This window comes from Hakea prostrata, unplaced genomic scaffold (genome assembly GCF_041222555.1).
Source record: "Hakea prostrata isolate BN-2017 unplaced genomic scaffold, UWA_Hpros_2 contig_93, whole genome shotgun sequence".
NCBI lineage: Eukaryota > Viridiplantae > Streptophyta > Magnoliopsida > Proteales > Proteaceae > Hakea > Hakea prostrata.
Genome location: NW_028291212.1, coordinates 12,224 through 84,312, shown reverse-complemented (window position 1 = coordinate 84,312; position 72,089 = coordinate 12,224).

The following is a 72,089-nucleotide window of genomic DNA, read 5'->3' as shown; positions in this document are numbered from 1 at the left end:
TCGCACACAAAGTCTTCATCTAAACAATAAGGCACCATCCATAGATATACTAAAATTAGGGTCCAAATCATAATTTAAAGAAATCTTCTCTATTTTTTCTTTCAATTCCGGATCCGAATCTTGCAACGCAACAATTCGATCCCTAAGGGTGGATCTCGCTGTCATGGCTGAAAGCACAACATCTGAACTTTGTGAGACGACTTCCAATTCAAAATCTGAAATTGACTTCAACAACGACTTGCTCAAAGCATTCAAATCTAGTTCCTTCTTGTTACTTTTTCTACTAAGAGCATCAGCAACAACATTTGCTTTACCAGGGTGATACTAGATATCACAGTCATAATTAGAGACTAACTCCAACCATATTCTTTGTCTCATATTTAACTCCTTTTGGGTAAAGAAGTACTTTAAGCTTTTATGATCTGTGAAGATAGCAATCTTCTCACCAAACAAGTAATGTCTCCAAATCTTTAGGGCAAGAACAACGGCTGCAAGTTCTAGATCATGAGTGGGATAATTCTGCTTATATTCTTTCAATTGCCTTGAAGCATAAGCTATCACCTTCCAATGTTGCATTAAAACACAACCTAAACCAATCTTAGACGCATTGGTATAGATTGTCAGACCACAGAAATTATTTGGTAATGTCAAAACCGGGGCACTTGTCAATCTATCCTTCAATTCTTGAAAATTCTTCTCGCATGCGTCAAACCAAACAAACTTTTCCTCTTTCCTAGTTAGCTTAGTCATAGGAGCAGCCAACTTAGAAAAGTTCTCAATAAATCTCCTGTAATAACCAGCCAAACCTAAGAAACTTCTTATTTCTGAAACAGTCTTCGCTCTTTCCCACTCGGCAATAGTCTTAACCTTGTCAGAATCAACACGAATACCTTCGGCTGAAACTACATGACCAAGAATACCACTCTTGGAAGCCAAAAATCACACTTACTAAACTTGGCATACAACTTCTTCTCTCTTAGTCTTTGCAAAGTGATACCAATATGCTTTCTATGCTCTTCTTCGTTCTTTGAGTAAATCAAAATGTCATCAATAAAGACAATAACGAACTTATCTAGCACATCATGAAATAATCGATTCATCAAGTCCATAAACACATCAGGAGCATTAGTCAAACCGAAGGGCATGACTCTAAACTCAAAATGACCATACCTTGTCCTAAAAGCTGTCTTACAAATGTCACTAGCTTTCACCTTCAACTGATGATATCCGGATCTCAAATCAATCTTCGAGAACACTTCTGCACCTCTCAACTGATCAAAAAGATCATCAATCCGAGGCAGTGAATACCTATTCTTGATGGTCAGTTTGTTCAACTCACGGTAATCAATGCACATACGCATACTACCATCCTTCTTAACAAACAAAACTGGAGCTCCCCAAGGCGATACACTAGGCTGTATATAACCTTTATTTGAGAGTTCATTCAGCTGGTTTTGTAGTTCATTCAACTCAGTAGGCGCCATTCTATATGGAGCTTTCGATACCGAAGCGGCTCCTGGAATTAATTCAATGAAAATTCCAACTCTCTATTTGGAGGTAATCCTGATAAATCATCTCGAAAGATATCCTTAAAATCACAGACAACTTCAACTTCTTCAACTTCTTCTTCACTTCCTTGACTTTACTTTCAGTTATAGCACTTTCCACTAGTGCACAAACTTGCATCAAAGCAGTCAAAGTCTTCTTGCTAACTCTTCCTTTATTACCTTGAAACTCAAAGGCTGAATTACTACTAATCTGAAATTGAATTTTCCTTGAAGAACAAACAATTACAGCTTTATGGGCTGTCAACCAATTAATTCCAAGAATAACATCAAAGTCTTTCATGTCAAGAATTACTAAATCGGCTTTCAATTTCTTCTCGCAAATCAAAATGGGACAATCTTCTATCACTTTATCTAGTTTCACAACTGATCTAGTAGGAGTACTAATCACTAAACAACTAAACAATTTCTAGGGTAACAAGTCAGTCTTTCTAATGAATGCAGACGAGATGAACGAATGAGATGCACCCGTATTAAATAATACAAATGCAGGAATAGAAGCGAAGAACAAAGTACCTGTCACAACTTCATGGCTTGCATCTTGTTTTGTAACAGATATACTAAACACTTTTCCAGGCACAGGGGTAGGTACACTCTTCGCTACAGGAACATAAGGTTGATTAGGCTTCTTGGGACAAGTACGCACAAAATGACCTGGTTGCTTACAAAAGAAACAAACCGGCGGCCCAACTGAAGGTACTACCACTGGAGGCTTCTGACCAATAGGTCTAGGGTTCACATTCACTGGCCTAGCATTTGGAACATTCACAATATGTTTGTTCCCACTAAATTGGCACTGCTGTCCGGCCAGTGCAAAACTAAAATTTTGGCCTACACTTCTAGGCTGAAAATTAGGAGTAGGATACGGTGTAGGTCTAGTGAACCTTCTCTCCATACGGTCAACCAAACCAGTGTTCCTTGGCTGCCACGTTCATTGCACACGCGCATTCTCCTTCTCAGTTTCTTCAATCTTCTTCGAAACTTGAACTACCTGGGCGTAGCTCTCAATCGGAATAACAGTAAGATAAGCCTTGATTGTAGGACGCAATCCCTTGAAGAATTTCTTTGCCTTGGCACGGTCAGGTCTCACAGAATCCGGGGCAAAGTAAAATAGTTCTTCAAACTTCTGTTGGTACTCCAACACAAACAAAGGTCCTTGCGTAAGGGCCATGAACTCAGTTTCCTTAGCATCAGTCACTGCTTCGGGAAATAGTTCTTACAAAATGCTTCCTTGAAAATCTCCCAAGTCAGTCCATCAATATGCAAAGTTTCCAAGATAGGACGAGTGGAGGTCCACCAAGCGTCGGCTTCTTGCTGAAGCTTATGTTAGGAAAACAAGATCTTCTGTGCCTTAGAGCACTGCAGGTGACAGAATGCTTTCTCTAATTCCCTCAGCCACTTGTAGGGAACAAGGTATCCTTAGTAACACCAATGAAAGAGGCACTTGCATCTTCAGAAAACTTTCCATCAGACGAGTATGAGGAGTTCCAACTAGCCTTTCCGCATTAGGGGCTGCGGTAAGAGGAATTCCATTCACACCAGTACGAGTCTCATTATGCAGTGTCATGAAACCCGTCATCATCTGGTTGAATTTATTTGACTGATGTTGCATGATGTTGCCCATGATATTGGCAATATCACGAAAACTATTCACTTCCGGAGCATTAGGTATACCAGTTGTATTATCACCATTCACATGAGTGTGCTGACCAATGCTACCATTAGGAGTATCTTCATGAAATACTTCTTCATCTTTAGTACTATTAGAACCAATATTGCGATTCCTTAGTACAACCATTCTGCAAAAATCGAAACAAGTCAAAGACACCAAGATTTCCAATATACCATCAATAATCACTTATCCTTAGTCTTAGCATATCCAAATAAGACTTAAAATCATCAATTAGTCATTCATGAACCATATATCAAAATCCCCAAATTTATCCAAAGGCCAAAAATTGTCTCTTTGGGTCGATTGGCTAGGTTGAGTGACCCAATCGACCCAAGCAATCGACCCACACATACAGTGCGCGAAAAACACCTTAAAAATCACATTTTTCATTTCAAACTCATTCCAAAACACAAGACTTTGAGGGAGGGCTCTAGGGCAAGGTTCTATAAGGTCTTCAAGAGTCATTCTAGGCCATTTAGCATCAACAACAAGTCTCCAACATTCTTGCAACATCAACTAAGGTAAATTTCCTTCTTCCTTGCTTCACAACTTCAAAAACTGATATGTATTCTTCCAAATGTCATGATTTATTTGTTATAAATGTTAGGAATCATGTCTAGAAACATATAGGAATGTGTTCTAGGTGATTTTAATACAATGCCATGTCTTTACAACGCTTGCTATCAAATTCATGGTCTCTTGTTAACGATTTCTCAACCAAAAACCCTCTTTTGAAAATCTTCTCTCATTTTCAAACTACAAAGAGTTTCGACTTCAAATCAATTCCTACATACTTGCGATGATATGATTAATATGTGTATGTAAATTGATTGAGCCAAAACCAAACTTCAAAAATCACATTTTGACCTAAAATGAGAATTTTCCCCCTTTCTATCCTTGCTGAAATTTTACTTTTAAACCATCAAATTGAAAAGTTTTTCTCAAATAAAACATGCTAACACACTATTCTAAGTACTGTGCACATGCTAGTATGCTCAATTTGAAATTTTGCCAAAATAAAAAATTTTCAAAAAATTACGAAAATACCCTTCATGCTGATTTTTTAATTCTACTAACGTCAAGTCTTTTTCGTCTTCTTTACAGCTATACAGACATCATGCCTCCTCGCGGCCGACATATGGGTGGGAGGAGAGGCAAAGGTAGAGGTCAAGTTCCACTCTTGGAGCCATGAGATGTAGTCATTCGAGGAGACCTGTTTAGTACACCCCGAGCAGAGTACTTGTATGAGGTCTTCTTCGAGCGGTGCCGCATTGAGTATGGCCGAGTACTCAGGCTACGACAACTTATCACTTTCCAGATCCATCAGAGATTCGATACGCTGGAGTGGACTCATCTTTTCACTGAGGATCTTCCGGTCTATCTGGACTTAGTGAGGTTGTTCTTCAGCAACCTTAATCAGTCAAGGAGGGTCACAGGGGAGGTCCATTCGAGTTGATTTTAGAGAGTCAAGTTCAAGAGACGCGGATTCGATTTTCTACTAGCACACTGGTAGAGATCTTCCGGGTACCTCACTACCCTCATGAGTGTGTATGGATACCTAATGGGGCCATAGATGCTTATCTACTACCACATGAGCTATATGAGATTTGCATCACACTTTGGAGAGATGATGAGTGCTATACTCCACGGACTAGTGCACAGATGATACATTCAGATAGAGTCATCAGTCGCATTGTGGGCCGTAACATCATCCCGAAGGCAGGGCATCACGAGAGAGTATCAATGATGGATGCTTTATTGATTTACCGCATATACCGATGTTTCGAGATTGATCTTTCCTACATCATCCAGAATGTCATGCTAGAGGTTGTGACGTATCCAAGTGTACGGAACCTTTGCTTCAGATGTCTACTCCCACTTATCTTTCGGCATTTCGGAGTGAGGCTGGAGGATACATTGATGCAGACACGGTTGCTGGGCTATGACATTGGGACGAGCACTATTCATCAGATGCACATTACTTAGACTGAGAGATCAGATGATGAGGATGGTGATGAGACAGATGAGGAGGATGATGAGCCGGATGATGGTGATTATGATGCTGGTCCAGATACAGATGACCAGGCTAGAGGTGACATTGAGATGCGTGAGGCAGATCAGGGCCATCAAGAGATCCCCACATCATCACATTTTGAGATCGGAGGTCCTTCACTCACAGTTCTAGAGACTGCGGAGCTGTGTGCATAGATGCACTCTATGACTTCCATCTTAGGGAGGATAGAGGCGAGGCAGGAGAGGATAGAGTCACAGTTGACTCAGGTTGTAGAGGATGTTAGAGTACTAAGAGAGTAGGGACAGTAGTCTAAATAGATTGTATTAGGATTTCCTTTTATGTCTCTCAAATGTAACCTGTTGTAGAACTTTCCTAGAATTAATGAAGTTCACTTTTGTTTCACCGTCTTATTGTGCATTATGCATTTTCTTTTGTTTCATTATGTGATGTTTGTTAAATCATTCTTATTGTGTATTATTCAAAATACATTATACTTCACTTTCAAGTTTCTAATTCAAGTGTTTTATTATTCAATTCTAAGAATAATTGAGTCACTTCTGGATTTATGACTCAAGAATGTTCTATCATTGTTTCTGTGGTTAGAATTTTACTTGAACTGTGGGCTATGATACCACTCTGTCACATCCACCCAGCTGGTACTCTATCTGGCACACCCGAGTGTGTGATCCAAAGTCCACAAGATCCAGTATCGAGAAAATCAACCTCCCACATTCACAATAATATAATCAAGAACAAGACTAAATCAAGGTTAACAATATTATTTAAATGAATCAAAGCAAAGTAATGAAATAATCATCAGAGTGCAGAAATGATACCAAAAGATACACATAATCAAAATGTAGAGTGAGGCGGAATCTCACTCCACGAGTACAGCGGAATGTAGATCGAAAGTCAAAAGAAGATTACAACTGGTTCTAAAGACAAGAAAGAAAGATATAATCTAACTAAGCTAGTGTCTATTCTACTTTATAAAGAACGTCTTCATAAACATAGACTTCATCAATCACGCTCAGACGCTCCCACTCCACGATAAGGCTAATCATGGTACGAAGTATGATCACTCGAGGGATGAACAACGTAATCTTCATAGTTGACAACACCTTGCGTGTAGTATGCTTCTTTGGCTTGCGCTTCCTCATATTGGCCTTCATAGTCATCAATGCCTGTAGAGTAATCTAACAAAAGATATTGTACAAAAGGAGTGAGTTTCAAAAGAAACCCAGTAAGGCAAGTTATTCCATAGCAACATAAATAACATGATAACATAAACAAAGCATAATGTGATATGATATGAGACAGACAATGCATGTATGAGTCTAACTCTATGTATGCTAGTCTCTATAGGTAGACATGGTTTAAGTCATAGCACCATACTTCTTTGGGTAGGTCTCAATTCACTCATCCTCGGTTGGCAAAAGGGTCCTTCATCCATCTCGGACAATCCATGGCTGGGGGTTAAGTCACCTCTCTCTCTCATCACCGTTTGGTCTAAGTACTGGCGCATGTCATGGTAAAGCCTAGCCAAATGCAAGTCATCTACTTAGTTACATCAACTCAGATCCAGATACGTCCTTTCCTCCCCTCTCGGGATCCTTTCCGGTATCCTTCACACTAGAGTCGGCGTATCCGACTCTCTCAAATACAGACTCATCAACCCTATTGATCATCCACATATAGTAAATGGGAAGCTCTCATGTCCTCTAAGTCCTCTTACGGGTTGGTTACCGGTCTTGAACGCCCATGAGCGCAAGTCTATCTATATGCAACCCTATCAATAAATGGCCCCCACAATGTGATTCATGTCCTCTCACGGATATAACTCACCGGTCTTGAGCACCCATGAATCCCCATTGCTACCACTGGTCGTTCGGTCTCAATACCCTTCTAAATCGAGGTCTGATATAACAGGGAATATCCTAGCCAACACTACTAGACAAGTCCTAGGTATGACAACCAATAATCCGGGAAAGTGTTAAGAGGCAACATTGGAAATATCCCATACTATTCCCAATGATGTCCAATGACAGAAATGTCAAAAGGACATTCCCCAATCCCAAGTCATACCTAAACAATCACAACATAATTCAGTCATATCATCCACGGCAGATATCTCATCATATGAAAGAGTATAATAAGACAAGATCAAATGAACGTACAATATACATGAGTAAGTATTTATACATGACCAAGTACATAAAGTAAATAAGGAAGTAAGATCCTACTATACTTACAACATTCATATCAAAATAGAAACTAACATAACAGTAGCAAATCTAAGTAGTTCCCAAACTAAAAACTAAATCTATGCAATCTATGTTAATATGGTAACAACTTTCGTTACCTTAAATAGAATTGAATATATTCCGGACGGACAAGATGATGAATCCAAAGTTAGCAAACCCTAGAATAACATCATACAGTCATTAGGAAGTAGTCCTAAAAGAATGAGCATCAATCGAATCGAAACAGACGAAGACATCCAATTCTGTCCCTGCGGGTTGATTGGCTAGGTTGATTGATTCAGTCGACCCAGGCAATCTGCCCAAGAGTAATCCGAATACAAAAATAGTATTTTGATCCGAAACCTATGCTATACAATCCGGAATGCTAGGAAACTTGGAGAGAATGTCTAACACAGTAGTCTAAGACTAAAAAGCATATTTTAGACATCAAACAACGATTAAAACCATTACTACTAATTTGAAATCATACTTTCTATTTTGGTAAAAATCATGGATTTCATTGAAAACATGCTATGAATGAAAGAGAGGAACTAGAGATGATAAGATCTCATTCTAGTACAATAATACAATAGATCAGAGGTATGAATAATCATGGAGAGGCATCTATAATGCTAGAAGAAATCAACATAAGAATATGATCATAGATGCATGTAGGAAACATAAGAATCATGGTAAGAATTGATTATGATGATCATAGGTATGAGAATGAATGGAGATTGTAGAAGATACAATTGCAGAGATGCAACATCTTCTTCATAATCTCAGATTAAAGAAGAGAAAGATCATGGAAAGAATAAATCAATAACATAGAAGCAAGATTACTAACCTTTGATTGAAGAACAAGAGAGAGTACTTGCAAGTTTGCAAGGTTTGATCTTCTTCAACACTTTTGGAGGCTTGGAGATGAGTTCCCTTCGTTCTCTAAGTGTTTTGGAGGCTAGGGATACTAAAATCACGAAGTTATGAGGTATATATAGCAAAATATCCTAAACAACAGATTCTACTCGAGTTCAACATCTTTGGGTCGATTGGCTGGGTAGACTGGCCCAGTCGACCAAGGCTGACAGCAAAGCCTAAGTCAGGGAATTGAGGGCCCTAAAATAAGCATGTAAAACTAAATCAAACGAAACTTTAAACACATATACTATAACTTACCTAGCATGTAAAAATGGCTTGAAATCATATCCCACCAAGCTCTATGGTCATCAACCAATCTTCTCTTCATCAAGGCGTAGTCTCTTTTCTAAATCGAACAATGTCTTCAAGTATGGGGCATCATCTTCAATCTCCATAGGTTCGGAGTCGAACACTATGTCTTCTACTAATATGGCCCATAGTTAACTTTCACTTCTACTTCGGGTCTTCGAACCTACAGACAATAGAGTATCCGGGTTAAGGTTAGGGCCGGGTTTCACAGAAAGGGTAGCAGTATGTGGGGTACCTAGCCATGCAACTCTAGACTCTACCTAGGTATGTCATCCAGGTGCTATGATAGAGCTAAAGACATCAGCGAGCATGTTTCCCATACCACAACCCTCTGATATCCCAAGCCAAGATATCCCAATGGAATACCCCTTCCATCAAAACCACAAACCAACCAACATCAGTAAAATACATTCATGATCAACAAAGTATAAGAAATGGCAGTACAAAAAGCAAGCATATAACAAGATCAATATGCTAAACAAGGTTACAGCAGTATATGAAATGAAAGAATAGTAATAACAGACACTAGACTAGCATGTTTAAGTCATTTCATAAAGATAGGACTGTATGTCCTTACTTGTAATTATGTAGAATCCCTCTAACTTGCAATCCATAAACTATAATAAGACTTTTATTTGAAACAGAGAACACCTATATACAGGGTAACAATAAGGTACAAGTCAAAGGAATCAAATCAAATCAAAACCAAAAGTCATTTGGTCACTGGAAACCAGCCGGTCGCTTAAGTTGAGTGACCGCCCTAAAAATAGAGAGTTTTCAATCAGTAACTCTGGCTTCTGATCATCCAATTTCAATCCGAATTTTGAATGATCATATTCCGAATCTCAAATCTATCACTCCCATAATCACAGGTGATACTAAACCTAATCAAAGACATCAAATTGGTTATCCAGAATCCTCCCTCTTGATTAGATCAACCCTTTTCATGAAAGCAAGGGTTTCGTTTTTGATCTGATCTCACCAAGATCACCTAAAAGGTAGACAGTGCAATAGAAGGATCAAAAACAACCAAAGGGAAACACTAATCTACTTTATCATAGCAAGTGGTGAAGTATGAGTGACAGGGAATCACTTACCTCAACTAGATCAACTATGAAGGACAATAGAACCTTCTCAGACTCTAACAGCACTTCAGATTTGCTTCCAGCATGTCTCCACAGCCGTCTAACCTCCAAAAACAGTAATCCCGAATATAATATTCGTAAAATAGGCGAGGGTTAATATTTATAGGAGTCTGGGGGCAAAATAGGGTAAAACCCCGCAACCAGGACCAGGCGGTCACTCAAGGCGGTCGCTTGGTTTAATCAACCATCACTAGCAACCGCCCCCAAGTATATTGCTATACAAGGGTGCTTTGCTCAGGGGGTTGATGTCCAAGTACAACCTAACCCTAATGAACACATGGAGGAGGTCTTACCTTCATTCCGGACATCTCCAGACATCACTTGCCTTCCAGAAATTCAACTACCAAGCAACGTAGGCTCTTCACCAAAAGAATCCAGATCCATGGGTTCAGGGTATGGATCATGAACTTCTATCCGGACACTCCACAGATTTACCCGGCTAGACCAAGTTCTTGGACCTGCAATACGGATCCCGGGTTAGAAATATGGGGGTTGTTACACCTTTCAACTGATCAAACAAGTCATTGATCCTAGGAAGAGGATGTTTATTTTTTATCGTCAACTTGTTCAATTCCCGATAGTCTATGCACATTCGCATACTACCGTTCTTCTTCACGAACAACACCGGGGCTCCCCAAGTCGAAACACTGGGTTGGATAAACCCTTTGCTTGTCAAATCATTCAACTGGGTATGAAGTTCCTTCAACTCAATCGGAGCCATCTAATACGGAGCTTTCGAAACAGGGGCTGCTCCAGGAATTAGATCAATTGAAAACTCTAACTCCCTTTCTGGGGGCAAACCAGACAAATCATCGGTAGAAACATCAGGAAAGTACCTGACAACATCAATATCAGACAACTGTTTCACATCTTCCGAGACATCCACAGAAGAGGAAAGAAGTCCAACATCTTTGGTCCATTGCCTGACTTTCACAGTCACAGCCACAATCTTCTTGCTCAACTTCCCTTGATTTCCTTGATACTCAAACGGACTATCATCATCATCCTTAGGATGAAAAAATACTTTCCTTTCAGAACAAAGGATAATTGCGCCATACTTAAACAACCAATCCATTCCAAGTATCACATCAAAATCAGACATATCCAACTTGATCAACTGGGCTTCTAAGATTCTACCAGCAATATCAACTAGACATGACTCAACCACTTCATCTAATCTAACAACAAATCTGGTAGGAGTACTAATAACTAGTTCTCTTTCCAACTTTGCAAGTGTAACAGGAATACGACTCACAAAGGAAGATGCTATGAATGAATGAGATGCACCAGTATCAAATAATACAAAAGCAGAGGTAGATGATACTGGAATAATACCTGTCACAACATCGTTATCTATTTTAGATTCTGAACCAATTGACTGAACACTTTCCCAGAAGGAACATTCGAGGCAGACTTCAAAGCTGACATTTGAGGATTCAGCTTTTGAGTGTAGTTACGGGAATAATGACCCGCCTTCCCACAATTAAAGCAAGTCAAATCCCTACCACCAACAAGAGCTGCTAAAGAAGGAAATGCAGGTCTCTGGCTATTAACCAATGGACGTGGCTTAGCATAGATTGGTCCAGTACCCTGACTTCCTGCAACAGGACGCACCGGTCCACCACTAGAACCATAACTTGAGATAGAGCTAAAACTGAGACTAGCTCCTCTAGGCTAAAATGAAGGTGTAGAATAAGGAGCAAGCCTAGAGAATCTCTAGTCACGGTCCACCAAATGGTTCCAGTTCGCAACAGAACACTAGAGCTGATAATTCTATCTTTCATTATCTTCCACTTTCTTCACATTCTGAACCATCTCAGCATAGTCCACAATCGAATGAATCACCAGATAAGTCTTCAGAGATGGCCTCAAACCTTTGAATAATTTCTTTGCCTTTTCATGATCACCTTTAAACGCTGCAGGGACAAAGAAGAACAACTCTTCAAACTTCTTCTGGTACTCCAGAACAGTACTAGGTCCCTATGTGAGCGCCATGAATTCAGCTTCTTTAGCATCTCTCACAGACTCAGAAAAGTAATTCTTGCAAAATGCTTCCTTGAAAATTTCCCAAGTAACACCGGGTGCAAAGCTTCCAAAATAGGTCTGGTAGCATTCCACCATGCATTAGCTTCATCCTGCAGTCTCTGTTCTGCACACAGAATCTTCTGAGATTCATTACAACGGAGGTTGTGAAAAGCTTTTTCCATCTCTCGAATCCACTTGTTAGGAAATAATGTGTTATAGAATAAATAACATGGCCCGTACCAGTTCAAATAAACCTAGGTCGAACTAGGTCGAACAAATCCTGGTTGAACCTGCTCGGATATATCCCGGTCAAGCAGACCAAATCAAGGTCGGTTACAGAAGCGTAAAGGTAGGAGATTGGTAATCGAAGACAAAGTAGTTAACTTAAACTTAGTGATTCATATTTGAGGAGGACTCAATCACTGAGTTAGTATTACAGTCCAAGGAATGTTTTAGTTCTAGACAAACTCATACTAAGAAAAGTCAATATAAAGGTAAGGGAGCACAAGAGAAAGGTACACTGAATAAAACTATCACTATTCGTATTCTTATTGTTCACTACTTTCTTGTCTTTCTTAGTCGGATTCCTAACTAGATCGTCGGAGGTGAAAACTCGACCTCCACAGTCGAGCTCATTATTGCAAGTTGAATTGGCTGAAGGGATGAACAGGATTGTGCAGCAACAATTGGCACCATCTGTGGGAACCTCAGATCAAAAAGCCATTATGAGAACCAGATCAGGGTTATTGACAGGGGATGGGTCTAACGGAGAAAAGGAGGTTGATTAGGGAGAAACTCCACAAGGAATTAACACAATTCCCGAGTCCCAAATTCAGCAAGATCCTCCAATTCTTTCAGACCATCCAACAAATCAATTCGCGACAATGCATCAAATTGATAAAATTCAAAAGGAGCAATCGGAGCTCAGGAAAGAATTCTCATCCCTAAGTGAGTTGGTCAAGATGGCCATGCATCATATAATCACTCCCGAAGCAGATTCTAAGAAAGAACAAAAAATTCCGGAGGGAAGCAAACATGACCGACCATCCATGCTCGACCATCCAAAAAAGAGAAGGGGAAGAAGATAGAAAAATCTCGAACTTCAAAAGGAGTTATTCCAGAAGAAAATCCTCCAATCAACGATGGCGAAGATCGAGGAAGCAGTTCGGATCCAATCCAAAATCCAAAAGACAAAAAAAGTCACAATGGTCCAGACAAGTGAGACGAAGATATGAACAAGCGAATCGCCGAACTGGATGAGACGGTCAAAAAGTTTAAGAATCCTAGCAAAGACGAGCTATATGCCGTCTTAAAAGAGGATCTGTTCATCCAAAGCGTCTTAGAAGTAGAGATGCCAAAAGGCTTCAAGTGCCCCACTTTTACCGCTTTCGACAGATCGCGATGCCCAAAGCATCACATCACACATTATAAGTCCGTTATGTCTACTTTTAGACATAGTGAAGCAACCATGTGCCGAAGTTTTCCTGCTTCACTAGTTGGAGCAGCATTAGACTGGTATTTGACACTTCCAAACGGCTCTATCAAAAGTTTCGACCATCTAGGTTGGACTTTCCTACTACGATTTCAAAGTGGAGTAGGAACAAAAAAGAGAGAAGATACCTTGTTCTCTACAAAACAAGGATGAACGGAGTCCATTCGAGATTTCCTTGCAAGATTCAATAATTTGACCATGCAAATCAAAATCTGAACGAGAAGATAGCTTTCCACGCTTTATACCAAGGACTCAGCCATGAGGGCCTGCTTGAGAGACTCTTGCTGGACATGCCTAAAACGTACGATGATCTCCTAGCAAGGAAAGGCAAGAACCCACAAACAAGTAGAGATATCAGAAACAATTGAATCTGGAAAGAAAGAGCATCCAACCACTGAGGCAAGAACACACAAAGAAAAACACCAACTAGTCAGGAGACCGACCATAGACCCGACCGGGGATGGTCGACTTGACCAAGTAGGGGTACCAGCTATGAGACAATAAAAAATCCTAATGCAAATTAAAGATCAAGGAATTCTCAAGTGGCCCAGTAAACTATATTCCCGACCAGATGAACGGGATAAAAGAAAATATTGCAAGTTCCACAAAGATCACGGACAATGGATAGATGACTGCCGGTAACTAAAAGCAAAAATTGATAGGATCATATCTCAAGGGCAGCTCATGAAATACCTCCATCCTACCTAGCAAGGTCAAAAGAAAGCAGAAGGAAATAAGAAAAGATTGAGATCTCCTAGCAAGGAAAGGCTTCAAAATAGGACCCGAGCAAAGGAAGGAGGAAATCAAAACTGACCACCAATATTCACGGTGTTCGTTGGTCCAACAGAAGTATCAGCTAGACAAGCAAAAAGAAAAGCACGGTACATAGGGAATGCCAAACTCGAGAAGCCAATTGGAAAGATTGTTTCAGAACCAATCACCTTCTCGCCCAAAGACATGGAAGGAGTAAAAACTCCTAATGACGATGCCCTAGTCATTAAAATCATCCTAGCAAGGACGGAGGTCCACAGGGTTCTAGTCGACACAGGATCTTCTGCAGATATCCTATTTCTAGAAGCCTTCAGAAAACTACAGCTCGACGAAAGTATGCTCATGCCATGTGGCACACACTTATATGGTTTCACAGGGTCATCAACTCGAGCAGAAGGAACTGTCAGATTAGACCTCCGAATCGGCAAATACCCTAGAGATAGACTTATTGAGTCAAATTTTATGATTGTCTGAGACTTTTCTGCCTATAACGTAATCTTGGGACGACCAACTCTTGTTGCTCTAGAAGCAGTAGTTTTATCCTTACACATGAAGATGAAATTCCCTACCAAAAAGGGCATAGGAGAATGCTCCGCCAACCAGAAGGGAAGCCGTCAAAGTTACACCAACTACATGAGAAAAAGGGCAAGAACAAGCTCGACCATGGCGGTCGAAGTCAGGGACGATCGAGATGAAGAAGCCATGCAAAGGGCGGAACCAATAGAAAAGTTGGAAAGAATTAAACTGAATTAAAGAAGATCAAGGAATAATGATCGGAGTAGAACAAGAGAAAGAATTCAAAGTCGGTCTGACCAAATTTCTACAAGAAAATTTGGACGTCTTTGCCTGGTCTGCCAAAGACATGCCCGAATAGACCAGAAGAATAGCCGAGCAGAAATTGAATATCAAACCTCACGCAATTCCAATAATTCAGAAAAGGAGAAAATTTTCTCTAGAAAAGCATGAGGCAATCCGAATAGAAGTGCAGAAGCTAAAGCAATCCGGATTCATTAAACCCATTGATCACCCAACCTGGTTGGCCAATGTGGTGATGGTGAAAAAAGCAAGCAGAAAATGGAGGATGTGCACAGATTTCACCGACCTCAATAAAGCTTGTCCAAAGGATTGTTACCCTTTGCCAAGAATCGATCTACTCATTGATGCAACTGCAGGCCACAAGATGCTGAGTTTTTATGGATGCCTACTCAGGATATAATCAGATTTTGATGAATCCAGACGATCAAAAGCATACAACATTCATGACCGATATGGATAGTTATTACTACAAAAGTAATGCCCTTCGGTTTGAAAAATGCAAGGGCAAGTTATCAAAGGGCCATTAACAAAATATTCGAACAACAAATAGGCAAAAATATGGAGGTATATGTTGATGATATGTTGGTCAAAAGCACATCTCAATCCAACCACCTCCAAGATCGAGCAGAAATATTTGATATACTTCACACATACAAAATGAAGCTCAACCCGGAAAAGTGTGCTTTTGGAGTGTCATCAGGAAAGTTCTTGGGGTTTATGGTATCTCAAAGAGGGATAGAAGCTAATCTAGAGAAGATTAAAACCATACAAGAGATGAAACCACCAAAAAGCATCAAGGAGATACAAAGTCTCACTGGACGAGTTGCAGCCTTAAACAAGTTTATTGCCCGATTAGGAGAGAGATGTTTTCCTTTCTTTCAGGCTCTAAAAAACATCTCCAAGAAAGGAATACCATAATGGAGCGAAGAATGTCAACAAGCATTCGATCACTTGAAAGAAAAATTGACTACTCCACCTCTGCTCGTACGACCGACCATAGGAAAGGATCTGATCATCTACCTGGAAACTTTGCCCCTAGCTGTTACTGTAGTCTTAGTGCAAGAAGAAGAAAAACAACAAAGCCTTGTCTACTACGTGAGCCATGTACTCCTTGATGCTGAAACAAGATATCCAGAAATAGACAAGCAAGCTTTGGCCCTGGTCATAGCAGCCAGAAAGCTAAGACCATATTTTTAGTCACATCCTATCGCAGTATTAACAAACTTCCCTCTAAAGAAAATATTGCACCGACCAGGATTTTTTTGACCTAGGTTTATCCGAACTGGTTTAAGCCGTACTTCAAAGACATCCAAATCAAGCAAGTCCCTAGAGCAGAAAAATGAGCAAGCAGATGCTCTATCCAGATTAGCTACAGACGATATGGATACAGAACTAGTTGTATATATGGAAGAGCTTTAATTTCCAAGCATAAATCTGACCGACCAGATGCACGTACAGACCGAGCAGGGTTGGATGACCCCCATAATCAATTATCTGGAAAAGGACTTACTACCAAAGGATCCAAAAGAAGCTAGAACTGTAAAACAAAGAGCAGCCAGATACGCGGTCATAAATGACAAGTCATACAAAAAGTCTTTGACCCAACCATTATTACGATGCATAGAGTGTGAAATCCCACCTAATCCCAACCTAGCTGCTGTGCCGAATGCATACCTACCATATATATATATATATATATTATATTGTTTGATTTATTCTCTGTCGTATGACTTGCCTAGTTTCATTTGGTAGAAGTTTACCTCGAAGCTGATCTTTTCCCCCTTCTACTTCTTCTTGTGCCTCCTATTTTTCCCTTTGATGAGAGGGTGATCTTAAGTCATTCCCATGATTGATTCTCCTATACCTGCTGTTGTAAAATGGATCTCCATACACTCTATAACCTTGTAAATTCTCCACATGATGATTTCGAAGAGGAATCCAGTGTGATATTCATGATTTGTCACTCCTTCTAATTGTTTTAAGACTTCAAGCTTTTCATCTCCTGTTCTTCAATCAAAGATTAGTAATCTCCCTTATGTTGTATTGATCTACTCTTACTATGTTTTATTCTTTGTGATTGAGACTATGAAGAAGATGTTGCATCCTTGCAACCATCTCTTCTACTATCTCCTTTCATTCTTAAGGTTTTATAATCTTCATATTGGTCTTCGCCATGATCCTTGTGAAGTCTTCATGAAGCCAGGATCATACTCTCGATTTCATTTCAAAGCATGTTAGATTTATTCCTTGTTTTCTTACAAAAGACTTATTGTTATTTGTTTTCCGTATATTTTGGGAGAAGAAAGTCAAGGTAAGAGCGATGTATCTCCATCTCTTTCAAAAGACTAGTATTCTCCCAATTTCGAGGACGAAATTATTTTAAGGGGGGGAGAATGTGAAATCCAGCCCAAACCTAACTAGGACATCCTATTTGTCTTGGGTTAAAGAAAGGCTTGTTCAATGTTAGACCGTGATGTCTGTGTTTTTATCTTTGAAAGCCTTAGGAGGTTATGTCCGACCTTTTCCTTAGTGTAGATCCATGTCCCGAAATGATGGAAGTTGTTCTTGTGGGCCCTCTTTATGGAAAACATGGTGTTTGACCCGAAGTGGGGGAAATAGAGACTTGTGGACCCTTTTGATTAATGATTTGGTGTTGGAGCCCAAGCCCTTGGACATTGTCGATGATGCCCCTGACTTGAGAGCATTGTCAGTGTTAGTTCTGATTCTGCATCCTGAAGAAGGTGAGCTTAGTTGGTGGACCTAATGAACTCTTGTCCTCGATCCGATGGTATATTATGAAACTAGACTTCTTGATGGACTTGTAGAAGAAAATCCCACTCAAATTGACCTTGTATAGCCTTCCGAATCCCTGTCCAAAGTTGCTGAACTATGTCTGACCAATCCTGCCTGCGCATCAAAGAAGATTGAATTATTTGAAGTACCTAATGAGCTTCAATGCTTGATCCGAAGGTATTTCTGGAAACTAGACTTCTTGATTGACTTTTAGGCGAAAACGCCACTCAATTTGACCTAGTATAGCCCTCCGAATCCCTGTCCGAAGTTTCTGTTCATGTCTTGGTCGATTGCCTGTCGACTGGCCACTCAACCAGCCAGTCGACCAACAGTAATGGAATTCGAAAATCACAAAAATCTTTACCATTTTGACCCTACCTTTTTGGAACTCGTGAATGAGGGTCAACCCTGATCATTGGCACTCCAGAGAACGAAAAGTGACACTCTCTTGGGCTCCCCTTGGTGTTTGTGAAGATCCTTGACTCTAATCATTAGTTTTCCACCTCAATCATCAACTCAAGGTATGGATTCTCTTCTTTTTCTTATAATCTACTCAATCTCCTATTAATTTCTACTCTTGGGACCATGGCTGAAGTGCTTGCAACCTTGCAAACACTTGGCCATGAGTTTCCCCTTTCATTTCCATTAATCTAACTACATTCTTGCTATGATATATTCCCATTATGATTGCTTACATTGCATTTCTATGATTTCTTTCATTTTAACCTATCCTTGATTCAAAAATGATGTGTAGATGTATGCTAGGTCTGATTTACTATGGATTCATGATTCTAATTTAATTCTTAACATTCACTTGATTGATTCCCATCATTCTTTACAATTTCAATCAATTCCAATTCGATTCTTGATATTTATCATATAGAACATAGGGCTTCGATTTGGGGGTTTTCAATTGGACCATGGATCGTCATGAAATTTAGTGTGTATTGTCCTCATATTGTTATAATCAAGCCCTCCAAATTTTGTGTCGATCGGAGCACCGGAAGGTCAGTTTCGGGCCAAATCTTAAATTTTGCCCATTGTTAACAAGTCTTGGTCGACTGCCTTGGTCAACCAAGCCAGTCAACCAAGAGATGTTAACATCCCTGTACTTGGCTGAATTGCTTTGTTTGACCTCCGATTCGATTGTTTTCTTCTCTGATGTTACTTGTGTGTTGTCTATGTCACATCCTCCCAGCCGGTACCCTATCTGGCATACCCGAGAGTGTGATCCACAGCCCGAAGATCAGGTATCGAGTAATCAACCTCCCATATAAACAATAACATAATCATGAACAATAATAATAAAGTGCGGAAGATAAACCATAGATCCAAATAAGGAAAGAATGAATCATATATAAATCAGAGTACTAGATATAATCAGAGTGTCTAAATCAGATAAGTAAAGTGAGGCGAAATCCCACTCTACAACTAGCGGAAAAGTAGTTCTAAAAGAGAATAAGCAAGATAAAATCTAATCCCAATAGCAGGTACAATAGGTAACTAAATTGTTCTCAATCTTATAGACAACATCCCTATAAGTATAAATCTCATAAACGGCACAAGGGCGCTTCCACTCTATGGTCGGACTAAGCATCGTACGGAGCATAACCACTCGCGGGATCTTTAGTGTAATTGTTGTAACCGCAATCACCTTCCTGGAGATATGCCTCTTCTCCTTGCGCTTCTTCATACGGGCCGTCATGATATTCAGAACCCGTAGAATAGTCTAACAAACATTGTACAATAAAGGAATGAGTTTCAAAGAAACTCAGTAAGGCAATTAAATCCATAATAACATAAATGGAAGTATTTCAGAACAAACATAAATGCAATATGGTATGAAACAAACAATGAATGTATGAATCTAATTCTATATATGCTGGTCTCTATTGGCAGACATGCTTTAAGTCATAGCACCGTACTTCTTTAGGAAGGTCTCAATCACTCATCATCAATTGGTAATGGGTCCGACATCCCTCGGGACATTCCATGGCTGGGGGTATAGGTCACCGCTCTCTCACATCACCATTGGTCTAAGTACTGGCGCATGTTAGGGTTAAGCCTAGCCAAATGCAAGTCTTCTACTTAGTTACATCAAGTCAGATCCAGATACGTCCATTCCTCGTCCCTGACGATCCTTTCCGGTATCCTTCACACTAGAGTCCTCATAGTCCCTGACTACGGACTCATCAACCCTACTGGTTATCCACATATGGTAAACGGGAAGCTCTCACGTCCTCTCACGGGTTGGTTACCGGTCTTGAGTGCCCGTGAGCCCAAGTCTATCCATATGCAACCCTACCAATAAATGGCCCCCACAATGTGATTCCTGTCCTCTCACAGGTTGGTTACCGGTCTTGAGCGCCCATGAATCCCCATTGCTACCACGGGTCGTTCGGTCTCAATACCCCTCCAATTAGGGTCTGACATAACGGAACATCCTAGCCAAACACTACTAGATAGTCCTAAATATGTCATCCAACAGTTTAGGAAGGTGTCCAGAGGGCATCTCCGGAAACATCCCATAATATTCCCGTAGTTGTCCAAGGAAAGAAGTGTCAAAAGGACACCTCTCCTTTCCAAACCATACTTAAGCATACACAAGCATCAATTCATAACATCACATATATGGTAACTTCATATATGGAAAGAAATCAATAATTACAATCACTTTGTATATAACTGGTAAGTAAATCATACATGAGTCAATTCAATATAAATAAGTAATGCTACTGATATCAAGACAGTACCACAATAGTATAACATTATAAGAATCTAATTAAAGAAATAACTTAACAAGATTCAAATATAGAAACTAAGATATGCAATTTATGTTGTTAAAGAAGTAACCATCCTTACCTTTTATAACTCGCAAAGGAATCCTAAGAAATCAAGTAAGATCTTGACAAACTTGAGAAGAAGGTCCTAAACAAGTGTATACAACATATTAGGAAAGATCCCTAATAGAAAAGATACCAAAACATCCAAAATAGACCAATTCTGGAGTTGCTATACTCATTGGTCGAGTGGATTGGTCGACTGGTCCAGTCGACCAATGCAGACAGTAGCCTATAAAATCAAAGTTTTGAGATATAAAATCCGAATTTGGTGGTTCAAAAGGGTACTAATCAAGGGGTAAACTACATTAGTAGTATCCTAACATATAGGGGATCTCAAAACACTAATCAAATCAAGTCATCAAGATACAAATTAGGAAACAAAAAGTTACCATAATTAGATCAATCATGGTTCTTGAAGAATTCAAGATAGAAATCAAAGGCAAGAACAATAGGAGAATGAATCATTGATTCAGGTAAAGGTATCATGAAAAGCATACTTAGATCTTCAAGAAAATAGACCTAAGAGCATAAATCTAAATAAGGAAACAAAACCTACCATATATGTAACTATCATGATTCATGAAGAAAACATGGTATGGTAGAAGAGAAACAACTAGAGATTGATAGATCATGGATCATGAAAAGAAAACAAAGCAATTGACTACTAACATGATCAATATAGTAGATCTAAGGAGATCAGAATTCAAATCAAAAGATAAACAAAGACTAGATCATGATTTGATCATGATTCCTTCAAAAGCTTGCAATGATCATGGTTAAGATCATTGCTTTAGCCATTAATCCTTAGGAAGATCATGAGAGACAAGTCCAGAGATGTTTGCAACAGAGAATGCAGCATCTCCTCTACTGTCTCAACTCAAAAAGGAAAGAAAAACAGAGATGGAGGAGAAGAAGAGAGTGTAGACATACCTTTGATGCAAAAGGAAGAGTTTTGACGAAGATCCGTCAAGAAAAACACCAAGGATGCAAGGGAGATGACTTGCAGAGGTCTTTGGTTCGTTCCAAAGAGTTTGGAGGCAGAAAATACGAAGTAGACTCGAGATTGGACTTAAATAGAGCAAGCAAGACCTAATTGCCAAAGACAGCACCCATTGGTCGAGTGGATTGGTCGACTGGTCCAGTCGACCAATGCAGACAGCAATTCCTAAACAGGGAATTGAAGACCCAGATCAAATCCAATCCTAAAGGGGTTTTGCACACATATCAAGTGACTTACCTAATAGGTAGAAATGCCTTCAAACCATGATAGAGAGCACTCCCAGTCCATCAACTAATCCGATCTTCATCAAGATTGAGTTTCCATAAATAGAACTTCATCATCAACTCTCATGGATTCAAAGCCAGACACCAAGTCCTCCACTGGGATGGCCCAAAGCTAACTTCTTACTTTACTTCGGGTCACTAGACCTACAAATAACAAGGTTTCCGGGTCAAGGTTAGGGCTGGGTTTTACAGTCTAGGCTACAAACACTGACTTTTGGGCTATTCTAAGTGATCTTTGGGATTAGTTTCGACTCGTTTAAGGTAAGGATGGTTATTGCCATAAATACATAGGCTATGTGCTTATGCCTTGATTTTCATAACTTGGTGAACATGGTCTCTTTATTACTTTTGAACATCATAGAACTGTTATACATGCTTTATAATAGTAGTATTGTGATTTCATATATTCTTGTTATAATGATTAATTATTATTGTCACTTATACTTATTATGAATCATTTCAATATTATGACTAAACTTCTATCATGATGATGTATCAAATGTATGAGATATGATGGACTTGGGTATGTGATTGCCTAGGTATAACTTGGGATTGGGGAGTGTCCTATTGACGCTTTTGTCCTTGGGCATCGGAGGGAAGGAGGGAATAGTATGGGATGTTCTCCGAAGGTGCCCATCGACACTTTCCCGGGTTATTGGATGACATACATAGGATTGTCTAGTTGTATGGCTAGGATTATCCTTGTCATATCAGACCCGAATCGGAAGGCCATTGAGACCGAAGGACCCGTGGTAGGGTATGGTTTGATGGGTGCTCAAGACCGGTAACATCCCCCCCCCCGTGAGAGGACATAAACCATACTGCAGATACCTGAAAGGGGCCATTATTGGTAGGGTTGCAAATAGCTAGACTTGGGCTCACAGGCGCTCAAGACCGGTAACCAACCCGTGAGCGGACGTGAGAGCTTCCCGTCTATTATTTGTGGATGACCAATAGGGTTGATGAGTCCGTAGTCTGGGACTATGCTGACTCTACTATGAAGGATACCGGAAAGGATCGTCGGGGGTGAGGAATGGACGTATCTGGATCTAACATGATATGACTGAGTAGAAGACTTGCATTGGGCTAGGCTTTACCTTGACATGCGCCAATACTTAGACCAAATGGTGATGAGAGAGAGCCGTGACCGAAACCCCAGCCAAGGTTGTCCAAAAGGTTTCAAAACCCAATTCCCAACGGCTTGAGTGATTGAGACTGACCTAAAGAAGTATGGTGCTCTGACTTAAAGCATGTCTACCTTTGTCACATCCTACCCAAATACACCCAGCCTATACCCTATCTGGGTTACTCGGGGGAGTGATCCACAGCCCAAAAGATCAAGTTTAGGAACGATCATATTCATTTAGCACAATAACATAATCAAAAGCAAGAACAAATCATTGTATTCTAATAAGTTAATAATAAAAGTCAAGAAAGGATCACAGAAGGATCACTAAAGAATATCAGAGTGTGGAATAACAAGATACCAAATAAAAAGACAACTGTAGAGCAGAAGTATACCCCACAACATATGCGGAAGGTAGATTGAAATCTAAAGCAAGCTCTAAGCTAATACAAATAAATAAAATTCTAGAAGAAACAAAAGAATCTAATCCACATCTTCAGTCGGCTCTTCTTCTTCTTCAGTCTTCATCCTCTTCACTTTAGGGTCATGCTCTTGAAGCTTCAGATCAGCATCTAGCACACGATCCCATCGGCAAATAAGACGATGCCGGCTGCCGTCAATGGGATGTCGTCAGTGCAGCCCAAATCCGAGTGTTGGCTGCCTCGTTGTTCATTACCTTGTCCAAGGACATCCGGAGCTGAACCATATAAGGAAAGGTTCTCCGTGCTGGTGCACGGGTTCTCTTTTCTACCTGCAATGTCATCTAAAAACAAGTCCCCCTAAGGGTAAGCTCAAAAGAACTTAGCAAGTAAACTAAACACAATAAGCATCTTCACATGCATTCACAAACAAACATATATGCAATGATATGAAACAATATATGCAAATATGCTTCTAACTCTATATATGTATGTTGGTCTCTATTGGCAGACATGCTTTAAGTCATAGCACCATACTTCTTTGGGTAGGTCTCAATTCACTCATCATCGGTTGGTAATGGGTCGGTACACCTTACGGACAATCCATGGCTGGGGGTTAAGTCACCGCTCTCTCACATCACCATTGGTCTAACTACTGGCGCATGTCAAGGTTAAGCCTAGCCCAATGCAAGTCATCTACTTAGTTATATCAACTCAGATCCAGATACCTCCATTCCTCCCCTCTCGGGATCCTTTCCGGTATCCTTCACACTAGAGTCAGCATATCCGACTCTCTCAAATACGAACTCATCAACCCTATAGGTCATCCACACATAGTAAACGGGAAGCTCTCATGTCCTCTCACGAGTTGGTTACCGGTCTTAAACGCCCATGAGCCCAAGTCTATCCATATGTAACTCTACCCATAAATGGCGCCCATGAATCCCCATTGCTACCACGGGTTGTTCGGTCTCAATACCCTTCCAAATCGGGTCTGATATAACAGGGGTATTCCTAGCCAAACACTGCTAGACCAATCCTAGGTATGTCAACCAGTAGTTAAGGAAAGAGTCAAAGGGCACATAGGAAAGCGTCCCATACCACTTCCACTGATGTCCAAAGACAGAAACGCCAATAGGGTATTCCCCATTCCACAACTACAACCTAGGGCATCCACATCACATCATGATTTCATACAAGTCATATTCACATCCATATCCACATCATAGTCCATAACACATACTCATAATCAATAATCAATTCTAATATTAAATTAACAATGTGGACAAGCTACTGTAGTTGCAAAAGTATCATGATGTAAAAGAAACTAAACAACAATAGTTAAATCATGCATTCATGTCATAATACATAAAGACATGTAAATAGGCATATTGTGAGTTGGAATATTCACCTAGTAATCCGAACTTATAGTCTTCAAAGAAGAGATCAGAGAACAGATCCAAAATCACCTAAACAAGCTTGACAAAACATGTATAGGTCATAAGAAGTGATTCCAAAAGATTGGAGTCGAAACGGATGAAAAACAAGGTTGCTGTCACTGCGGGTTGATTGGTTGGGTTGAGTGCTCCAGTCGACCCAGGCAATCTGCCCAAGAGCAAATCCGAAAATAAAAAGAGAATCTTGATCCGAAACCTATGCTACACAAACCGGAATGCGACGAAACTTGGAGAGATTGTCTAACATAGTAGCCTAAGACTAAAAAGCATATTTTAGACATCAAACAACGATCAAAACCATTACTTACTAATTTGGAATCATACTTTCTATTTTGGAAAACATGACTTTCTAATTTGGAAAACAACATGGTTTTCATTGAAAACAAGCTATGAATGAAAGAGATGAACTAGAGATGATGAGACCTCATTCTAGTATATGAACACAGTAAATCAAGAGTAAGAATGATCATAGAGATGCATCTAATATGCTAGAAGAAATCAAAATAAGAACATGATCATAGTTTAAGAAGAAATCATGAAAATCATGTAGAGAATGAATATGAAATCATAGCATATAGAATGAGAAAAGATTGTAGAAGATATGATTGCAGAGATGCAATATCTTCCTCATAATCTCAGATCAGAGAAGAGAATGATCCTTGTAAGAATGAATCAATAGCATAATAGATTGAATACTAACCTTTGATTGAAGAACAAGAGAGAGAAAGCTTGAGAGTTGAATGTAGATCTTCTTCCACACCAATGGAGGCTTGGAGATGAGTTCCCTTCGTTCTCTAGGTGTTTTGGAGGCTAGGGATACTAAAAACATGAAGTCCTATGGTATATATAGCAATAATGACCTAAACAAAAGATTCTACTCGAATTCCGTTGACTTGGGTTGAGTGGGTTGGGTTGGTTGGCCCAGTCGACCCAGGCTGACAGCATAGCCTAAAACAGAGATTTGAGGGCCTTTCTCTTATCGGAATCGAACGAAACTTTCTACACAACAACTATAACTTACCTAGCATAGGAAAATGGCTTTAAATCATATCTAACCATGCTCTAAGGTCATCAACCAATCTTCTCTTCATCAAGGTGCATTCTCTTCTCTAAATCAACCAAGCTCTTCAAGTAGGGAATTCCATCATCAATTTTCTATGGGTTTTCGAATATACACTAAGGGAGAGGTCCGACTTGACTTCCTAGGACCTTCTAAACATATCAACACCATACTCAAGGTCCAACTTCAAGGTCAAACATCAAACAAGTTCTTCTTCATCCAAAACAAATAGGGTATCTAATTTAGGTTTTGGGCTGGATTTCACAACCTTAGAGACCAGCATTTATAGAGTTAGAACCATACATGCATCATGTGTTTCATATCATATTGCATCATGTTATGGCTTGTATCATATGGCTTATGTTTTATGGAATGACTACCTTGCTGTGTTCTTTTGAACTCACTCCTTTTTGCAACATATTTTGTTAGACTTTTCTGCAGGTACTACTACTGTTGACTGTGATAGTCAACACTCTGAAGACCAAGTTGGTGACTCGTACCACACTAGTGGCGGTGAACACGTTGATAAAGATTAGTAGTTCGAGACTGATATTTGTCAGGAGCAGATGTCGCCTGGCTTAGTTTCTTATAATTTTGTTATTTAGGAAACATTGTATAAGTTAGAAGAAACTATAATTTAGGTGTTTACCTTTCCTTTCGCTTCTTTTAAAAACTGGTTGTAACCTGCACCTTATCTCGATCTACCTTCCGTTGTTTTTATAGAATGGGTTTCCGCTTCATTTCACATTTCGATTAATTATTTTACTAGTATCTTTCCGCACTCTGATGCTCTTTGTGATTCTTCTGAGATTCTTCCTTGACTTTTATTATTAAGTTATTTGAAATTTTTTATTTGTTCTTGCTTTTGATTAAATTATTGTGCTAAATGGCTACAATTGTTCCTAAACTTGATCTTTCGGGCTGTGGATCACTCCACCGGGTAATCCAGATAGGGTACCCTTAGGGTGGATGATACATAGAGGCTCCAGAGGCAGCTATTATCTTAAAAGAAATTCATGAAGGAACATGTGGAAGTCATATAGGAGCTAGAACACTAGCAAACAAGGTAATAAGGCAAGGATATTATTGGCCCACACTACAAGAAGATTCGAAAACACACGTTTGAAAATGTGACAAATGCCAGGCACATGCCAACATACCTCACTCTCCAGCAATGCCCTTAACATCAAAACTCTCTCCAATTCGTTTCGCTAGATGGGGGATAAACTTGATAGGAAAACTACCAAAGGCTACAGGAAGGAGAGAATACCTGGTGGCGGCGATAGATTATTCACTAAATGGGTTGAAGCCGAAGCTTTGGCATCCATCAATACCGACCAGATGAAAAAATTTGTCACACATAATATCATGTATTGGTATGGTATCCCAAAAATCATAGTCACCGACCACGGAAAACAGTTCGAAAATTATGAGTTCAAACGATTTTGTAAAGAGCAAGGTATAGAGCATCGTTGGTCTTCTGTAGCATATCCACAGAGTAATGGTCAAGTTGAAGTTACCAATAGATCAATGCTCGAAGGATTAAAGAAAAGATTGGATCAATCCAAAGGCAGATGGGTAGAAGAGCAACCTAAAGTTCTTTGATCTTACCGAACTACTACCAGAACGATCGCCAACGAATCCCCATTCCGACTAGCTTATGGAGTCGAAGCTCGGATTCCTGTGGAAATTAAAGTCGGATCTATCAGAGAAGAAGAGTTCAATGAAGAAGCAAACATGGAAGGAATGAGGGAAAGCATAGATTTCATTGAAGAAATCAAGGATAAAGCACAGTATCGTCTGAAAGAATATCAAAGATGCATTGCAACATATTACAATGCGAAGGTTAAACCATGACAATACCTCCCTGGAGATCTAATCCTCCGAAAATCATCGGCTTCTGATCCCACAAATCAAGGAAAGCTAGCTCCAAACTGGGAAGGACCGTACATCGTAGTGCAACAAGTTGCACCTAGAGCATACAAATTGCGAGATCCAGAAACCGAGCAACTAATACCTCGGACCTGGAACTCAAACAACTTGAGGAAATACTATCAATAGAATAGTATTAAATCCTCAACAATTTTGAAGTTTTCAATACCTGAATTTCTAGCCTTTTTAAATTCTTAGATAGACATGTCATAGTCTTTGATTTAGACACTTTGAGTTTTGTTAAAAGACCAAAGTCTCTTAGGCACTAAAACACCTAAGTCCCTTAGGCACTGAAAGACCTAAGTCCCTTAGGCACTAAAAGACCTAAGTCCCTTAGGCACTGAAAGACCTAGGTCCCCTAGGCATTGAAAGACCTAAGTTCCTTAGGCACTAAAAGACCTAAGTCCCTTAGGTACTGAAAGACCTAGGTCCCCTAGGCACTAAAAGACCTAAGTCCCTTAGGCACTAAAAGACCTAATTCCCTTAGGCACTAAAAGACCTAAAACCTCTTAGGCACTAAAAGAACTAACCACCTTAAGCAATGAAAGAACTAAAAAAAATTTTAGGCATCAAAAACCGACTTACTGAGGTCGGTAAGGAATAACTAAAAAGACCTAAGTCTTTTAGGCACTAAAAGACCTAAAAATTCCTTAAGCATCGAGAACCAAAAAACTATGGTCGAATAAACTAAGATCGGTAAAGAATGGTTGAAACTTAAGGTAACCAAAGAACCTTAAATTCAAAGTCTCAAGAGCAGAGAAAAGAGGACAAACATGCATCGAATATATAGCCTAAATAAGGACCAAAAAGGTCATACATATATATCAAAAAGACTTTAACAGAATAAAGTCTCAAAAAAGAAATAAACTCCAAAGTTTCAACAGACAGGGTTTACAAACGAGATTTGCTTTCCGGATTTGTAAGGTCTGACTGGTTCTTTGAGGAAGAGGTACCCGAGCTTCCAGCCTTTGGCAATGGATCCCAGTTAGAATCCATAAATCCGACCACTTCAACCACCTGAGGTTTGGGAAATCTTGGCTGATCAGCACACTAGCGAGGACGAGGAATCTTGAGGTCGTCATATATACCAGGGTCAATCAAGTCTTGGAATCTCTCCAAGTTCAAATCCTTGAAATATGCAATAATGCCTTGGTAAGCATGATGCCGAGCATAGATATATCTAGGTGCAGCTACCTTGGACATAAACTTCCTATAGCTAGCTGTCTTGACCCATCTCCTTATAATCTCAAAGCTAAGCTCGTTGGGGATATCTTCAAAGACACAAGGAGCTTTCTCCTCAACCGCCTTCATCAACTTCGCAACCTGGTGGTCGAACTCTCTAACTTGGCTCACAGACTGGAAATCTCTTCCTCCTTACCGACCAGAGAACCTTGAGCTTCATCTAAGCAAGTTTGAAGAGAGGCTTTCTCATGCTCTATAGCTTCGTTTCTCCCCTTTGCAGCAGCAACCTCGCTTAACAACTTAGCTTCCCGAGCAATCAAAGAATCCTTGCATGATTTCAAGGACGCGACTTTAGCTTCTAACTCCTTAACACGTTGCTCGGATTTTTGTAGAGCGAAGTAATCCTCCCGAGCAGAATGAATACTCTAACCAACAGATTGAACTAAGGCACAAGCCATCCTATAGCCATAAGAAAGAATGGTTATATACAAAAACAAAAGGAGTGAAGCATAAAAAATTTGGTGATCATTACATACCTAACAGTAATAGCATGGGCCTTAAGACGACCGAACCCCTGGAGATAGGCCATGTCCAAGGAGTAGCCGAATAAAAACTCCTACATGACATCCATGGTCCTAGTTGGCAACTCTAGTAGATGACAGCCCAAGAAGTGCAATCAAATACAAAGAGAGTCCTAGTACCCATTGACCCATCATGGCATTGGTGCTCCCCCCTCTAGAATGCTGGTCGGCCTTGAAATCCCCACCTCCAATCCAGGGTCATCCTTAAAAAAAATATCCTCACCTAAAGATGGGTGAGGATTAGAGTCCGAAGCCCTCTCAGAGCTAGCACCCGAGCTAGCCACTCTCTTTGATGGCCAAGGAGGTAGCTCGGTAGGTTTACGAACTTTGGTTGCCTTCCACTCATCATCCTCCTCACCTGGAGATCTCTCTACATCATGTAGCTACATAAGTCTAATGGTCCTAGTCCCAATGGGATAGCTCACCCGAAACGGTTGAACCGAATGATCAAAAGCGTTTCCGGAGTTGGAAACTATCGTGATAGGATTGTAGGTCTTGATTTTGGCTTTGGGGTTTGATTTTGGCTTTGATTTGACTCTTGACTCTTATATATTCTTGTAACCCTATGCCTAGGTGTCCTCTGTTTCTACTTAAAGTCTTATAATTATTATTGGAGTGCAACTTAAAGAGATTCTACTAAATTACAAGGTAATGACATGCATTCTTATTTATATGCAATTACATATACATGATGATTCAATTGTTCTATTTAATATTCTTTGATCATGTATCTTGCTGTAACTGTATAAAACATGTGAATCTTATTGTATACTTGCTATTGGTGGTGTTCCTTGATGTACTTCATCTTTTATGATATTGCACAACTGTCTTGGTATGATGATGAGTGATGTAATGTAGTTGTGATGGAAGGGTATGAGGAGTCCCATTCACACCAGTATGAGTCTCAGTATGAAGAGTCATGAAATCCGTCATCATCTGGTTGAACTGATTCGACTGCTGCTGGATGATGTTGCCCATGATGTTGGCAATATCACGAAAATTGTTCACTTCCAGAGCATTAGGTATACGATCGTATTATTACCATTCACATGGGTTTGCTGACCAGTGCCACCATTAGGAGTATCTCCATGAAGCAGTTCTTCCTCATTTCCAGTACTATTAGATCCAATATTGCGATTCCTTAGCACAACCATTCTGCAAAAATCAAAATAAGTCAAAACACCGAAAATTTCCAATATACCATCAATAACCACTTAACCTTAGTCTTAGCAGATCCAAATAAGACTAAAAATCATCCCTTTAATCATCAAAAGTCACCCAAGAATTATATATCAAAATTCCAAAATTATCCCAAATTTCCAAAATTTTACTCCTTGGGTCGAGTGTCTAGGTCGAGTCTTCAAGTTGACCCAATCAGTCGACCCACGCAAACAGTGCGCGAAAAACACTTTAAAAATCACATTTTTCATTTCATACTCACTTCAAAACACAAGGCTTTGTGGGAGAGCTCTAGGGCAAGGTTCTCTAAGGTCTTCAAGAGTCATTCTAGTCCATCTAACTTCAAGAACAAGTCTCCAATATTCTTGCAACATCATCTAAGGTAAAATTTCTCTTTTCCTTGCTTTACAACTTCAAAACTGAAATGTATTCTTCCAAATATCATGATTTACTTGTTAGGATTGCTAGGAAACATGTCTAGGAACATATAGGAATGTGTTCTAGGTGATCTTAATACAATGCCATTTCTTTACAATGCTTGCTATCGATTTCATGGTTTCTTGCTAACGATTTCTCAACCAAAAACCTTCTTTTGAAAATCTTCTCTCATTTTCAAACTACAAAGAGTTTCGCCTTCAAATCAATTCCTACATACTTGCAATGATATGAAGAACATGCGTATCTAAATCGATACCAACTGGGGCAGAGATAGATGCTTTCCTACTACCACATGAGCTACATGAGGTTTGCATCACACTTTGGAGAGATGATAGATGCTATACACCACGGACTAGTGCACAGATGACAGATTCGGCTAGAATCATCGATCGCATTGTGGGTCGCAACATCATCCCAAAGGCGGGGCATCACGAGAGAGTATCAGTGATGGATGCTCTATTGATTTACCGCATATATCAGGGTTTCGAGATTGATCTTTCCTTCATCATCCAAAACGTCATGCTAGAGGTCGTGACATCACCGGGCGTACATAACCTTTGCTTCGGTCATCTACTCACACTTATCTTCTGGCATTTCGGCGTGAGGCTGGAGGATACACCGATGCAGACATGATTGCTTGGCTATGCCATCGGGACCAGGACTATTCGGCAGATGCAGATTACTTAGACCGAGATGTCAGATGATGAGGATGGCCCCGAGACTGATGAGGATGATGATGAGCCAGATGATGGTGATCATGATGCGGGTCCAGATACAAATGACCAGGCAGGAGATGACATTGAGATGAGTGAGGCAGATCAGGGTCATCAGGATATTCCCACATCATCACACTTTGAGACCGGAGGCCCTTCACTAACAGTTCCAGAGACTGTGGAGCTGTGTGCATAGATGCGCTCTATGACTTCCATGTTAGGGAGGATAGAGGCGAGACAAGAGAGGATGGAGTCACAGTTGACTTAGGTTGTAGAGGATGTTAGAGTACTGAGAGAGCAGAGATAGTAGCCTTAGATAGATTGTACTAGGATTTCCTTTTATGTTTCTCAAATGTAACTTGTTGTAGAACTTTCCTAGAATTAATGAAGTTCACTTTTGTTTCACCATCTTATTGTACATTATGCATTTTTTTTTGTTGCATTAAGTGATGTTTGTTAGATCAGAATTATTGTGTATTATTCAAAGTATATTATTCTTCACTTTTAAGTTTCCAATTCAAGTGTTCTATTATTCACTTCTAAGAATACTTGAGTCACTTTTGGATTTATGACTCGGGAATGTTCTACCATTGTTTATGTGGTTAGGATTTCACTTGGAACTGTGGGATCTGATACCAATCTGTCACATCCACCCAGCCGATACCCTATCTGGCATACCCGAGTGTGTGATCCACAGTCCACAGGATCCAGTAGTTAGTGAAATCATCCTCCCACATTCACAACAATATAATCAAGAACAAGACTAAATCAATGTTAATAGTATTATTCAAATGAATCAAAGATAAGTAACGAGAAAATCATCAGAGTGCGGAAAAGATACCAATAGATATATAAATCAAAAGTAGAGTGAGGCGGAATCTCACTCCACGAGTACAGCGGAATGTAATTCAAAAATCAAATGGGATTACAACTGATTCTAAAAACAAGAAAGAAAGATATAATCTAACTAAACTAGAGTCCTTTTACTTTATAAAGGATGTCCTCATGAACGTACACTTCATCGATTACACTCAGACGCTCCCACTCCACAGTAGGGCTAATCCTGGTAACAAGAGAGACCACTCGAGGGATCCTCACAGTAATCTTCGTAATCTCCAACACTTTGCGTATGGTACGCTTCTTCATCTTGCGCTTCATAGCCATCAAAACCTGTAGAATAGTCTAACAAAAGATATTGTACAAAAGGAGTGAGTTTCAAAAGAAACTCAGCCAGGCAAGTTATTCCATAATAGCATAAATAACATAGTTTCACAAACAAAGCATAAAGTGATATGATATGAGACAACAATGCATGTATGAGTCTAACTCTATGTATGTTGGTCTCTATAGGCAGACATGCTTTAAGTCATAGCACCATACTTCTTTGGGTAGGTCTCATCACACAACGCCGGTTGGTAGTGGGTCCTTCATCTATCTTGGACAATCCATGGTTAGGGGTTAAGTCACCTCTCTCTCACATCACCGTTTGGTCTAAGTATTGGCGTATGTCAAGGTAAAGCCTAGCCCAATGCAAGTCTTCTACTTAGTCGTATCAACTCAGATCCAGATACGTCCATTCCTCGCCCCTGACGATCCTTTCCAGTATCCTTCACACTAGAGTTAGCGTATCCTATGGCTACAACCAACTCGGACTACGGACTCATCAACCCTATAGGTCATCCACATATAATAAATGGGAAGCTCTCATGTCTTCTCACGGGTTGGTTACCGCACTTGAACGCCCATGAGCCCAAGTCTATCCATATGCAACTCAACCCATAAATGGTCCCCACAATGTGATTCATGTCCCCTCACGGATATAACTCACCGGTCTTGAGCACCCATGAATCCCCATTGCTACCATGGGTCGTTCGATCTCATTACCCTTCCGAATCGGGTCTGATATAACAGGGGTATAACCTAGCCAAACACTGCTAGACAAGTCCTAGGACAGAAATGTCAAAGGGCAACATTGGAAATATCCCATACTACTCCCAATGAGGTCCAAGGACAGAAATGTCAAAAGGACATTCCCCAATCCCAAATCATACCTAAACAATCACAATCATAATTTAGTCATATCATCCACGACAGATACCTCATCATATGAAAGAGTATAATAAGACAAGATCAAATAAATAAGAAAACATACATGAATAAATATTCATACATAATCAAGTACATAAAGTAAATAAGGAAATAAGATTCTAATGTACTTGCAACATTCATATCATAATAGAAACTAACATAATAGTAGCAAATCTAAGTAGTTCCAGAATTAGAAACTAAATCTATGCAATCTATGTTAATATGGTAACAACTTTCCTTACCTTAAATAGATTCGAATGTATTCCGGACGGACAAGAGGATGAATCCAAAGTTAGCAAATAAACCCTAGAGTAGCATCACACAATCATTAGGAAGTAGTCCTAAAAGAATAAGCATGAATCGAATCGAATTGGACGAAGAGAATAGATTCTATTCTTGCGGGTTGATTGGCTAGGTTGAGTGCTACAATTGACCCAGGCAATCTGCCCAAGAGCAAATCCGAAAATAAAAAGAGAATCTTGATCCGAAACCTATGCTACACAAACCGGAATGCGACGAAACTTGGAGGGATTGTCTAACACAGTAGTCTAAGACTAAAAAGCATAATTTAGACATCAAACCACCATTAAAACATTACTTACTAAATTAGAATCATAGATTCTATTTTGGTAAAAATCATAGTTTTCATTGGAAACATGCTATGGATGAAAGAGATGAACTAGAGATGATTAGATCTCATTCTAGTACAAGAACACAGTAGATCAGAGGTATGAATAATCATAGAGAAGCATCTATAATGCTAGAATGAATCAAAATAGGAATATAATCATTGTTTAAGAAGAAATCATAAGAATCATGTCAAGAATGAATGAGATGATCATAGCACAAGAGAATGAAAAGAGATTGTAAAGATATGACTACAAGGTTGCAACATCTTCATCATAATCTCAGTTCAGAGATGAGAGTGATCATAGAAAGAATAAATCATTAACATAAAAGATAGATTACTAACCTTTAATTGAAGAACAAGAGAGAGAGTTTGCAAGATTGCAAGATTAGGTCTTCTTCTTCACTCTTGGAGGCTTGGAGATGGTTTCCCTTCGGTCTCTAAGTGTTATGGAGGCTAGGGATACTAAAATCACGAAGTTATGGGGTATATATAGCAAGATACTCAAAACAGAAGATTCTGTTCGAGTTCAGCAACTCTGAGTCGATTGGCTAGGTAGCATGGCCCAGTCGACCCAAGCACTCCACCCAGTGACAGCAAAGCCAAAGACAGGGATCTGAGGGTCTTCCACTACTCGGAATCAAACGAAACTTTAAACACATATTCTATAACATACCTAGCATGGGAAAATGGCTTTAAATCATATTCCACAAAGCTCTAAGGTCATCAACTAATCTTCTCTTCATCAAGGTGCAGCCTCTTCTCTATATCTAACACTGTCTTCAAGTATGGGGCATCATCTTCAATCTCCATAGGTTTGGAGTCGAACACTATATCTTCTACCAATATGGCCCATAGTTGACTTTCACTTCTACTTTGGGTCTTCGGACCTACAATCAAAGAGTATCCGGGTTAAGGTTAGGGTCGGGTTTCACAAAAAGCAAGCATCGTCAGTACAAGAAATCAACCAAAAATATAGCAGGAAAGGGAAAACCCCAGATTTCTGAAGAATGTCGATGAAGCAGGGAATATCCAGCAAGGAACTTCTGGAATGAGTAAACCCCAAGTATAACTATTGTGGAGATTACTTAGGGAGAAGAAGAAGAAGTTCATGATAAAACTAAATGACAGAGGAGAAAACTCACTTGTTCAGGTTCTGATCGAGATATCGTCAGAGGATAAAGGTACAGAGGCAGCAAAGGCAAAACACTACTTTTCAAATTTAGCAGACAAGAATGACTTGCAGATAGCGAGGACAAAGATGAAGCACCCTTGAGGAACTTAAATAGCCATAGGGAGTGACGCGACGGTTGAAAGCCCAAGTTAATCAAGGGATAAAATGGAAGAGACGTTTCGAATTCCGAAAATTGCAAGATCAACGGTCAGCAGATAATGGCGCTTCAAATTCGAAACTTAAAGGTTGTCCTAAGTTTCCACATGGAGCAATGTGCACCTGATATGAGGATACTACCAAATACCAATCGTCGCACCAGTATTAAATAAGAGAGTATTCCCAATTTCTTGGGAAGAACAATTTGTAGGCAAATAAGAGGAAACGTTTGGGCTTCGTCATAAAGAGAGAATAGTCGGGATATAAAGTTGTCAAGCGTCATGAAGGGTTCAGTAAGAACCAAATCAACGCTCCCGAGCGTATTCCTCGGATTTCCCAAGCGCCATCTTCAATTAAGGTACAAGTTTCTCTACAAAATAGCTTGTCTCTTTCCTAAAACATCATTTTTACGGAAGGGAACAAAGAAAATTCTTTGAGCAAGTATTATTAAAGCTTTATGGCAATCATTGAAAGAGTTCGAGAAGGAAGGAGGCAAATGTCTGTTTCAATATCAATAGGCCATGGAGAGCCAACCCTTACAAAAAAAAAAAAAAAAAAAAAAAAAAAAAAAAAAAAAGAAGAAGAAGAAGAAGAAGAAGAAGAAGAAGAAGATAGCTTCCTATTGTTCTTTAACATTTTCGGCCAAAGGATCCTTGTCTAAGGCAAACTTTGGAGGTTCTTTGGGAAGAGGCGGCGAATCATCAAGAAACTTCTCGATATCCAGATCTGCTGGAATAGGGTCCTCTTCCTCCCAAACCCAGTCGGAAAAAGGCAGCTCAAGCTTCTCAAAGATTTCCTTGTGGCATATGCTCCGAAAGGGAGTTGTGTCAAAGGAAGGGTCAGCTTCAAGAATAACTTTCTAGACATCATTCTGCCCTACTCAGTTAGCTTGAAGGTTGAATGGAGTCATCAGATTGCTGAAGGGAACGTTGTTCAGATACTTCTGAATGCAGTCCCTCCGAAGATCTTGTGAAAGATGTTCAGGTTTGCTGGGAACTGCCATTTCCTTCAGACGCCTGTTCTCCATGGCTTGAAGCTCGAGTCTGTCAGTACTCTCGATAGCAAGCTTTTTCTACTTCTTAGCCTCGCATTCGGCAGCAACACGACTGATCGACAAGTCCAGATCCTTTTTCAAAGAGTTGATGACCTTGTCATTCTCTTCCTTTGACTCTTCGGTTGCTTTCTTCAGCCGGTCAACATTAGAATTGGCCTTCACCGAATTCTCTTCACAAGTCTGCAGTAAGGAGCATCTACGACCAACTCGGCTCAATGCCTCCATGTGTTGGTAGCAGCTCAACATGGCATTCCTGAGAAAGTAGACGGATTATCAAAAATCCCAGGAGAGATTACAAAAAAAAAAAGGGTAGCAAAGGATCAGGAGAAACAATACCTTGTGGAAAGACGAACTAGAGAGTCGTCTTGCATGGTTTCAAAGGCCTGACGATCGGCAGGCATAAGGCCAAGAGAGCTCCACTCAACAGCCTTTCATGGTCCTGCGTGACTCGATCTATCACCACCAATGACCATTGAGGGATGAAGACCTCCTCAGAATCTTTATTCTTTTTGGATTTCTTCGGGGCAGAAGCACCGACCAAGTCATGCTTCCTTTTGGTTCAGACGGGAGAGGGGACTTTGACCTCTTCCACCATCAGTCTTTTCCCTCTCCCCAAAGCCTCAACCACTGGCTTCAAGTTTCTTATACCCTTATAAGAAGGGTCTGGAGGAGGCATAGAGGCCACCTGTTCTGCAGTCAATGCTCAAGGAGACCGTTGCTCTGCAGTCACAACGGCCTTGGCAGCCTTTACCCGAAGGTTGTTTGGATTAATTCTTGGAGGCACTGCAAAGAAGGACAAAGGTCAGAAAATTGAATAAGTTTGCAGTACATTCAAGAAAATGAAACATGATGGTTAGAAAGCTCACGTTGAGTCAGCCCCCAGTATTGAAGAATGGAGTTATATTCCATCTCATAACCATGTATCTCTTGATACCATGGAATTGACTTGATCTTCCTGACAGTAGCTCTGTCTTCCTTGGATAGTGGAGGGACCTGGTTTCCCTCAAAATATGAAGTGTATAGTTTCTAGGTGGTCGGGATGTTAAGGTCTGATTGAGGCGCTCGGCCAAAGAAATACTGCTTGCGCCACCCCTTATGATTGGAAGGGCAGGTTCCCCAGGCAAGAATGCTACCCGACCAGTCAAGCTCAACTTTGTTGCATTTGGAAAGAACAATCCAGCCAAGAGGGTGGGAAAGAGAAAGGACATGAAAATGTACAAAAAGAGGAAGAGAAGGTGTGATGCCAAGTTCAAAACATAAACCCAGAAAGCCAACAATGAGACGCCAGCTATTGGGGAGGAGCATGCCAGGACAAATCTCACAGTGATTTAGAATGGCAGAAAAAAAAAGTATTAAAGAAAGGAAAGTGAACTCCGCCTTCCAAAGTATCTATATACCGGGCAATTTCGCCAGGGAGGATCAAATTAACCCTCTCATCAGGAGTTGGGGCTCTAAGATGGTACGAAGAAGGAAAGTCGAAGCGTTCGATGGCTGAAGGAAGGTTCTCCTTGGTGAAAGAGGAGGGAAAAGAGCTAGGTCCATCAGTGGACTTGGTAGGTTGTTTGGACTACCCAGAGGATTCGGCAGTTGCCTTTGGAGTTCTGGATGGTTTAGACTCAGGAAGCACAGAAGGAGCCTCAGCACTTTCTTCTGCTCTTTCCTGTTGGCTAACTTCTTCAAAGTCACGCCAAAGAGCAGTTAAGGTTTTCTTGTCACCATCCGACTGCCCAAGAGGGACAAAGGTAAAGGCCTCATCACCAGAGTCGCCCTTACTGGCACTAAGTTCAGGAGGAATTTCTGAAGAAACCCTACCACCTTCCATAACTATAAAGGTCTGGTTGTGGTTTTTAGCAAAAAAGAAAACAGAGACGAAAGTAAAGGTTACAAAGGAGTCAATAGACTTACTGAATCACCGAAGTAGAACGCTTAAAAGTGAGAAGATCGATAGAGCGCGAAGAAGACAATGAAGTTTCAAAATTCCAGACAAAGAGAATGAAACCTACGAAGACAACGAACCGCTTTTAAGCAATCGCACGAGTGATCGAAGACGTGTACGATCGTGATGGATTCAACATCAATGATTGAGATTTGAAGACGGTTTGAAAGTTTGAACTCACGAATCAAAATAGGCGTTCAAAAACCGTCACTTCGATTTCGTAGCGATGATGGTTTTGGATGCAGGGGACGCATGGCATCACCCCCACAAAAAGTGAAAATATTCATGATGCTCAAGGAAAAAGCAATACAGCCACATTAAATGTGATATGACATTTAATGAGCTGAGGATTATGCAAGACCCTTGTTCGACAAATTACCCAGTTCAAAACCAAGCCCTCAGAATTGCCCGAACGCTTGGTCTAGGGGGCTCGTGATATGGAGAAAATATAATCAAACCCGAGTCAACCTTGGTTTGACCCTCGACCCCGGTCAAGACGAAAGGAATTGACTCGCTTCCGAGTGGGCCGGGTCCAAAAGGTAGCTTGTTAAGGAAGTAAATTAACTCAGTCACAAGCACGCCCTAATCCACTACGATCGGAATGGACTAATCATCAAAGAGACGGGTAGCAGCATTTGTGGCTGGTGCTTATCGCTATTATATGGATAACTACCATATAACGATCGTATTATCAAAGGAGTCATCTACTAGTCCAACCTAGTACGGATCTATCACTAAACGGATCTATCCGTTAAGATCTGACGGATAACAAGAAGAAGGCTCGATACATCCAACGAAGGAGATTCAAAAGTATTCATTATATATGACATCACCTGCCCACAAGGTAGAATGACACATACAATCTGAATCGTATTCTTGTTATTCATTCATTAGCTATCTACTCAACCAGAGCCTTTTGTGATTAAGTTCATCAACTGACTTAGCCTTCGGAGGTGGACTCCCGATCCCAGCTGTCGGGCCACATCTGACGTTCGTTTTTGCAGGTCATCCACAGGAGATCTAAGGGCTGAGCAGATTTTGGATGCATCAAATCAAAATAAGAACATGACCATAGTTTTAAGAAGAGATCATAAGAATCATGTTGAGAATGAATATGAAGATCATAGCATAGAGAATGAAAAGAGATTGTAGAAGTTATATTTGCAAAGATGCAACATCTTCTTCATAATCTCAGTTCAGAGAAGAGAATGATCATAGTAAGAATGAATCATAACATAATAGAGTGATTACTAACCTTTGATTGAAGAACAAGAGAGAGAAAGCATGAGAAGTGTAGATCTTCTTCCACACCAATGGAGGCTTGGAGAGGAGTTCCCTTCGTTCTCTAGGTGTTTTGGAGGCTAGGGATACTAAAAATTTGAAGTTCTATGGTATATATAGCAATATAACCCTATTTAGAAGATTCTGTCCGAATTTAGTATCCTTGGGTTGATTGGCTGGGTAGACAGACCCAGTCGACCCAGGCAATCAACCCAAGTAGTCAGCAAAGCCTAAGTCAGGGAATTGAGGGCCTTTCTCTTATCGGAATCAAATGAAACTTTAAACACATAAACTATAACTTACCTAGCATGGAAAAATGCCTTCAAATCATGTCTAACCAAGCTCTAAGGTCATCAACCAATCTTCTCTTCATCAAAGTGCATTTCATCTCCAAATCAGACAAGGTTTTCAAATAGGTAATTTCATCATCAATTTTCTATGGGTTTGGGTTCAAACACCATGTCTTCAACTGAGATGGCCCACAAGCTTTTTTCCTTCACTTTGGGTCTTCGGATCTACACTAAGGGAGAGGTCCGACCTGACTTTCTAGGATCTTCTAAACATATCAACACTATATTCAAGGTCCAATTTCAAGCTCAAACATCAAACAAGTTCTTCTCCATCCAAAACAAATAGGGTGTCTAAGCTAGGTTTAGGGCTGGATTTCACAATAGGAGAGTCTAGAATTGCATGGCTAGGTACCCCACATGCTATTACCCTTTCGATAGGGGAATTGAAGCCGGGTGACCCGTGCAATGGTGACATGGCTCTGTTTCATCCTATAGTAGTAACCAGTCCCGTGCAGAGATTCAATGGTCCACTGTTGGTTATTCAATAGTAGGGTTGCATATGTTAGGGTTAGGCTCATGGACGTCCAAGGAGCGGACTGGGTGTCGTGAGGAGTCATGAGAGCATTCCGCCCCAACAATATGTTGATGACCATAGGGTTAAGGAGTGGAGTCCAACAGCGATAACCAGTCCGTGAGGGTTCTCACTCCTAGGTTGTGAAGGATACTGAACCGAGTTGGTTGGTGCCATAGGGAAGTATCTGGACTCCATATAGTATGTTACCAGTATGACTTGCATTGGATTAGAAACCCCGACATGTGCCAATACTCATGCCAATGGTCGTGGTAAGAGAGTGTTGACTTAAACCTCAGCCATGTTTGTGAGCCAGGTGTGGACTTACCCCTTAACCCAGGATCCCAATAGAGGTTACTAGTCCTTGTGGGATCAGAGCGACTAGAGACTATTAGAGACTTACATAGTTAGATCTTAGTAGCATTCATATTTCTGCATACCATTCATATCATTTCATATGTGCATTCGTGGATTGTATTGACATATATATGAGAATTGTTTGTTCCTTACTGAGTTTGTCAAAACTCATTCCTTTCATTGTATATATTATATGAGTTGTATAGATGCCGCACAACGTCAGAAGTTGGAGATGATTCATATGAAAGAGCCTTCTCATATGAAGCTGATGTGGCACAAACAGTGGTACATGAACTTGCAAAGCATAAAGCCTCCTGCGGATGCTTGGAGTGCGCTTATAACACCCATTGATGGACGAAGGAGGCAGATTGCTAGGATATTTGAGGACCACATTGAGAAGGACTAGAGCCCCCCCCCTTCCTTATTATTCATGAGAAATATCATTTAGATATAGAGAAAGAAAATGGAAAGAAGATTATTTAGTTTTGTTTATTTTTCTTCTGCTGAACTCGATTATACATTTGATTCTTGTTTCTTTCCTTTGATTCATTCATTGATTTTATTGGAGTATTTGGACTCTTGAAATCCTTTTATTTAATTATTGAACTTATTCTTGCTCATGATTATCTAGTACTTGCATTTATTATTATTGATGGTAAGATCGTGGATCCTGTGACGAATCGCACCCACGGGTTGTCGGGCGGGTAATCGAGACCGGTAGGTGGGGTGTGACAGAGTGGTATCAGAGCCAGGTTTTACGAAGTCAATAATAGTTAATACAAGTATAAGATGAGAAATTTGAGTCATAGATCCATAAGTGACTCAAAACTTTCTTAGAAGTGAATAATAGAGAACCTTGTATTAGAAATTTAAATAAATGATGCATGATACACAAGTTTGAATAATGCACAATAATTAAAATTTATGACTTGTTCTTGGGTTGTAGTTATGGGTTAAAGTTGAGTTGTCAGTTTTAAGTTATTGTGTATGTGTGTCGAGTCATGAGTTGTCTTCGTGAGTAAGTTTTTGTTGTGAGATGTTGTCGGGAGTAAGTCGTCATATAAGTTTGATCCATGTTGTCATCATGTGTTGTCGTACGAGTCTGAGTCGGGAGTTGTTTTAAGTTGTCATTGGGAGTAATTGTTGTGAGTGGTCGTTATGAGTTATGAGTCATAACTAAACATTGAATAGTTATTAATGCAACAAAAGAAAAACATAATATATAATAACACAAGTGATACAAATTTAACTTGCCCAATCACTTAGGTTTACAAGTCTGAAAGTGAATACATTTGTGATGACATAAAAGGAATTCCTAGAACTGTCTGTCTAGGAAATCGTTTCTAAGAATCGAGTTGATCTTCCATAGTTCGAGACTCCTCCTCTAGTGTGTTAGTCGATCTTCTATATTATTGTATATGTGTGTCTTCATCCTGTATTCTTACAATGAGTAATAGATAACTCGGACTAGAAACTTAATTAATGAAGCCTAAGTGATTTGTTGAATAATATACCATAATTATAATTTAACAAGCATCACTTAATGAAATAAAAAGAAAGTGATAATGCACAATAATAAAGTGAAACAAAAGCGAATTTCATTAACTTAAGAAAGTTTTACATCAAGTTATATATGGAAAGCATAAATTGAAATCCTAGTACAATATGTCTATCTAGGAGACCACCTCTGATCTCTAAGTGCCCTGACATCCTCAGAAACCTGTGTGAGTTGAGAATGCATATGCTCCTGCCTGGACTCTTATCTCTATCACATCCACCCAGCCGGTCCCGGTATGTGATCCACAGTCCCAAGGATCAAGTATCAAGCAACCATGGCTCCCACATATGCGATAACACAATCATGAACAATAATAATTAAGGTAAAAACATATAATAAATGACAAGATAAGAACAGATAATCAGAGTGCGGAATAAAATGATACCAAGTGCATAATCAAAAGGAAGGAAGTGAGTGGAATTCACTCCTTCAGTGGCAGCAGAAAGTAGATCAATCAAAGTTAAGTTACAAATCCAACATCTAAACGAGTATATCAATGAAAGTTATAATTACAGATCCAGGTTCCAAAATAACAGTATAAAGGCCTATGCTAAGGTCTCCTCGGTCTTATACAATATATCCTCATAGGTGTACATAAACATAGGAAACTAAGCATGGCCTTTCCCACACCAAGGTCGGGCTAATCTTGGTATGGAGGGTAACCACCCTCGGTATCTTCACCGTAACCTTCGTAATGGCCAAGACCTTCAGTGTAGTATGAGGGATCCTAGTCGGCCTCGAGGTATGAGCCATCAACTTCTTCGGTACCTACAGAGAAATCTAACAAAACAATTGCACAGAAAGGAATGAGTTCGAGAGAACTCAGCAAGGCAGTTATTCCATAATACATAAGCCATATGATACAAATCATAACATGATGCAAAATGATATGAAACACATGATGCAAGTATGATTCTAACTCTACCTATGCTAGTCTCTATAGTAGACATGCTTTAAGTCATTGCACCATACTTCTTTGGGTAAGTCTCAATCACTCAATCACCGGTTGGTAATGGGTCCTACATCCTTGGGACAAATCCATGGCTGGGGTTTAAGTCACCGCTCTCTCACATCACCATTGGTCTAAGTAGTGGCGCATGTCAAGGTAAAGCCTAGCCCAATGCAAGTCATCTACTTAGTCATATCATGTCAGATCCAAATACGTCCATTCCACCCATCCCGAGATCCTTTCCGGTATCCTTCACACTAGAGTCACGGATATTACTCACCGGACTCACCAACCTATTGGTCATCCACAAATAGTAGACAGGAAGCTCTCACGTCCTCTCACGGATATAACCCACCAGTCTCGAGCGCCTGTGAGCCCAAGTCTAGCTATTTGCAACCCTACCAATGAATGGCCCCTTTCGGGTATCTGCAGTATGATTTATGTCCTCTCACGGGTTGGTTACCAGTCTTGAGCTCCCATCAAACCATACTACTACCACGGGTCGTTTGGTCTCAATGCCCTTCTGATTCGGGTCTGATACAACAGGGATGTCCTAGCCAACACATCTAGGCAAGTCCTATGTATGTCATCCAATGATCTGGGAAAGCATCGATGGGCATCTTCGGAGAACATCCCATACTATTCCCTCCGATGTCCAAGGACAGAAATGTCAAAAGGACATTCCCCAATCCCAAATCATACCTATCCAATCACATTCTCAATTTCATCATATCATACATACATGATATACATCATCATATTGAAAGTTACGTCATAACATCACATGATCAAGTGTATAAGTAAATAACAAGAATAAATAGACATGATAAACAAAAGTAAATAAACATGATGCTACTGTCACAATGTACCTACAGTAGTCATATGATGTCCAGATACAACCAATAAGCTAAGCCTACTAAGTTGCAAACATCAGTGTAATAGTCACATAGTCTATGTCATATGGGTATAATCATCCTTACCTTAAGCTGCGATGATGATAATCCAAAGGTCACAAAAGAATGATCCAAAGATGGTATTAAGACCCTAGACAAACATAAATGAAAGATTAGAAAAGAAATCGGGAAAATCGAAGGTCGAACGGATCAAATTGGCGAAGTACACAATTCAGCAACTGCTTGGTTGACTGACTTGGTCGACTGACCTAGCCGACCAAGTGAATAGTGTCGGGGCTGAATGGTGATTTTTGGCCCAAAATCGATCTTCCGAGGCTCGGATTGATCCGAAACTTGGAGGGATTCATTGTAACAGTATAAAAACACTATACAACAAGAAATTAGCATAATCTAATGGTCAAATTGGAAATCCCCAAATTGAAACCCTATGTTATAAATACAAGAATCATAGCATGGATTGAAATCAAATGAAATTGCAATGGAAATGAAGGAATTAGATAGGGGAATTGATAAGAAATGGATTAGAATCATATGCTAGCATAGAGCATAGACTTAGCACACTTCATACCTTAGTTTAGGACAAGAATGCATGAAGTTAAGAAGAGAATCATAGCAATGCATATGCAAGAATTGAAATGAGAGCATAGCATCAATGGAATGAGATCATATATTAGCTAAGAGTGAACACTTGGAGTGATGGTTGCAAGGTTGCAGCATCGATTCCAAGGTTACAACAGCAAGAAAAGAGTAGAGTAGAGAGTGAGAATGAGGAATCATACCTTGTAGATGCAAATGGAGGCAATAGACAATGATTGGCAATGATTTGAATGGAATAATCTTCACCACTACCAAGGAAATGCTTTGGGAAGCTCTCCCCAAGTTCTCAGAAAGCTAGGAATGTGAAATACGATTCAAGACACGAGGTTCCCTTAAGTAGAAAAGAGAATATTCAAAAAGCATATTTTTCTCAGATTTGGGCATCCTTTGGTCGACTGGCCCAATTGACCAATCAATCGACCAAGCATGGATAGCATGCTTGATCCAGGGAAATGAAGGGCTAGATTGATCCGAATTGAGATGGGTTTTCTCCTACAAGTCAATTAACAAGTCTAGATTAGAGAAATACCTTTGAAACAAGACCGGAAGCGCATCATGTACTTCAACTAAGCTTCCCCTCTGTTAGGTGTAGTTTCTCACTAAACTGACAATGCAACAAAGAAAGGGGCATCACTGTCAATGTCCATGGCCTCCGAATCATACACCAAGTCTTCAACTACGAGGGCCCACAAGTCTCTTCTTCCACCACTTTGAGTCTTCGAACCTACAAACATCAAGGGATCCGGGTCAGGGTCAGGGTTAGGATAGGGCTGGGTTTCACAATCTGTGTCTGTCTCAACTCCATCCTCTCATACATATGCTCCTGTCTGGCCTCCATCCTCTCCAGCATGGAAGTCATGGAAAGCGTCTATGCATATAGATCATGTGTCTCTGGAGTGGCATGTGATGGGCCTCCTACCTCAAAGTGTGATGCAGGAACCCCATGATCATCCTGACCAGTATCACGCATCTCTACATCCTCTCCATCCTGATCATCTGAATCTGCAACATCCTTTCCCTCATCTACTGGTGCCACCTCGTCCTCATACTCAGACATAGACTCATCCTCCAAACCTGGTGACCTCTTAGCACCATCTAGCTGCATGAGTCCAATGGTCCCCGTGCCGATTGGATATCCCATGTCCCTGTTTGTCATCTCCTCACCCTCTAGTCCCACTCTAAAATGTCTGAAGATGCGTGTCAATAATCGTCCAAAATAGAGATTCCTCATACACGGGCGCTCTACTATATCGATCATGACATTCAGTACAATATATGCCAGATCTATCTCAAATCCCATATAAATCGAATATATGACTAAGGCATCCATCACGGACACCTTATGGTGATGTCCTGCCTTAGGCATGATGTTCCTGTCCACAATCCAAACGATCACCCTAGTTGCTGGTGTCACATCCACCCAAAGGGTACCCTATCTAGATTACCCGGTGGAGTGATCCACAACCCAAAAGATCAAGTTTAGGAACAATCATATCCACTTAGCACAATAATTTAATCAAAAGCAAGAACAAATCAAAATTTTTAAGTAACTTAATAATAAAAATCAAGGAAGAATCTCAAGAGAATCACGAGAACATCAGAGTGCAGAAAAGATACTAATAAAATAAATAATCAAAATGTGGAATGAGACGGAAAGCCATTCTACAATAACAACGAAAGGTAGATCGAGATAAATTACAGATTACAATCAGTCTTCAAAAGAAGGAAAAGAAAAAGGGAAGCAACTAAGTTACAGTTTCTTCTAACTTATACAATGTTTCCTCAATAACAAAATCATAAGAAACTAGGCCAGGTCGAATCTGCTCCTGACAAATATCAGTCTTGGACTGCTAGCCTTTATCAAAGTGTTCACCATAACCAGTGTGGTACGAGTCACCAACTTGGTCTTCAGAGTGTTGACCATCATAGTCAATAGTAGTAGTACATACAGACAAGTCTAACAAAATATGTTGCAAAAGGAGTGAGTTCGAAAGAACTCAACAAGGTAGTCATCCCATAAAGCATAAGCCATATGATACAAACCATAACACGATGCAATATGATATGAAACACATGATGCAAGTATGATTCTAACTCTATGAATGCTAGTCTCTAGGGTAGACATGCTTTAAGTCATAGCACCATACTTCTTTAGTAAGTCTCAGTCACTCAATCACCGAGGGGAATTGGGTCCTACATCCCTCTTGGACAAATCCATGGTTGGGGTTTCGGTCACCGCTCTCTCACATCACCATTTGGTCTATGCATTGGCACATGTCACGGTAAAGCCTAGCCCAATGCAAGTCATCTACTTAGTCATATCATGTCAGATCTAGATACGTCCATTCCTCCCATCCCGGGATCCTTTCTGGTATCCTTCACACTAGAGTCACGGATATTACCCACTGGACTCACCAACCCTATTGGTCAGCCACAAATAGTAGATGGGAAGCTCTCACGTCCCCTCACGGATATGACCCACCGATCCTCGAGCGCCCGTGAGCCCAAGTCTATCCATTTGCAACCCTACCAATAAATGGCTCCCACAATGTGATTCATGACCTCTCACGGATCATTTTACCGGTCTTGAGTGCCCACAAATCCCCACTTCTACCACGGTTCGTTCGGTCTCAATTCCCTTCCGATTCGGGTTTGATACGACGGGGACATCCTAGCCAAACAACTAGACAATCCTATGTATGTCATCCAATAACCCGGGAAAGTGTCGATAGGCATCTTCGGAGAACATCCCATACTATTCCCTCCGGTGCCCAAGGACAGAAGCGTCAATAGGACACTCCCCAATCCCAAGTTATACCTAAGCAATCACATACTCAAGTCCATCATATTGCATACATTTGATACATCATCATGATAGAAGTCAAATCATAGCATCAAAATGATCCATCATATATACAAGTAGCAAGAATAATAATTCATTATAACAAGAGTATATGAAATCACAATACTACTGTTGGTAATACATCAAAAGTAATTCAATTCAATTAATTGATGGGGAAAAAATTCCTTACCTGAATTCGCTGTCCCTTACTTGAAGTATTCACAGCGGAAGTCTAGATCCACGTTCTCGTTCCACCACCAAAGGTTTACCGGCGAGATTCCACAATCACAGGGAAAGGGAATAATATCCACAACCCAAATGCCGTGGATTAATGGAATGAAGATCAAATACTAGCAAAAAAGAAAATCTAAGCTGCGATTTAGGAGAGAGGGTGGAGCGCGTTTCTCGAGATTCGCTCGTGCGAATGAATCACTCGGTTACTTATTCACTAATGCGGTGGTTACCAAAATATATAACCCTATTTTGTAACCGCCTAATAGTGAGTTTCAATATTGCCCTTGGGCATTTAATTTATTAATCAAATTAATAAATTCAACAGCTCCCACTTGCACAAGGGCAAGTGTTAATCTTTCAATGTGTCCCGGACACACTTGTATATCCTAGATATACACATTCAATCTCTCTGCTATGTATCCCGGATACATAGACCTCTTGTGTCCCGGACACACATGCATATCCCGGATATACATATATATTGATCTCTTCACTATGTATCCCGGATACATAGACCACCTGTGTCCCAGACACTAATATCCACAAGTCATCGGCAAAATGGGTTGTGCGACCGGTGATATCCTGCACGCGTGAGCCCCAAACTAGAAACCTTCCCGAGGCCGAATGGCACATCACTCATAGAAACAAATCAAATAAGCATTAGTATAACACTGTCCTAGGTTTATTCAAACTCACCGACTAAAGGTATCTCGATCCCTCCGAGAGATCACCTTCTTGTCCTTAAAATGTTCACTACTGTAACACATACGGTTGGGCCAAACACTTTTTAGGGTGCGGTTGAATCAAACCTTTCCTTTCGCCTCGGACCATCACTACACTTAGGATTGACTCCTTTCCCGGTAGTGCCCCTTTAGGTCGAATCAATCATGACCATAGGTAACACCCCAAGTAGCCACATCAACCCTTCGTTTCATGATGTCGTCGAAAGTCACTAAGAACACTAATGGACCATAAGGTCCAGGACTCACACAATGAGAGGAGCGGGATCCATCCTCTTATTTCCAATGATCACTAAGCACACATAGTATGATATATGTGCTATGGTGGAGCATTCTATATACAATAGAACGTATGTCCATCTCAACACCATACAGGTCTTAGTCCAGTCGCAACCCCTTGCGCCTAACCCGAGTTTCTTTATTGTCGCCACCCTAGCGCCACATAAAGTACTCGCACTGCTCCTTTAGGCAACATGAATAGTGGGAACATTCATGTCGATTCTCTTCACAATAGAGAAACTCATCTTGATTTCAAATCAAGGCGACATCATTATTATGAATTGACCTACACAAAGTCATTCACAATCCGTCTCATCTCTGCTCGCCTCCAAGGCGCCAGAGGCGAATGCTCGTGTGAGTGAGCCATTCTCTTGCCTATTGACATATGTTGTTTTATGCTAGAAGAAACACAATCACACGGAAAGTGAATAAAAAATGCTGGAATGAACTCATATTATTCATTAAATAAGAAAGTCTCGGTACAAAAATAAGTCACAATCTCGTAAGCCCAAGGATTTTACATGAGAAATAAAACATCCTTGGCTATAGGTTTGGTAAGAGGGTCAGCTACCATCAAACTAGTAGATATGTGCTTAAGTACAACTTTCTTTCTTGATGTAATGTCTCTAACAAAGTGATATCTCAACTGTATATGTTTGGTCTTCCCATGATACTTGGGGTCCTTGACATAGCTAAGAGCTGCCGTACTATCACGGAGACAAGGGCAGCCTCTTTGGATGTCATCACAATCCCAGTATGTCGAAGGAATCTCCTCAACCAAACAGCCTCTTGAACCGCAGCGGAGCATGCCACATACTCTGCTTCCATGGTCGAGAGGGATATACAAGCCTGCTTCTTGCTACACCACGAAATGGCCCCGCCATTCAGCAGAAGCATATCCGAGGTTGATTTGCGCTCATCGATGTCTCCAGCCCGTCGGCATCACTATAGCCAACTAACCGCAAATCCGATCCTTGGTAACACAACATGTAGTTACTCGTTCCTCCGAGATATCTCAATATTCTCTTGATCGCTTTCCGTGCTCTATGCCGGGTTTGATTGGTACCGACTAACCAAACCCACTGCATAACAAATATCCGGCCTAGTACACATCATGGCGTACATAAGGCTACCCACTGCACTGGAATATGGAACTCTTTCCATCTTGGTTTTCTCCTCTGAGTCTTAGGACCCATATCAAGGCTCAAATGCAAACCCTTCTCCACTGGAGTATCAATTGGTTTGCAGTTGTGCATTTGGTATCTCGTCAAGACATTGTCAATATAGGTCTCTTGAGATAAACCCAGTAATCTCTTTTGCCTATTTCTGACAATCTTGACACCAAGCACATAGCTTGCTTCACCCATGTCCTTCATATCAAATACGGAGGACAACCATTTCTTAATGGTTTCCAATAGCTCCTTGCTATTGCTAGCCATAAGTATGTCATCTACGTACGGTGTCGGATGACATAATTATCATCGAGATCTCTTGGTGTAAACACGGTGGTCTTCCTCAAGCATGGAAAACCATTTTCCATCATAGCTTGGTGGAAGCGCACATTCCACTGTCTAGATGCTTGCTTTAAGCCATATTGGACTTCTTGCTTGCACACTTTGCGCTCAAGTCCATGTGCTTCAAAGCCTTGAGGTTGATCCATATAGATCTCTTCCTCAAGTTCTCCATTGAGGCAGTTTTACATCCATCCGATAAAGCTCCAAGTCCAACTGAGCAACAATGGCTAGTATGAGGCGAGTTGAGGCAAACCTAACCACGGGGGAAAGTTTCCTCATAATCAACGCCCTCTCGTTGGGTGTAGCCCTTAGCCACTAAGCGAGCCTTGAATCTCTCAATAGATCCATCCGCCTTTCTTTTGATCTTGAGAACCCACTTGTTCCCAATCGCCTTTCGGCCTGGCGGCAAGTCAACCAAGTCCCAGACATGATTAACTTTCATCGACTCCAACTCTTCCTTTATTGCTTTTAACCATTCCTTTGAGCTTGACCCCGCAAGAGCTTCCCGCACGCTCTTTGGTTCATGCTCATCGACTGAAATCATCTCACGGTCGATCTCTTCAGGAGTTACCATGTAGGCTTCATCCTCTATGTCGAAACGTCGACGAGGAACTAGCCCGCGCCTACTACGGCGCAAGTGCATGTCAGATTGCTCACCGTCTAAGGTAGCTATCACATCTGCACTCCCACTCCCACTAGGATCTTCTGGATGAAACCCAGGTTCATTATCCAGAATCTGAATCCCTGGAGTGACAAGACCACTATCTTGTATCTCAAAGAATTCCGATGATTCTTTGTTAACTCCCTGAAAGAGATGGAAAATCATTCTCCAAGAATGTTGCATCCCTAGACTCAAGTTCCGTTCTCCTCTCATTCTCATCTAGTCCAATGAAGACATGGCCCTTTGAGGGTTCAAAATATCTCACAAAGATACACTTTCTTCCTCTGGGTCCAAGCTTTCCATATTGGTGAGATGTAGAGTGAACATATGCTGCACATCCCCATGCGCGCAAGTAACTCAAATATGGCTTCCTTCCGGTCCACAACTCATATGGTGTGGAAGGAACCGATTTGGTTGGAACTCTGTTGAGGATATAGGCCGCAGTCAGCAAAGCATCTCCCCAATAAGAGATGGGTAGATTTGCCTGCGCCATCATGGATCTCACCATGTCTAGCAAGGTTCTATTCCTTCTCTCAAAGAACCCCATTTTGCTGTGGAGTCCCCGGAATAGTAAGTTGTCTAGATATCCCCTTTTCATCACATAACCCTTTGAACATATCGGAGAGATACTCTCTACCTCTATCCGTTCTAAGAGTTTTAATCCTTTTATCTAATCGATTCTCAACCAAGCTCATGAATTTCTTAAAACATTCCGGAGCTTCGACTTATGAGAAATTAGATAAATGTGACCATACCTTGTATAGTCATCTATGAATGTGATGAAATATGACTGTCCTTTTCTAGTATGCACATTCATGGGTCCACACACATCCGAATGGATAAGTTCTAAAGGAAGAGAGGCTCTCAAAGCCTTTTTAAATGGTTTTCTAGTTGCTTTTCCGCTAGACATGACTCACAGGTTGGCAAATCGGATAGTGAACCTTGGCCTAAGAGACCTTCTCTTGCCAACCTGTTCATCCTATCTAAGCCAATATGTCCTAGTCTAGCATGCCACAAATTAGAATCAATACACACAGTATTTTGGCAAACAAAAGCATTACTAGAATTAAATTAATAATCAATTGTATCCAATACAATGAAACCATTATCAAGAAAACCATAACCATAAACTGTATCACCCGGATACAAAACCAAAGAATTGTTTTCAAATACAATTCTAAAACCATGTCTTAAAAGATAAATAACGAAACAAGATTTCGCCGAATGTCTGGAGCATACAACACATCATGGAGTAACAGCGTCCGCCACCTCGCAAAACTAATTTGCATGTGCCTATGCCATGAACCTCCATGCTTGAGCTGTTCCCCATCGTTATCCTTTTGCTTCCTCTTGGAATACGACGGTATTCCACGAAGCTCGAGCGTTCCCTTGTTATGTGTTCTGTCACACTGAATCAACAATCCACAAAGGATTTAGTTCAGCAAGCATAGTAGAACTTGTTACATAACAAGATGAGGTATAACACACAAGTACATACCTCTTGCTCGGTGCAATCACGAGCAAATGACCAGGCTTCGGCGCTTGAAGCAAATCAAGCTGATTTCTTCTTGCCGCACTAGTCCCCCTTGAACGCTTGGGCCCACTCTTGTTTTTGTTCCCACCCCGGTTACTTTGCTTGGACCGCGAGGTTGAGCTTTCTCTCTCTTGCGCTTGAAGCCTGCACCCTTACTAGTGCTGCTTCAGCAGCAATACATCGTTTGAGGGGTATCGGCCAACATCCGATCCTCATCAAGCTCAAGGTGCTTGGCGGCTTGATCGAAGTCTTGACCTCATCGGCATGAGTCAAGAAGATCTTCATATGCTCCCAAGTCTTTGGCATGACCGATGACTGCGGAGACTTGCTCCTCATCGGTCTTCCGGCGCCCACATGCGCTCAACTCACTAATCATGTTAGACATGATGGTTATATGCTGCCTCATGGTGTGACCCGGCGCATTTTATAATCACGTGGTCCGAGCTGGCGGCCTCTTGTGGTGGAAGTCCCTCCATACTGGAACTTCACGCCTCCCACAAAGACTTTGCAGTCCTTGCTTCTCTCGGCATCGTCATCCCTCTGGGCTCGGGTTGTAATCCCGCTCCGTCTTTCCTCTTCCAAGCATTGTATATATCAAGGTCCCTGCGATGTCGTGCGGTACCTTCCTCGTGGGTTCTGGTCGGTTTATGGTCTCCCATATCTTGCTCTTCCAGAGATATTGCCCTTTCGGTGCCGGGTCATAATTCCTCTCATTTAGCTTATCTCCTTTAGTGAGGTCCAACAATGCTCTTGGTGCACCATTTTTCTGAGTATTACATACAGAATGAGTTCAATAAATCTAGCATAAAACACAACTCATGCAACAAAAATCACACTAGCATAGTCAACCTATGGGATAAGCACTTAAACCAAAAGAGATGCTAAAAAACATTCAATCAAATTCTCATGCAAACCCACATAGACTTATACACTAACTTCATTCTCTGCAAGAAACATGTTGATAGACCCATAAATAAAAAAATAGTTTTATTAAAATAAAACATGCAATCATGTTAGCTTGAGGTGGTTCACACAGAACACTTCTACCTCATTAGCTCCCACTAGGCCCCAATAGGCCTTCAATGCCCAAACATCACCGTCGTCCCATTGGTATCCTAGTTAGAACACATTCGAACTGGCTGACCAATATCCAAAAATCCATCTCCCGCGCTCCTCTCGCCTTTTATGCCCGCGGATGCCCCCCCCATTCCTCGCTTCTCGGCCGCGATGCCGCCCCCGGGTGCCGCTCCCGCGAATTCCGTCCGTCCCGTGCCCTCGATATGCCCGTCTCGCGCCTCCGTCTCCCTGCCAACCTTTTTCATTTTTCTTGACGGAACGGTCCGTTTTCCTCAAAAACATCCAAAACACTGAAATCCAACAATAATTTTTAAAAAATTTCTCTGATTATCAATTCATGCAAATCTCCATTAGGGAAATCCACGGATCTCCCACTCGATCCGAATAAAAATTAAAGGTTTCCAAACCCTATCAATTCTCCCATGGGTTTCTTAAACCCTTGATCCTCCCATTGGATCTATACAATAAAATTCATGGGGAGGAACAATACGTGGCCATGGCTCTGCCTGTTGGTAATACATCAAAAGTAATTCAATTCAATTAATTGATGGGGAAAATTCCTTCCCTCGCTTCCTTCTTGGTATTCCTGGTCAGCCCGTCCGCCCCCCAAGGTTTCCGGCGGTTCCACATCCGGAGGGATAATCCACCCCAAATGCCGTGGTTTGGAATGGATCAATACTAGCAAAAAGAAAATCTAGCCGCATTCTAGGAGAGGGGGAGAGTGGGCCCCATTTCTCTTCGCCTCATGAATCCCGCTTATTCCTGCGGTGGTTCCAATATATCCCTATTTGTCCGCCCTATAGTGGTTTCCAATTTGCCCTGGGCATTTAATTTATTAATCAAATTAATAAATTCCAACAACTACTGTTCTAAAACATGTATAGTAGTCCTATGATACTCAAAAGCAATTAAGAGGCTATGTTCACTAAGTTATGAGCATCAAGACATAAGTACATAGCCTATGTATTTATGGCGATAACCATCCTTACCTTAAATTGAGTTGATGATGATCCAAGAGTCACAAAAGAATGATCCAATAATAGTGTTAAGACCCTAAACAAACATAAATGAAAGATTAGAGAAGAAATTGGGAAAATCGGAGGTCGAACGGGTCAAAATGGTGAAGATCAGAGTTCAGTAGCAGGCTTGGTCGTGCTCTTGGTCGATGGCATCGACCAAGAAGGATCGACCAAGACAGTCTCGGACAGCATAGATGATTTTGGGGTTTTTGGTCCGAAATAGGTCTTTCGGGGCTCGGATTGATCCGAAACTTGGAGGGATGATTAACAACAGTATAATGACACTAATTACCAAGAAATTAACATAAACTAATGGTCAATTTAGAAAGCTCCAAATTGAAATACCAAGTTCAAGAGTTGAGAATCATGGCATAACTATAACTCAATGAAATTGAAGGGAAACATAAGGAATTAGTTGGGGAATAGGTTAGGAATATGATTGCAATCATAAGCAAGCTATAAATTAGGCCAATCATACTCCACATTTCAGTTTTGGTTAAGAAGTCAAGTTGATAGGTAATGAATCATGGCAATGCATAGGTGATGACCAAGATGCAAGTAAGGCATTGCAAGAATGAGGAAAACATCAATGCAAATGGAAGGAGACACTCATGGCAAGGTGGTTGCAAGGTTGCAGCACCTTGGCCATGGTCCCAACAGTAAAAGAACCATAGAAATGAGTAGGATAGAGAGCAAGAGAGAGAATCATACCTTAGATGATGATAATGGAGTCAAGAGACAATGATTGTAATGATTGGGGGCAAGAATCCTTCACAAATACCAAGAGAGTGCCTTGGGAAGCTCCACTCTCGTTCTTAGTGGCTTAGATGAGTGTAATAGGATTCAAAACACGAGGCTAGAAAAATAGAGTAGGGAATATTCCAAAGGAATCATAATTCTCGAGTCTGGGCAGCCTTGGTCAATGTTCTTGGTTGATGGCATCGACCAAAAAGGATCGACCAAGACAGTCTTTAGCAGAAAATCCAGAAATAGTTTAGTAACTTCAGACAGGGATTTGGAGGGCTATACAGGGTCAAATTGAGTAGGGTTTTCTCCTACAAGTCAATCAAGAAGTCTAGTTTCGGGAAATACCTTCGGATTGTGCATGGGAGTCCATTTTGTACTTCAACTAATTCAGTATTTTTCGATGCCCAGAATTTCACTAAACACTGACAATGTACTCAATTAAGGGGCATCATCATCAATGTCCATGGGTTTTGGGTCTAATACCATGTCTTCCATAAAGAGGTCCCACAAGGACTTCTTCCTTCACTACGGGACATTGAATCTACCTTAAGGAAAAAGGTCGGACATGACCTCCTAAGACTTTCAAAGGTAATAACACTGAAATTAAGATCCGACTTTAAGGTCTAACATCAAACAAGTCTTTCTTTGTCCCAAAACATGTAGGGTGTCCAGGCTAGGTTTGGGCTGGATTTCACAGCTGGAGTCATCTCCACTGATCCGTGGATGATGGCATCGATCATCATTCCATAGAGTAGCACATATCTCCTGTAACTTGTATGGAAGGATATGTCTATCAATCCTAGCACTAGCTAGAATCCATACACAAGCATGTGGGTAGAAAGGTACCCCGAAGATCTCTGCAAGTGTATGGGTAGTGAAGCGGATTCGTGTCCCTCGGATTTGACTAGCTACTACTAGCTGTAGTGAATCTACTCCCAAGCCCTCCTCAAATGAAGTCAAGTTATTGTAGAATAGCCAAACCAACTCTAGATACACCGGTAGATCTGTCACATCCACCCCTGGTACCCCATCAGGCATACCCGGGTATGTGATCCACAGTCCCAAGGATCAAGTATCGAGCAACCATGCCTCCCACATACACGATAACATAATCATGAACGATAATAATCAAGGTAAAAGCATATAATAAAAGAATTATGAATAAGATAAAAACAAGATAATCAAAGTGCAGAATAAAATGATACCAAATTATATATAATCCCAAAGGAGAGAGTGTGTGAAATCCAGCCCAAAACCTAAATTACACACCCTATTTGTTTTGGATGAAGAAGAACTTGTTTGATGTTTGACCTTGAAGTTGGACCTTGAGTATGGTGTTGATATGTTTAGAAGGTCCTAGGAAGTCAAGTCGGACCTCTCCCTTAGTGTAGATTTGAAAACCCATAGAAAATTGTTGATGGAATTCCCTACTTGAAGAGCTTGGTTGATTTAGAAAAGAGACTGCACCTTGATTAAGAGAAGATTGGTTGATGACCTTAGAACTTGTTTAGGTGATTTTTGGATATGTTCTCTGATCTCTTATTTGAAGACTATAAGTTCGGATTATGAGGTGAGTATTCCAACTCACAATATGCCTATTTACATGTCTTTATGTATTATGATATGAATGCATGATTTAACTATTGTTGTTTAGTTTCTTTTACATCATGATACTTCTACAACTACAGTAGCTTGTCCACTTTGTTAATTTCATATTAGAATTGATTATTGATTATGAGAATATGTTATGGACTATGATGTGGATATGGATGTGAATATGATTTGTATGGAATCATGATGTGATGTGGATGCTTAGGTCGTAGTTGTGGAATGGGGAATGCCCTATTGGCGTTTCTGTCTTTGGACATCAGTGGAAGTGGTATGGGACGCTTTCCTATGGTGCCCCTTGACTCTTTCCCTAACTACTGGTTGACATACCTAGGATTGGTCTAGCAGTGTTTGGCTAGGAATACCCCTGTTATATCAGACCCGATTCGGAAGGGTATTGAGACCGAACGACCCGTGGTAGCAATGGGGATTCATGGGCACTCAAGACCGGTAACCAACCCGTGAGGGGACATGAATCACATTGTGGGGGCCATTTATGGGTAGGGTTGCATATGGATAGACTTGGGCTCATGGGCGCTCGAAGACCGGTGAGTTATTTTCTGTGAGGGGACATGAGAGCTTCCCGTTAACTATATGTGGATGGCCTATAGGGTTGATGAGTCCGCATTTGAGAGAGTCGAATACGCTGACTCTAGTGTGAAGGATACCGAAAAGGATCCCGAGAGGGGAGGAATGGACGTATCTGGAACTGAGTTGATATAACTATGTAGATGACTTGCATTGGGTTGGGCTTAACCCTGATATGCGCTAGTACTTAGACCAATGGTGATGTGAGAGAGCGGTGACTTAACCCCCAGCCATGGATTGTCCAAGATGGATGAAGGACCCTTTGCCAACCGAGGATGAGTGAATTGAGACCTACCCAAAGAAGTACGGTGCTATGACTTAAAGCATGTCTGCCAATAGAGACCAGCATACATACATAGAGTTAGAAGCATATTTGCATATATTGTTTCATATCATTGCATATATGTTTGCTTGTGAATACATGTGAAGCTGCTTATTGTGTTTGGTTTACTTACTAAGTTCTTTTGAGCTTACCCTTCGGGGGACTTGTTTTTAGATGACATTGCAAGTACGAAAGAGAACCCGTGCCCTAGTACGGAGGACCTTTCCGTACATGGTATAGCTCCGGATGTCCTTGGACAAGGTAATGAACAGCGAAGTAGCCAACACTCGGATTTGGGCTGCACTGACGACTCCTATTGATGGCAGTCGGCATCGTCTTATTCGTCGATGGGATCGTGCGCTAGATGCTGATCTGAAGCTTCAAGAGCATGACCCGAAAGTGAAGAAGATGAAGATTGAAGAAGAAGAAGAGCCGACTGAAGATGTGGATTAGATTCTCTTGTTTCTTCTAGACTTTTATTTTACTTTTATTAGCTTAGAGCTTGCTTAGATTTCAATCTACCTTCCGCATATGTTGTGGGGTATATTTCCGCTATACTCTATAGTTGTCTTTTGGTTTGGTATCTTGTTATGCCGCACTCTGATATTCTTTAGTGATCCTTCTGTGATCCTTCCTTGATTTTTATTATTAACTTATTAGAATACAATGATTTGTTCTTGCTTTTGATTATGTTATTGTGCTAAATGGATATGATCGTTCCTAAACTTGATCTTTTGGGCTGTGGATCACTCCCCCCGGGTAACCTAGATTGGGTATAGGCTGGGTGTATTTGGGTGGGATGTGACAGAGTGAGCGGAAGTCACTCCCTCAATGGCAGTGGAAAGTAGGTAATTCAAGTTAAGTTACAAATCCAAAACTTAAGGAGTATATCAAAGAAAATTTAATTACAGATCTAGGTTCCAAAAGAACACCATAAAGCCTAAGCTAAGGTCTCCTCGGTCTTATACAATGTGTCCTTATAAGTGTACACGAAGGACACTAAGCAGGGCCTCTCCCACACCAAGGTCGGGCTAATCTTGGTACGGAGGGTAATCACCCTTGGCACCTTCACCGTAACTTTCATAATGGCCAAGACCTTCAGTGTAGTATGTGGGATCCTTGTCCGCCTCGAGGTATGAGCCATCAGCTTCTTCAGTACCTGCAGAGAAATCTAACAAAACAATTGCACAAAAAGGAATGAGTTCAAAAGAACTCAGCAAGAGAGTTATTCCATAATACACAAGTCATGTGATACAAAACATAACATGTTGCAAAATGACATGAGACAGATGATGCAAATATGATTCTAACTCTACATATGCTAGTCTCTATGGTAGACATGCTTTAAGTCATAGCACCATACTTCTTTGGGTAGGTCTCAATCACTCAAGCCGGTGGGAATTGGGTCCTACATCCCTTGGGACATATCCATGGCTGGGGTTTAAGTCACCGCTCTCTCACACCACCATTTAGTCTAAGTATTGGCGCATGTCACGGTAAAGCCTAGCCCAATGCAAGTCATCTACTTAGTCATATCATGTCAGTTCTAGATACGTCCATTCCTCGCCCCCGACGATCATTTCCGGTATCCTTCACACTAGAGTCAGCATAGTCCTGGACTATGGACTCATCAACCCTATTGGTCATCCACAAATAGTAAACGGGAAGCTCTCATGTCCTCTCACAGGTTGGTTACCGGTCTTGAGCGCCAATGAGCCCAAGTCTAGGTATTTGCAACCCTACCAATAAATGGCCCCTTTCAGGTATCCGTAGTCCGATTTATGTCCTCTCACGGGTTGGTTACTAGTCCTGAGCACTCATCAAACCACACTATTACCACGGGTCGTTCGGTCTCAATACCCTTCTGATTCTGGTCTGATACGACAAGGACATCCTAGCCATACATCTAGACAAGTCTTATGTATGTCATCCAATAATTTGGGAAAGTGTCGATGGGCACCTTCGAAGAACAACCCATACTATTCCCTCCGATGTCCAAGGATAGAAATTTTGGAAGGACATTTTGTCACATCCACCCAGCCGGTACCCTATCTGGCATACCCAAGTGTGTGATCAACAGCCCCGAAGATCAAGTATCGAGAAAATCATCCTCCCACTTAAGCAATAACATAATCATGAACAGATATAATCAATGTGTAAATATTATAAATAAAAGATCCATACAAGGAAATGAATAATAGTATAATTAGAGTGTGGAAAAATGATACCAGATGTAGACATCAAAAAGGAGTAGAGTGAGGCGGAATCTCACTCCACAATCACAGCGGAATGTTGTACGTAAGTCTAAAAAGAAATACAAATGTTTCTAAAGGAAAGCAAAGAAAGAATGTCATACTAAACTAAGAGAGTCTTCTACTCTATAGATAACATCTTCAAAATAGTGGACTTCATCAATCCAACTAAAATGTTCCCACTCCACATTAGGTCTAATCGTAGTACGCAAAGTGGTTGCTCATGGGATCAACAATGTGATCTTCATTGTTGCCATCACCTTGCATGTAGTATGCTTCTTTAACTGGTGCTTCTTCATATTGACCTTCATAGTAATCAATACTTGTAGAATAATCTAACAAAAAAAGTTGCACAGAAAGGAGTGAGTTCGAATGAACTCAGTAAGGCAAGTTAAATCATAACAACATAAATAACATGATTTCAGAACATAACATGATGCAATGCCATATGAAACAGACAATGAATGTATGAATCTAACTCTATGTATGCTGGTCTCTATAGATAGACATGCTTTAAGTCATAGCACCGTACTTCTTTAGGAAGGTCTCATCTCACAACGCCGTTTGGTAGTGGGTCTGGCATCCCTCGGGACAATCCATGGCTGGGGGTTAGGTCACCGCTCTCTCACATCACCATTGGTCTAAGTATTGGCGCATGTCAAGGTTAAGCCTAGCCCAATGCATGTCATCTACTTAGTCATATCAACTTAGTTCCGGATACGTCCATTCCTCGCCCCTAGATCCTTTCTGGTATCCTTCACACTAGAGTCAGCATAGTCCCTGACTATGAACTCATAAACCCTATTGATCATCCACATATAATAGACGGGAAGCTCTCATGTCCCCTCACGTGTTGGTTACCGGTCTTGAGCGCCCATGAGCCCAAGTCTACTATATGCAACCCTACCAATAATTGGCCCCCACAATGTGATTCATGTCCTCTCACGGGTTGGTTACCGGTCTTGAGCGCCCATGAATCCCCATTGTTACCACAGGTCATTCGGTCTCAATACCCTTCCGAATCGGGACTGATATAAAGGGGACATCCTAGCCAAACACTGCTAGACAGCCCTAGGTATGACATCCAATAATCCGGGAAAGCGTCAATGGGCATCTTCAGAGAACATCCCATACTATTCCCTCCGATGTCCAAGGACAGAAATGTCAAAAGGACATTCCCCAATCCCAAATCATACCTAATCAATCACATTCTCAGATCAGCACATCATACATAACTGACATCTCATCAAATAAAAGAATATGCAAAAGCATGATCAATTCATTAACAACATACATGAGTAAGCATGCATTTATACTTGAATAATGAAAAGACAACATAAGGTACTACTATACTTACAGCAGTACATCATAAATAGAAAGTATAATAGCAGTATCGTATCTAAGAGTTTCCGAAATCATAAACTAACATACACATTGTGACATCCAGCCCAAACCTAGTCCGAGACACCCTATTTGTTTTGGGTGAAGAAAGACTTGTTTGATACTAGACCTTAAAGTTGGACCTTGATTTCAGTGTTATTATCTTTGAAAGCCTTAAGAAGTCATGCCAAACCTTTCCCTTAGGGTAGACCTGTAATATCTGGCCTTATCCTAACCTTGACCCGGCCTGGAGTCTGTTATGTTTGTGGGTCCGAAGACCCAAAGTGGGGGAAAAGATACTTGTGGACCCTTTTGGTTGTTGATTTGGTGTCGGAATCCAAGCCCTTGGACATTGACAATAATGCCCCTCACTTCAGAGCATTGTCAATGTTAGTTTTGAATCTGCGCACCGAAGAGGGGTGAATTAGTTGAAATACCAAATGAACTCCTGTGCTCAATCCGAATATATTTCCTAAAACTAGACTTCTTGATGGACTTGTAGGAGAAAAACCCACTCCATTTGACCCCATATAGCCCTCCAAATCCCTGTCTGAAGTTGCTGAACTGTGTCTAACAAATCCTGCTTGGGCATCAAAGAAGGTGAGCTTATTTGGTGGACCTAGTGAACTCCTATGCTTGATCCAAAGGTATTTCTGGAAACTAGACTTCTTTATTGACTTGTAGAAGAAAACCTCACTCAATTTGACCTTGTATAGCCCTCCGAATCCCTGTTCGAAGTTGCTGAACTATTTATGGATTTTCTGCTGAAACATGTTACCTGTTTTGGTCGATCCTTTTGGTCAATGCCATCAACCAAAACCATCGACCAAAGTTGCCTAGAATCGAGAAAAAGATGCTTTTTGGATATTCCTTCATCTATTTAAGTGAAACCACAAACCTAGAACGATATTTTACTCATTTCAACATCTGAGAACGTGGGAAAGCTCCTCTTAGGCTCCTCCTTGGCTTGGGTGATGATCTTCTACAAACAATCATTGTCTCTCTTCTCTAATCTCTTCTCCAAGGTATGAAATCTCTCACTCTCTCTCTAATCTACTTCTACCTCATCTTGTTCTTGCTACTGAGTTCGTGAAGAAGGTGCTGCAACCTTGCAACCACCTCTTCTACAAGCTCTTTTGCTTTGATTAAACCTCTCTTCACCATTTCCATGCTATGATTCTCATACATGTTGTTCTTGCTTTCTTATTTTGATTTTTCTCTTCTTTACAACATGAATTCATCTCTTAATCTGATTTTCTCTTTCAATTAGGTCTGATTATATGTTAGTATGTATCTCTAATCTACTACCTATCATTCCCTTCATTGAATTCCTAAGTTCTTTTGCAATTGCAATCGATTTCATTGATGAACATGATTCTTGCAAGTTTGAACCTAAGGCTTCAAATTGGGGGTTTTCAATTTGACCATTGGATCATGTTGATTCTTGCTACATAGTCTTCTGCTACTGTTCCTAACCTATTCCCCAACTAATTCTCTAGCTTCCCTTTCAATTTCATCAATTTCTCATGAATGCTAGGATTCTTGTCTTTAGAACATAGACCTCAATTTGGGGGTTTTCATTTGGACCATTGGATTGTGATAATACTTGCTAGGTAGTGTTCTTACATTGTTATTAATCATCCCTCCAAGTTTCAGATCGATCCGAGCCCCGGAAGACCCATTTCGGACCAAAATCCCCAAAATCAACTATTCTGTCCCAAAGACAATTTTGGTCGATCCTTTTGGTCGATACCATCGACCAAGACCATCGACCAAACTTGTTGTTGACAGCAACCTTGCTCCGTTTTGACCCGTTCGACCTCCGATTTTCCCGATTTCTTTTCTAACATTTCATTTATGTTTGTCTAGGGTCTTATTACCATCTTTGGATAATTCTTTTGAGATTTTTGGATTATCATCATCGTGACTTAAGGTAAGGACGGTTGTTACCATAACTACATAGATTATGTGATTCTTGCTTTTATGTTAGAGACTTAGTAGATTTATCTCTTTATCGTATTTCCTACAGTATATGACTGTTATAAGTACTTTAAGTATAGTAGTGCCATGTTTACATATTCTTTGTTATCATGATTATGTATTCTTAATAAATTCATACATAATTGATCATGTTATGGTATGTATCTTTCTATATGATGAAATGTCATTTATGTATGATATGATGGAATTGAGAATGTGATTGAATAAGTATGATTTGGGATTGGGGAGTGCCCTACTGGTACTTCTGTCCTTGGACATTGGAGGGAATAGTATGGGATGTTCTCCGAAGATGCCCATCGACACTTTCCTGGATCATTGGATGACATACATAGGACTTGTCCAAATGTATGGCTAGGATATCCCTGTCGTATCAGACTTGAATCGGAAGGGCATTGAGACCGAATGACCCGTGGTAGTGTATGGTTTGATGGGTGCTCTAGGCCGGTAACCAATCCGGTAGGGGACATAAACCATGCTACGGATACCTGAAAGGGGCCATTTATTGGTAGGGTTGCAAATGGCTAGACTTGGGCTCACGGGCGCTCAAGATCGGTAATCAACCCGTGAGAGGACGTGAGAGCTTCCCGTTTACTATTTGTGGATGACCAATAGGGTTGATGAGTCCGTAATCCGGGATTACGCTGACTCTAGTGTGAAGGATAACGGAAAAGATCGCCGGGGGCGAGGAATGGACGTATCTGGAACTGAGTTGATACGACTAAGTAGATTACCTTTCATTGGGCTGGGCTTTACTGTGACATGCGCCAGTACTTATACCAAACGGTGATGTGAGAGAGTGGTGACCGATTCCCCTACCATGGTTTTTTTTTTAGATGATTTTACCGAACTTCCCCGGGCAGACCCAAGATATCTTGTATGATTGAGAGGGAGTGACTGACAACCCAAAGAAGTATGGTGCTATGACTTAAAACATGTCTACCAATAGAGACTAGCATACATAGAGTTAGAATCATAATTGCATCATGTGTTTCATATCATATTGCATCATGCTATGTTTTGTATTATTAACTATGTTATTGTGGAATAACCTGCCTTGCTGAGTTCTTTTGAACTCACTCCTATTGCAACATTTTTGTTAGACTCTACTGCAGGTACTACTACTGTTGACTATGATGGTCAACACTCTGAAGACCAAGTTGATGACCTGTACCCTACTGGTCACGGTGTACAAGTTGGTGAAGACTAGCAGTCCAAGATTGGGACTTATCTGGAGCAGTTCGGCCCTTGCACTTGTGTGCTAGTATTGGGATATCGTCCCATTTTCTTTTAACATTTTATTTGATTTGTCGAGACCGTAGTTTAGTTTGTTCCCTTGTCATTTTGGGAACCGATTGTAAACCTAAATTTTAAATTGATCTACCTTCCGCTATTATATGATGGGTTTCCTCCCTCCTTTTCATACTTGACTGTTTACCCTATTTGAATCATTTCCGCACACTGATGTTCTTTGTGATCCTTCTGTGATCATTTCTTAACCTTTATTATTAGATTACTTGAATACTATATATTGTACTTGCTTTTGATTATATTATTGTGATAAGTGGATATGATCGTTCCTAAACTGGATTTGTTGGGCTGTGGATCACTCCCGAGTAACCCAAGTCGGGTACCCCCTGAGTGGATTCGGGGCGGGATGTGACAAATGGTATCAGAGCCCAAAGTTTTCGGACAATCATAACCATAGAACACAATAATGAAGCATCATTGAGTCATAGATCCAGAAGTGACTCAAACTTTCTTTGAATGGAATAATAGAAAACTTGGATTAGAAACTTAAATAAATGAAGCATAATACATACTGGTTGAATAATACACAATAATTAAAATTTTATGACTTGTACTTGGGTTGTAGTCATGGTTAGAGTTAAGTTGTCAGTTTTAAGTATTGTGTTTGTGTTGTGAGTCGTGAGTTGGGTCTTGAGTTGAAAGTTGTCGTCATGAGTCGTCCTCGTCAGTGAGTCTTTGTTGTGAGTTGTGTGTTGTCATGAGGATGAATTGTGTCGTCGTCATGTGTTGTCGTATGAGTCTGAGTCGGGAGTCGTCATTGGGAGTAATGGTGGTGAGTGGTCATCATGAGTTATAAGTCATAACTAAACATTTACAATTTCTAATGCAATAAAAGAAATACATAATGTACAATAACATAAGTGAAACAAACCGAGTTTCATTAATCACATAGGAGATTTTTACTAGTCTGAAAGGAAATACATCATTGAAAGCATAAAAGGAAACTCCTAGCACTATCTATCTAGGTGATCGAATCCGGTGATCTATCTGGTCCCTCCTGGATCTGAACTCCTTCTCCAGTCGTGCAAATCTCTCTCCCAAGGTATACATATAGGATTGTAATCCTTTTCTGTCGAGCCTTTATCCTCTCAAGTGTGGAATAAATCGATGACTAATGAGAAGCCACACCTAGAGCCTCAGAAGTCGCATGTGTTGGACCTCCAATCTCATGGAAGCGTGGTGTAAGAATCTCCACGTGTCTCAAAATCTCATCCTAATCTCGATCCTCATCTCTATGATCTTCATCTCCCTAATTATCAATATGACCCTCATCCCGAGCTAGAACCATCATCATCATCACCATCTCAGTGCTCATCACCAACAGCATCACCATCATCATCCTCATCCTACTCATCACCATCGTCCCCTGTGCCATCAGCCTTGGCAATATCACCCTCATCCTCTAACCTAGCTGCGTCGCGAAGCCTCTGTGATGTCTATGCCAACCAGAATCTCCAGTGGAAATCCCATACATACAAAACGTTCAGAATACGGACTAGTACCCTGGTAGTAAAGCCAATCGCTCTGCCTCCAACTGTAGACTCGAAGATAATCCTATGCTATCTGTTTAGGAAATTGTTCCTGAGAACAGAACTGATCTCTCATAGCATGAGATTACTCTTCTAGCCATGTCAATCAATCTTTTATAATGCATATGTGTGTCTCTATCCTCTCTTGTGTGGAACTTATTGCTGACAGCTGATAAACCACATCCAGTGCCTCGAAAATTGTATACAATGGACCTCCATCCTCAAATTATCGAGCTGGAATAGTTTCCTCCTCATCTTCCTGAACCTCTTGATCCTGAGTCTCATCCTCATTATCCTCGTCCTTATCATCATCTTCATCCTGATCTTGAACCTCATTTGTAGTCTGGATTGTTGTCTCCTTATCATTGTATTACCTCTGCTTGTGGCAAAGGAATAGTACTCTAATCCTTGTCTCTACCTCTCCTAATCCTTAAGTGTTTTTCTTCGTGGTGGTTTGATGGGAATCTTAAGAGCCAAGTTGAGATTTGCATTGCTCGAGTAAAGGAAGTTAAGTAATGCAATAGTTTGTGAAGAAGGGTATTTTCGAAAATTTTCGGAAAAGTTTTTTTTCTTTTCAATGGAAGCTGCAATTTGGACTTGTTAGCATGGGTACAAGAGTTGGTTTAACATGCTAAGAAGGTTTGTTTGGAGACGATCCATCGGAACCCTTGGATTTTGAAAAAGTTTAGCAAGGATGAAAGTTGTGGAAGATCCCTCCTATAGAACTACTAGCCATAGAACGTGTCCCCGACCTCTATCAGCCCTCCTACCTCCTCTAAGCATAGTGACCCTATTGAGTCAAGAGAAGTTTTCAATTGGATTAGTTCTTGTGCTTGTTTGAATGGAAGAGTGGCATTTTCGTAATTTTTTTGAAAATGTTGATTTTGTCAAAATTGCGGTTCAAACATTCTAGCATGTGCATAAGACTTGGATAAACATGCTGGGATGGTTTGTTTGAAGAAAATCTATCAATTTTGAAGTGTGGATGTGAAAATTCAGCAACTTTAGAAGAAGGAATATTCTTTTGGGCAAGGTTTTGTGATGTTTAGAAAGTTGGATTTTGGCCAAACGAATTGTGTGAGCACCTTCCTCATGTTGAAACAGTCATGTAGGAATTGGTTTGGTGTCAAAATTCTTTTTGGTTTGAAAATGGGACAAGTGTTTGTAAAGTTGGGATTTTTGTAAAGTGAATAGTGAAATTGGTGCAAAGTGTGGGAAATCTTTTTGGTTGAAGTTGGGAATTGTGTGGAAATTGGTTGGAGCATGTTTCTAAACAACCTTAGACATGTTTCTAAAGAATATCAGCAAGCAATTCTCAGTTTTGAAGAAAATCATGTTGTTGGTAATGATATTGAGAAGAAAGAGGGGTAAGAATGAAGATTATTTTGTGTTGTTGATCTTGATAGTTTGTGTGAAGTTGTTGAAGCCTCTTGAAAGTCTTGGAACCTTAGGAACCCTAGAGAACCTTTTCCCCTGAACCAAACTCAAAGTGGAAGTGTTTGAAATGAGAATGAAATGGAGGAAGTGGTCCCTTTTAGGCTGTTTTTCAAGCAGGGCAGATTTTGCTGTTTTGGGCAGTTTTGTGAAAAATTGATTTTGATGCATTGTTTGGATTTTAGTGACCTGTGTAGCTGATTTAAGTGTGGTTGACTTGTTGGAAGTGTGATGTTTATGGAAGACCTTTGAAACCCTTGAACCTTTTGAGAAGCCTAGAAAACTTTTCTCCAAGTTCGTTACTCGTAACCTTCGTTCCTATCTTCATTTGACTTGTCACCTATGCATCTCTTGCTTTCTTAATGTCTGCTTTTTGTTTTGAGTTCCTATCTGTCGTTTAAGAAGTCATCCAAAAGTCCAATGTTCTTTACCCATTAAATCTATTTTTCATTATACCTTCTATTCCTTGGTAAGGATTGAGTGGAAGGATCACACCCCTGAAGAAGTTTCCTCATCTTTTTGAAAGCTCAAGTGTGCTTTAAATTTCGAGGACGAAATTATTTTAAGGGGGGAGAATGTGAAATCCCGCATAATCCTAACCTTGCTACTGTGCCAAATCCATACCTACCATATGCATTATTCAATTTATTCTCTGTCGTATGAGTTACCTAGTTTCATTTGGTAGAAGTTTACCCCGAAGCTGATATATCCTCTCTACGATTTCTTCTTGTGCCTTCTATTCCCTTTGATAGGAGGGTGATCTTAAGTTATTCCCATGACTGATCCTTCTATCCCTGTTGTTCTAGAGTGGATCTCCATACACCCTATAACCTTGTGAACTCTCCACATGATGATTTCTAAGAGAAATCAAGTGTGATCTTCATGATTTGTTATCCCTTCTAATTGTTTCAAGACTTCAAGCTTTTCATCTCTTGTTCCTCAATCAAAGGTTAATAACCTCTCTTGTGTTGTATTGATCTACTCTTACTATGTTTTATTCTTTGTGATTGAGATTTAGAAGAAGATGTTGCATCCTTGCAACCATCTCTTCTACAATCTCCTGTCATTCTTATGATTTTATGATCTTCATATTGATCTTTGCCATGATCCTTGTGAAGTCTTCTTGAAGCCATGATCATATTTTCGAATTGATTTCAAAGCATGTTAGATTTATTCCTTGTTTTCATACAAAAGATTTATTGTTAATTGTTTTCCAAAGACTTTGGGAGAAGAAAGTCAAGGTAAAAGCGATGTATCTCCATCTCCTTCGAAAACCTAGTACTCTCCCAATTTCGAGGACAAAATTATTTTAAGGGGGGGAGAATGTGACATCCAGCCCAAACCTAGTCCGAGACACCCTATTTATTTTAGGTGAAAAAAGACTTGTTTGATATTAGACCTTAAAGTTGGACCTTGATTTCAGTGTTATTATCTTTGAAAGCCTTAAGAAGTCATGCCAGACCTTTCCCTTAGGGTAGACCTGTAATATTTGGCCTTATCCTAACCTTGACCCGGCCCGGAGTCTGTTATGTTTGTGGGTCCGAAGACCCAAAGTGGGGGAAAAGATACTTGTAGACCCCTTTTGTTTTTGATTTGGTGTCGGAACCCAAGCCCTTGGACATTGACAATGATGCCCCTCACTTGAGAGCATTGTCAGTGTTAGTTTTGAATCTGCGCACCGAAGAGAGGTGAACTAGTTGAAATACCAAATGAACTCCTGTGCTCAATCAGAATATATTTCCCGAAACTAAACTGCTTGATGGACTTGTAGGAGAAAAACCCACTCCATTTGACCCCATATAGCCCTCGCAATCCCTGTCCGAAGTTGTTGAATTGTGTCTAGCAAATCCTGCTTGCGCATCAAAGAAGGTGAGCTTATTTGGTGGACCTAGTGAACTCCCATGCTTGATCCAAAGGTATTTATGGAAACTAGACTTCTTTATTGACTTGTAAAAGAAAACCTCACTCAATTTGACCTTGTATAGCCCTCTGAATCCCTGTTCGAAGTTGCTGAACTATTTATGGATTTTCTGCTGAAACCTGTTACCTGTTTTGGTCGATCCTTTTGGTCGATGCCATCAACCAAAACCATCGACCAAAGTTGCCCAGAATCGAGAAAAAGATGCTTTTTGGATATTCCTTCATCTATTTAAGTGAAACCTCGAACCTAGAACGATATATTACTCATTTCAACATCTGAGAATGTGGGAAAGCTCCTCTTAGGCTCCTCCTTGGCTTGGGTGATGATCTTCTACAAAAATCATTGTCTCTCTTCTCTAATCTCTTCTCCAAGGTATGTAATCTCTCACTCTCTCTCTAATCTACTTCTACCTCATCTTGTTCTTGCTACTGAGTTCATGAAGAAGGTGCTGCAACCTTGCAACCACCTCTTCTACAAGCTCTTTTGCTTTGATTAAACCTCTCTTCACCCTTTCCATGCTATGATTCTCATACATGTTGTTCTTGCTTTCTTTATTTTGATTTTTCTCTTTTTTACAACATGAATTCATCTCTTAATCTGATTTTCTCTTTCAATTAGGTCTGATTATATGTTAGTATGTATCTTTAATCTACTACCCATCATTCCCTTCATTGAATTCCTAAGTTCTTTTGCAATTGCAATCGATTTCATTGATGAACATGATTCTTGCAAGTTTGAACCTAAGGCTTCAAATTGGGGGTTTTCAATTTGACCATTGGATCATGTTGATTCTTGCTACATAGTCTCCTGCCTGCTACTATTCCTAACCTATTCCCCAACTAATTCTCTAGCTTCCCTTTCAATTTCATCAATTTCTCATGAATGCTAGGATTCTTGTCTTTAGAACATAGACCTCAATTTGGGGGTTTTCATTTGGACCATTGGATTGTGATAATACTTGCTAGGTAGTGTTCTTACATTGTTATTAATCATCCCTCCAAGTTTCAGATCGATCCAAGCCCCGAAAGACCCAATTTTGGTCGATCCTTTTGGTCGATACCATCGACCAAGACCATCAACCAAACTTGTTGCTGACAGCAACCTTGCTCCGTTTTTGACCCGTTCGACCTCCGATTTTCCCGATTTCTTTTCTAACCTTTCATTTATGTTTGTCTAGGGTCTTATTACCATCTTTGGATCATTCTTTTGAGATTTTTGGATTATCATCATCGTGACTTAAGGTAAGGACGGTTGTTACCATAACTACATAGATTATGTGATTCTTGCTTTTATGTTAGAGACTTAGTAGATTTATCTCTTTATCGTATTTCCTACAGTATATGACTGTTATAAGTACTTCAGGTATAGTAGTGCCATGTTTACATATTCTTTGTTATCATGATTATGTATTCTTAATAAATTCATACGTAATTGATCATGTTATGGTATGTATCTTTCTATATGATGAAATGTCATTTATGTATGATATGATGGAATTGAGAATGTGATTGAATAAGTATGATTTGGGATTGGGGAGTGCCCTACTGGTACTTCTGTCCTTGGACATCG